Here is a 72,089-nt window from a genome sequence, read left to right on the forward strand (position 1 = left end):
AATAAAGGATTTGAACGTCTGATTAAAACTTGCAACTGTTTTATATGAAGATACATAACATCCATTGCAATCTGACTGAAGTCAAGTCAAGTTTATTTATATAGTCCAATTTCACCAGCATGTCTCAAAGGACTTTACAGAGAATGTGTCTAGCTAGATCTAACTACCGTAAACACAATCAATAAACAAAATTTAACATACTTATATGATCATAAAAAAAGACACAATATAATATATAAAAACACGTGGTAATATCTTATAATAAGAACGCAAAGGCAGAAGTGTCTGTGTGTGAGTGAGCAAATTGTGTTCGGCCACAGCTATGCCATTTTATGTGAGATAGCGCAAACAATTGTTTAGGGCAGCTATTCCCAACCTGTGGCCCTGTGGGCTGCGAAGGTATTGCAAGTGGGACACCAAATCATTTGCGAAACATTCCGATCTTTGTGGGGGGGTGATTATTATTATTATGTATGAGAATGCATTTCTCCATTGTTGAATGATATCGTTATTTATTTTGTAATCAATTATTTGTTAATTAGCCTTTTGCAGACAGCCCCTCACTTTTTTATACTTTCTTTACTCATTTTTCGATAAACATAGCTATACAAATATACAAACATAGGCCTACATAAAGCAGACAAAAGGCATAACCCCCCCCCCCCCCCCCCCCCAACATAAAAAATACAAAAGAAAGGAAAGAAAGGAAAAGAAAAGAAAAAAGTTTCTCTTGCAGCTAATAATCCCAGTGTCCAACTTCATCCCACCATACGGTCAATATACAGCAAGGCAGGCTAGACTGGATTTTCATCTGTATCTAATAAAGTAGCAAATCAGTCATCTCCATGATCACTCCGACCCAATACAGCCCCTCACTTTTAGCTTGTGATTTCTGTGTGGTGCTGATGGACAGCTCCTTTTATCGTTAAAACAAAAAGTGCTGTGAGAAGTGAGAATGCATTACCGGTCGGATGTGGGCCGCGGACATTTTTGAGATGTTCAAGAGGGCCATCAGTCAGAAAAGGTTGGGAACCGCTGGTTTAGGGATATCACTTGCCTCTGCCCCGCCCCTCCTCGCATCCCTGTCATCTATCATGCCCCATTTCTTTCTGTGAAAACTCATTTGCATCACAGTTTGCTTATCAGAATACCCGTTCTCACTGGAGAGATGAGACTCGTTCTTGTACAAATGGACTTGAAAACGACGATTAGGCTCAGCAGGAATGCCTCTTTAATCAAACACCAATCAAGGGTGAATCACAGAATAATAGGGCGTGTGATGCTTTTCTACTCGGGGCCAATCCCTTCAGCAGCCATTTCTCTCAGCTCAGAACTTGGAGCCAGTTAACACAGTCAATGGCTGGCTTCATTAGCCACGGTCCAGTGAGGCATCTGTGCAGAGAATGAAACAAACAGAAGATGTCCACCAGCTATGGGTGTGCCAGGACCCGTTATCCAAAAGCCTTTCTAAAAATAACTTGGCTCATTCAAAACAAGTTTGTGTTATGGTTTCTAAATTCATTGAAGCACTGCGAGTATATCCGAAGCACTCAAAATGTGTTCAAATATGATCTTAAGCCCGGTCAACTGGGAGTTTCCTTATCTTTTAACTGAGAATCTACCCTCCTCAAGTATTTTAAGGTTATTTCTTAATGTTAACATACAGTGACGAGATACGTTATACTTTGTTATATCCTACTCGTACCAAATTTATCTCCTATATCAGTGGAAAATGTTTTATTTACATTTTTTAAGAGATGTACCTCATTTTAATTCATTTCAGACAGATCTTGGCTCCTCTAAATCAGGCACACCTATATCCCTGTTACTAGTGAGGGGCTTTGTTTGGAAGAGCTCTGGTGAGCAGGGAGAGGCCAAGGGAGTGAGCAGCATGGTGGGTGACCCCGACGCGGCCCCAGGGCCTCTGCTCGCTCTCACTTGAGGAGAAGAACAGCTGCCTCGGCTCATGTCTGACAACAAGGCATGAAGCGCAGGGTAAACCCACCCAACTTCATTGCCCACCTTTTTAGCTGCAGAATAGACTTTTCCCTCCTTTTTACCCGACATAAATCTGGGTGAAGGCTGCAATATACTTCTGCACCAGCCTCAACTTGGAGCCTTGCCGGCAGCAGCGAGTCCTGTATACTTGAACATCAGCTTGAGAGGGGTCGCAGGGGAGTCCCCAGCAAAATGAGTAAACTTGTGTGCTTTCACTAGGATTTCAATGACTAGAAGTTAGTCAAAGGAGAGAGTGCATATACAGTACTTGGCATTAGTAATAGCTTTCACTCTCTCCTGTTATCTCCCCATCTACATTATATTATACTTGCGCTGTTGCGTCGAGTCACATGTCCGAGGAGCTGCACGCAGGCTGGGCCGGCAGGCGCACCGGCCAAGGCGCACCCCTCGGTGCATTCGTCGAGGGGTTTGACCTTTATTTAGCTCAGTGGGTTTGACGCGGAAGTATATTTAGGCCTTCAGTGAGCACATTGTGTTCGGCCACAGCTATGCCATTTTACGTGCGATCGCGATGAATCCTTCAGGAAGTGTAAAGAGCACCCCTGCAGGTGATCTAATGGAGCCAGATTTGTTTAATTAGGTAATTGGGGATAGTGCAGCACCAAACATAGGTTACATGCTCATTTAGTACAACACGTAGAAGCCATCTTGAAAAAGGGCTGCCATCTTGGATTTTTGAGTGGTCAGCACCCTTTTTCAAAAGAGTGCACCTTGAAGAGTATCTGTGCCAAATTTCATGCTTGCATAACAAAGTGAACGATCCTTCTGAAATATGCAATTATCTGCTGCACTAGACAATTAATGGTTGAATTTGTGATGGCTGTGCAGATGAATGGCCGAACTTCCACCGTTCTGCATGGAGGCTACTGGACGGGTATTCCGCTCGTATAAAGAAAGGATCTTTACAGGAAAAAGCTTAAATTAGTGCTTTTCTGAAAATATAATTGATTTTCTTCATATTCGTAGTTGCCTTATGATTCAAGATTCAAGATTCAATACATTTATTGCCATGTCAACATAGTTGATAGGAATGATGAGATCAGAAGAAGGAGGTCATTGTTTATCTTGTTTGTCTTCATTTACCATGACATCACTGATGACAACAAATACTGACGGTGTATGCATGTGTGTGAGAATGTGGATCTCTACAGTCACATAATGGTGGTGTGAGCTCTGAAAAAGCCAAGTCAAAAAGCAACTTGTGTCAACGTGTGTGGCTTAGTAATGGTTTCAGTATTTGAGTGTTCATCTGGGCGTCTCCTTCTCATGCATTTCAGAATCTTCGATAAGAGCTTTGCACTTTAAACTATTGAAATCCAGACCCCTCCCACCACAGAAGAAAACTCTTCAGCGGATTGTTTTATAGGAAGGATGGAAAATGTCCTGTTTCACTGGCTATTATGTTTCCATTAGCAAGTGGAGGAAATGCATCCCCATTATTCAATTAGGCTCCCCCACTTCCGACATTACTGTGTTTCAGAGGCAGCTGACTCTTGTGGATTCAATGGGCCAAATTGTATCTATTCATTACTAGGCATCTCACGCGCTCGATTCCTAGGCTCGCCCTGCAGCTCGCATATGCTGTGCGGCCTCGCCCACAGCTCGGTTGCTGTGCGGCCTCACCTGCTCTATTGGCATGCACAGCCCAACTTTGCATCACTGATGACATCACTGATGATGTCATAGACATTGTGACATCATCAGTGATCGCACATTTGCTTGAGTGTAACCAAAAACCCCAATATCAATGTCTATGACATAATCAGTGCCAATGACATCAGTGATGTCATAAGATAAACTGCTCTTATGACATCACTATGACATCATCAGTGCCTATGACATAATCAGTGATGTCATAAGAAGATTTGCTCTAGATAGATGTGTGATGATGTTAGCCCCCATAGTAGCCTTTCATTGTAGTGAGACCATTTTTCAAAACTTGACCTCACTGTATAAAATGACCTATTGTGACCTCTAGGACAGTGGTTCCAAAACGGGGGTACCCCTAGGGGTACATGGAGGTACTACAGGGGATACTTGAGAGAAAGGGGAAATGGACAAATGTAAGAATAAATCATGGAAATAAATCAAATGTTAGAATAAATCTCCTTAGGAGGCACTAAAACTCTTTCACTCCATTTCTTATTTTGTAATGTTATATTCTTCAGAAGGTGGGTTATCATTCATTCCTTGCATCTATGCTATAGTTTTATCTTGCCGTTTTCTAAGCAAAATGCCTTGATCCACCCAATTATAGGTTATAAGGTACTTGATGCATTCTTGGTTTTCACCCTCAATATAACTACCGTAATATAGACTAGTCCAAGACGCCCACACAGCCCCACCCCCTCTTGCCAAAGGTCTTTCCAAGTTTGCTCCCCCATTAAAACATAACCAGGCGCCCATGCCATAGTGCAGAACCATTATAACCCTCAAGGGCAGGAGGGGGAATTTATGTCAATGATGTTAAACCATCACTGATGATGTCATCAGGGATGTCATACATAGGCATTGTGACATCATTGTGACATCACTGCTCATGTCATCAGTGACACACACACACACACACACACACGAGAGACTGAGGGAGAGGGAGAGAGAGAGGGGGAGAGATACTGAGGGAGAGAGACAGAGAGGAGAGGGGAGGGAGAGAGACAGCCTGAGGGAGAGAGAGAGAGGGAGACATTACGCGCACAGCAATAGGGCAGGCGAGGCCACGCAGCAGCCGAGCTGTGGGAAAGGCCACGCAACGGCTGAGCTGCGTATGCGAGCTGCAGGGCCAGCTCGGTGAGCTGCAGTGAGCCCGGCGAGCCCGAGCAGCGGGCAAGCCTAGGAATCGGGCACGCGCAGCGCACGAGATGCCTAGTGTTTCAAAGGTCAATTTTGGTCAGGATGTGCATGTGTACCTTTATTCAAATGATTCCATCAATTTCACAGTTCAAAAACATTAAATATAAATGAGCAATTAAGTATGCATTACACTTCTCTCTAATCTCATTGTTTCAATCTACAGTGTAAATAATGCCTTGGTGGGAAAACACCGGGGAAATAAACAGGGACAAAAAGCTAATTGGAGTCCTCTGCTTCCTGTCCTGCAGGTCACATGTTCCCAGCCACATGGCTCCTGGGAAGTTTCTCAAGATGCTTTGCATTGAGAACTCAGGAGGAAGCTCTGCTAGTGTGTTTATACTTAAGGTGTGTTTATAATTAAGGTATTAGATAATGGGAGCTAGTTGACATGCCAATTTAAGAACAACAGCGTATTCACTTTTCCCCCTTCATTGTCTATGGAGCAAAAAAAAAGTTGTGATTTGGGAGGCGGCCAAAGTATTGTGGGAAAAAGAGGTGTAAGCTGAGCTCAGTGACCTACTGGTTCCCAGCCTTCTCTTTGGCTTTCTCACTTTCTCTCTGCTTGCAGACAAAAGCATTATTATTGCTCTTGGATTCTTCATTGGTGAATTCGTGGTATTGAAACTGCTAGAAATGAGATGGTTTATGGCCTGTGAAGTGTGATCGAGAGCTGAATGGAGATTCAGATTCACTTAACTGGAAGCATTTCACCACAATATTTCCAAACGCTCTTCTGCTGGCTATTTTGTCTCTCTCAGACATAATGAGTCTGTGGCTGCATGTCTTGGAAGCCTGCGAGCTAAAGACTTTTATTTTGAAAAGGCGTTAGGCCTTATTCTGGGTGATTTACTGGAACCTAGGTGAAAGGTCAAGGCCACAAGTGTAAAACATGTACCAAGGCTCGTCAGTGTGCTCATCTGTCTGTTGGCTGGAGTCCCAGGCAGAGAGAAGAGCAAGACCCACTAACAGTATAGTGTTACATAAAACAGGTTCATCTCACACCGTCAAGCACGTGCTTGTGACTTAGTTGTATGGAAACCGAGCGTAACCTAGACGTTGGCTCGGCTCTCTGCTATCCCCAGGATGTAGGAAAATAAACCACAAGGTACAGAATGCTGTTCGCAGGACACAAGTTGTCATCCAACTAAGCCCATCTTTCCATCTGTCCTCAAAGTTACTCGTGCTGGCAGCATTTTCACTCAACAATTTATGATACTTTAGATATGACAAGATACAATAACATTTCTAACCCAGATCAAAAAGGGATAATCCACATTTTTTTTTAAAGTCAAATGCAAGGTCAATGGGGTCACGCTCCTGTATACAAGCTGACTGAGGCTAACTAAAATGTCATCCACAGTGCACATTCTGCACAAAGTACATTTCAGTCAGCTTCAGTCAGCTTGTACATACAGGAGCGTGACCCCACTGACCTCGCATTCGTTTTTGCCCAACTTTCCAGAGCTATCATGAGGAACAGCATGGATTGTGCTGAGAAAGAACTCTGCCAATCAACATCATCCTTGGTAAGTAGCAAATAGGGCTCGACTTTAAAAAATGTGAACTATCCCTTTAACAATATAGCTTTCGCATGACGGGCACAAACAGAACTTGGGGGACAACAATGACCATATAAGGCATGTCCCCCATGCGAGTCTATGACGAGAATCTCATTTCCAATCGCCATCATTGAAGGTCGTGATCACTCTTTATGTATTCTAAACATGGACTTTCATAACATACTTTACGGTCATATTCGTGAGACAAGTGCGTAGTCTTTCAAGGACACCGCATTTTTATAGCCCCCCACCCACCCACACACACACCACCAATGCCAAGTGATCGCATTAAGTATGTTAGCCCTTTCTGGTAGGAAAGGTATTCTCAATATACACTGGTAAAATAAAAGCAAAAGACACCATAGGCTTCCTCCTGTTAAGATATTACTCCTTTGTTTCCCCCCCGGTGGCCAAGACATCAGCTTAGTGCGTTGAAGTTATCTATGGTCTAAGTTAACAATCAAGGCTGTTGAAAAATGTAGTATTAAGACCCTGATGCTACAGTCACTGCATGTCTGAATTAACCGGTGATAAATTCATTATTTCACTCTTTTTAATATTGTGAGCTGGATGCATGCTAATCACACACCTTCCATGTGGCACGTCTGGTGGCACAGGCAGCTCTTTCTCTCTGTTCTTCCTCTCTATTCTAGGCCACAAGTGGAAATCCACCGACAAAGTTGAGCAACGGAACAGGCTGACTGGTGATCCTACTGCCATTTCTGTAACCCAGCAACTACGAGTCAATATCCTAACTGGTGAATGACGATTGGGTCTGTTATCCCCGGCAGCCAAGGACACAGGACATTTTATAAGAGGCCTAGAGAGCAGCACGCCCAACGCTTCTCTTATAGCCAATTCTCTGATAATAGCCGTACAATTTAAATCACTCTCAGCCAGCCAGACAACAAAGCACTGAAGGATAAGCAAAAGTGGTGACATAAGCGAGGCTGTGATTGTAAGCTCTTACATCATCATCCTCCATTCTGGCCTCTCTGCTGCAAAGTCCGGTTTCCTTGACAAACGGCGCTGATTGACATTGTCCTTTACGTTGAACTGCTTTCCCCCTCCGTGTTCAGCAGCACACTGCGTCAATCAGGGCCCACTTGAAAAAGAGATGGAAATCTCAATGTGATTACCCTGGTTAAATAAAGGACCAATAAAAATAATCACTCCACTGGAATAGGATATGAGAAAGGATTGTTACCGTCTGATTTACCATGCAGCTCCATTCAACCTTATTAGGTTATGGGCAACATTGTGGGGCCAAATGCTATTTTCATCCACAGGTGAGCCCACAGCTTTCCCATATCTCTCCGGCATGTGTACCGGAGGCAGGGAGCTTCTCCTCAGGCAGTGTGTAATGGAAAACTACTCCACCACCACCACAGCCGTGGTGAGCTTCATATCAATGTGTCTGGCCCTGGGCGAGCAACAGCAGGACAATGGACGATAAGACAGTCTCCTCTCGTTCAGCTCCCCCAGCTGTGTTTGTCCTTAGAGACAAACAGACCTTTATCTACCGAGGAGTCTGGGTCAGACAGAGGAGCCTTACTGCCTTTCAGCCTGATCTCAGACCCATTAGTGTGTAATAGAACTGGAAGGAGATTACAAATCGAAACATCAACACAAAATATAATTGAGTGTTTTCTCTAGATTGAAGCTCAGGCACATTAACTATGACCTGCACATTGAAGGTGTCAAGGTCTGTTAGCACTGAGCTCATCCTGAAACGGCACTTCTCCTCAAGTCTAATCAATTAGTGATGATTATTGTATTGACACATTCTGAAACGATATTACAGAGGCAAAGGAATCATGGTAACATGTAAATGTATTTACTAAAACAAGTCAAGTATAAGAATCCTGTTTTTGTTCTAGAAGGGCTGCCGCTGTAAGTAAAGATTTGCAATATTATGGAGACTATATGTTAGGCTACAGGTAAACGAACAAAATAAAGACACTGTTTTTTTGGTGTGTTTTTTGGCCGGTGTCACCATGCTAAGTTTATTTCAAGGTCAAACTCATCTCTGATTTACGATGAATGGCGGAGTATTAATCTCTTGGAAATGTATTGTGTACAGTCAATACAGAGAGTGGAAACAGATTCAACAGCAAATATACAACTCAACACCAAAGGGCCAAACCATAGGGGCCAAACCTGATAGGGGCACTGATCGGTATGATTCTCCTGCTCTACAACGCCAGCAGCCATGTTTTCGCTCACACTTCAAGGTTAGCGGCGTATGAAGACAACGTTATCGCTAACCATTTTGGCTTGTGTGCGTCTGTGTGTCGTGTGAGGTGCTCATGAGAGATAAAAGAATAGCGTAAATCTACAATATAGCCGGGCACATGGACTAGACCGCGGTTTGAACAAATCGTGAGGCAAGCGAAAGTAATCATTTATTCCAGTTGCCCTGAAGCCATTTTCAGAGCAGGCTTTTTCATTGTATAGTGATAGACAGCATGCAGATTGTTACTATGTCAGCATGCACAATTTGCCCTCTAGCATTCACTATGGTGATGAATCATTAGGGCATCAAAGTGAGTTATGGGGAGGAGAGGCGGCAGGGAGGGATTCACCTCCCGTACATCAGGACTTACAGTATATGGGGGGGAAATACAGCAGCTACAACTACAAGAACACCCTGTATAAAAACACCAACCTCGCCAAATTGAATGATAATGTAGAGTGGGCTGGGATGGAAAGAATACAGTATGCAAATAAGAGACACATCTATACTAACTAAGAGAAACAGTCAGATGAAAACAGTCTGCCCTGACAAAGAGACAAAGACCAGCCAGCGGTCTTGGAAGATGGTATTAGACAAACCGTCCAGACAAAAGAGTAGATTCAGAGATAACAGAACGATGTGAGAAGAGGCTTAGATATGTGGAGTGCAGAGAGATGACTGTTACCTAAAGCAGTGGTGTTTAAGTTCAGGCTGACATCTCATGCGGCTGTTGACAGAGTAAGAGATACCCAGAACCAAAACAGAAACGTTAGAGAGAAGAATGATCTCATTATGTTAGGTAGTGCGTGGGCCCCCCTTGATATAGTAGAAGAGTAGATTGTAAGTGCAGTGTGGGAATGGGCGTCCTTAATTGACCTCTATCTAGTTTAACAGCAGAATTCAAATGTGCAAAGGCGGTGGAGTGGACACACACACACACACACACACACACACACACACACACACACAGCACCTGGACAGATATGGACCTCTAAAGAAGCAGTTCAGCAAAGCACATCCAGCACTGATGGCTAATGTGGGGCAAGTGCAACAGCCTGGTGGAGGCCTTGGCCTTGGCACAAGCAAACCTGCATGGAACAAAACAATCCCTTTAGAAAACAGGAACTTAGAGCAAATACCTTGCCCGGAGGAAATGACAAGGTGTGCAAGCAGTTTATCAGGCTACGCAGGGACAATGGATGAACAGAGAAACTATAAAGGAAGACAAGGCTTAGTTGGAAAGAATGTGTGAGACTGAAGGTATCTTGGATTTGATTCATCTGAGGGAATATGCTGAATGAAGCAAACAAATGGCTGGTTGACGGCGTGCAGTGCATTGCTGTGTCAGACAAATCCAATCTTTCCCAAGGTTCGTACAAGTGGAGGCACAGCCACATGTTGAAGTGCCTGGCAACAGCAGCAACTGAGACTAAACAAACAGATATAAAATATCTGGCAGTTAGCAGTTAGAGAACCAAATGTATCAAATCAGTTTATGTGAAGGTGAACAAATCAGCAAAGAAAAAGTATTGAATAGGGACAAGGGCAGAGGATGGGGCTAGGGAGTGGGAGATCCAAGCAGACATAAAACAGCAACTTAACACTCGTGCCAGAAGTAGCTAGCAGCAGCGTAAGAAAGACCTGGTAGCAGTTCACAGGGAGTTAGCAGCAGCGTAAGACCTGGTAGCAGTTCACTCAGGGAGTCAGGGATTCATGGTCAGGGTTTACGCCACAAGGGTTGCTCCTGAAGCAGCTACCATCTCCGGCTGAAAAGAGAAGACAGCAGCAGAAACCATCCCTTAAGTTAAGTTAGTTAAGTTAAGTTATCCTTTATTTATCCCCATGGGGAAATTCATCCTCTGCATTTGACCCATCCTGTACTAGGAACCTTCCTAGAACTAGGAGCGGTGGGCAGCCACAGTGCAGCACCCGGGGACCAACTCCAGTTCTTTTGCCATTGCCGTGGTCAGAGGCACTGACAGGAGTCTTAACCCTAACATACATGTCTTTAGGTGGTGGGAGGAAACCGGAGTGCCCGGAGAAAACCCACACGAACACGGGGAGAACATGCAAACTCCACACAGAAAGGACCGGGATGGACCGGGGTTCGAACCCGGGACCTTCTTGCTGTGAGGCAACAGTGCTAACCACTGAGCCACCGTGCCGTCATGAGGGCGAGGTTGGAAGTTTATTAAGTGCAATGTCACACTAGCGCCTCCTCTGGTCAGTCGGGGCGCCTGGCCGGGGCGGAAGGGAACTGGTGGGAATAGCATGATCCTCCCACGTGCTAGGTCCTGCCGGTGAGGCTCCCCGCTGTCATGTGAAAAGAAGCGGCTGGCAACCGTGCCTGTGTTGGAGGAAGCATGGTGCTAGTCTACGACTCTCCCAAGACTGGCAGAGGGGGTGGAGCAGCAACCGGGGCAGCGGGGGGAAATTGGCCAAGTACAATTGGGGAGAAAATGGGGGGGAAATCAGAAAAAAAAAGTATAGGTGCAATATCAAAGTAGTGTAGGCGAGTAAAGGTCTGAAGTTATGGGAGGAGGGGGGTTGGCGGGAATGGTAAATGGTCTGCATTTATATAGCGCTTTTATCCAAAGCGCTTTACAATCAGTAGATAGTCTACATTCACCCATTCATACACCAATGGTGGCAAGCTACCACGCAGGGTGCCTACACACCATCAGGAGCAAGGAGGGTTAAGTGTCTTGCCCAAGGATACAACGACAGCAGCTGGGAGGGAGCGGGGATCGAACCGCCAACCCTTGCGTCATTGGCCGACCCGCTCTACCTCCTGAGCTAAAGCCGCCCCGGGAAGATTACAGACAGTCTAATTTCTTGTTTGAACCTTCTGGAGAAGAAAACATTTGGGATGGGAGCCAACTGCAATGATAACAAATTCCCTTCAAGGTCCAAGACAGGTTTCTACATAGTGTAGGTGCTCACCCTGCATGTCCTACTGTATATGGGTTAGAAAGACCATCATGGGCCATATCTTACAAGGGCAAGGGCAAGCGTTATCTTTGCTACTTAAGTTTCTAACACTCAAAATCTTTTTTTCTTCTTCTTTTAAATACCACTGGGTCAGTACATGAAAGGATATGTTTCAGCGACCCAGTGGTAATTAAAAGAAAAAAGTTAGATTTTGATATTAGAAGAAGAAGAAGAAGAACTGGATGGACAAACCCGTCTTTATTTGTCACACGAACACACCCAACACACGCATGTGGCCAGCCGGTGGTCGTTGAAACACAGTCTCTGCATTTATCCCATCCAGGCTTGTCCTTCCTCTGGGGGTCAGGCCAGGAGCAGTGGGCAGCTTTCTTGTGCACAGCGGCCGGGGACCAACTTCAAATGTTGTCGTCACTGGTCAGATGACGATCTTCTGCATGTTTTTAGGGATGGGGGGTCCATATCGATGTTGGAGGAACCCCAGGGGAGCACGAGCAGAACATGCAAACTCCACACAGAAAGTATCATATCATATCATATCATATCTCTGTCACAACTGACTGGAAATCTGACTTTGAATGTGTCATGTAGTTATAGGTAGAAACTATACACTCTATACACTCGGCCAGTTTACCGATCTACATTCCCGTTAAGCTGATTAAGTAAAATGAGGCCTACCGTATTGCTGCCTGCCAGACATCCATGCTGAAAAGCTGATTTTCAGTCTGCACTGGGTTGAAAATGGACCAAAAGGGGCCAAGGGCACATTTTCACCTTCCACAACATCAGGTTTGTCCCTTCAAAGGACTTCAGAGAGTGATAAGATATTGTATTTGTTATATTTTGATTCAATTTTAGGAGTGGTTCTCAAGTGACCTGCTCCCAAGAGTCAGACTGACAAATTGACAGGCCTGACTGTGTGTTCACACAGGAAGAGAGGTGAAATTCTGCACACTGACTTTATTCACAGGTTCAATCACATGATTTGCAAGAAAAAAGCATGTGAAATTGGTGTGAAGATGCAGCACGAATTGATGGCACCACCTGACACAACAGAAACCAGCATTATCATCACAGCCAAGGTTTAGTGGTTTTGGTTGACAACTTTCTTGAATTCTTTCTCAAACCGTGAGGAATGAGACAATATAGATGACTGCATCAGGTTTATGTTTCTCTATTCTTCATCATGCTTGCATTGTATTTGTCTGTTACCAGGTTTTGCAGCCAGCATGACCAATTTATCTTCTCTTTGGGAATCCAGTTTTTTTAAACCTTTTGTGTGGATGTCGTCAGTCAGATTTACTGCTCAAAAATAACCCATATCATATGTCTCCTCCACCGTCACCACCATGTCACACACAAAGAGTATCGAAAGCAAGAGGCGACATCCAATGCTTTTTTGACAAACAGCGCTGCCACCATTTTAGCCTGGGAAAAAAAGCCTCCTTGCGCCAATGGGACAACAGCAAAGCATTCATCAGAACCATGGCAGCCAATGAGAGGTAGCCTAGTCTCTCCAAAATGGCGCATTTGCTGTGCGCTGATATTGCAATGGAACAACCTATTGGCTGTCAGTTCTTAGCAATGAAAGTTATTTTCTGTCTTCTAGCATGCACATTAGTAGGCTACCTTGCATCAAAATACTCATCTGAATAGTATCGCAGTAGTATGAATAGCAGTATAGTTTAACAACATTACTGCTCTTCAATGTGCCATCAGGTGTGTGTGTGTGTGTGTGTGTGTGTGTGTGTGTGTGTGTGTGTGTGTGTGTGTGTGTGTGTGTGTGTGCGTGCGTGCAGGCATCATTCCACTGAAACAGTACAGTGGATGATTTCAGGGATTAGCAGACCTTCAGCCACAGAGGGGGACCTAGTAGTGAAAGTAGCATGGTTGAAACAAAGGTTTTGTCCTAGACTAGAGTCCCATGGCTCTGATATTGCACATGGCTGCTGATCTAGATCAGTGATGAACCATTTTCACCCCTTAGAAGCACTACATTTATCAAAGCTTTCATGTTTAAACGGTATATCTATGGCAGTGGTTCTCAAAGTGTTGTCCGGGGACACCCAGGCGTCCTTGGGGGAGGTTCCAGAGGGTCCCCAGCAAAAAGCATTATTTTTACTAGAAGTAACACAATGAGAGAATGTATGCCTATTTTGGCCATGGGTTTCATACACTATCTAAAAGTATGATGACCCTCCCACTCTTCTGGCCCTGTCTTGCAGGGGCGCCTGCAATTGTAATTTCCCTCCAAAAACGATAATTTTGACCCTCAGGTACGATAATTCAACATTTCCCACCTGGCAACACTGTACCCCAGCGTCTATGACGAGACACAGACTGTCTCTATAAGTAGCGAGAAGAGGACAAATGGGGGTCCGTGTCTATGTGTCCAGGTCCTTGATGTGAAATGTTTGAGAAACACGGATCTATGGTGATTACAGCAGTCATATCTGGGGGTCAGACACCCACCTCTTCTGTCGGCTTGCTTGAAGTTTGGTCATGACGCCCCCTTGTGGAGGACGGTGTTCAAGACGTGGACCGGCGCGAGCTTCCGCCATCGCTGACGCAGCATCCGGTTGTGCAGCAGCCATTTTGTCTGTTCGGGCAAGTCTACCCCTGACGGTCACAAACTGCAGTTCCACCCTAGGAAACAATTTGAAATGTCGTTATTATATTTCTTATTTCGTGTTCTGGACTAACTGGGGACCGACGATAATTTATACTTCAATTTTAGAAGTTCGAGGAGGGCTCCTCCTTCGAAATAAATCCACGATTTAGCTTAGAAATCGCTCGACTGAGGCATGTCGTGCGAAGAAAGCTACTTGGCCATCATACGCTATCTGACTGACGAGCGGGAGCCGTATGCGCCAGGGACTCATGGCAATACCAAGAGAAAAATCCGCAAAGCGGCGGCATGCTACGTGGTCAGAAACGGGACGTTGTTTTACCAGAGGCGGCTGAAGGGCCTGGATGACTTCACAGAGCTGGAGGTGGTGCTGCAGGATGCACGGAGGAAGGAACTTATGAGCCAGGCACACATCACTGAAGGCGAACATCTCAACCAACAACTCACCTGGGAATCCATTTCTCACAAGTACTGGTGGAGAGGTACGTTACATAGCAAGATACGTTAGCTTATCATGCTAAACTGGCTAGGGATTAACGTTGCATCTGCTGAGGAACCCGTGTAAACAGTACACACGCAAGCCTGTCAAATATTGATGTAACGTTAGCTAAATACAAAGCTGCTCTCTGGCGCCACCTACTGATAGATGATGAAATACTTTAATCACTTTTTGGCACAACACCTGGTCCCTACTATAGACCCTTTTCACGGGGGCCATTTTGTGTCGAAATCGCAGGGTAAACACAGGTGCAGGCAAAACACTAATGAGGGTTTCCAACTTCCCATCATGGAAATTGGAAACCCTCATTAGTGTGTTGCTTGCACCTGTGTTTACCCTGCCATTACGACACAAAATGGCCCCCGTGAGAAGGGTCTATTGGGGATATTCCTACGCAGGTCTGGAAAAGAATTAAAGATGAATTTGATAATTGCCAGAACTTGAATAGTTTGGGAATTTGAGGGGGGCAAAAGCATATAACATGTGCTTCACGTCCGATACACACATAATTAAGTTACAGAGTTTATAGCTTTTGTGTTGTTGTAGTCTACAACTTGTAGACCCGCTTTGAGTCCACAGTTTCTGATCATTTTCAGATAGCCGCTGTCATCATGAATTATATCAAATACTGACCAAAATCAAATCGTGATATGACCTAGTTCTATCTGCGTAAATCATATTGAACACCAGACAAAATCCTCAAAAAATCAAAAAATAAATAAATATTGAAAATGTGTAGGAAGTAGGAACCCTGTAGTCCAGCCTTGATTGAGACTGTGGTTATTATGCTGGTTGGTGGTGCGTGATATCAGACTGAATTGTCAACTCATTACACTGTTTAAGAAGCAGCCAAAACTCAACTTGGTGGAGTGGGTGGATTTGAAGGTCTGGAACCAGGGAAGCTGCATGGAGGAGTTTGTAATGTTGAACTAGCTGAAAATGTATCGTGTTTTTTGACACTGTAGGTATCCTGAAGCATGTGAAGGACCACATCAGAGAGTGTACTCAGTGTACTCAGAGCAGGCAGAGGACAGCAGATGATGGGTCTGGAACTCGCCCTGTGGGTCGGCCAGGAAGACGCAGGGTGGTGGTCCAGACAAATGACGAGCAGGAGCAAGAGGAGGATGAAGAAGGCGATGAATTATACTTCACCGATGCATCTGGTCAGCCTCAAGCCAAGGTGTCCAAGACAGTGGGCAAGCACGAAGTGGTCTTTGTAAGTACCGGGAAGTTGTGAAATCTCAAAATGTTGTTCCACTATGCTGCTATCAGTATATTGGTGTGATCAAAATGTTTGCCATACAGTTTCCAGTTGGGCGTCTATTCTGAATGTGGGCTTTTTGTCGGTTGGTCTTATGTGCTGACATGCAGGTGGATAGCAAGGGTGAGGTGAACCAGTTCCTGCCCAGACACAGCCAGACGATGTTGGAAAAACTCAACCAGCAGCGCCTCGGCAATCAGTTCTGTGACATCACCCTGCTGATCGAGGGAGAGGAGCACCGCGCACACAAAGCTGTGCTGGCAGCCTGCAGCGAATACTTCAATGAGCTCTTTGTTGAGAAGGGGGCTGTGTCCACACATGAGGCTGTGGTAGATCTCTCTGGTGAGTCTTTCATCTGTTTGCTATATACAGAATATTTTAATTGCATTGCTTAAACCCTAACCCTCATTCCTCTCTCTCTTCAGGTTTCACCAAAGCCAGCTTCCTACCGCTGCTGGATTTTGCTTATACCTCCTCCCTTACTTTCAATTTCTGTGTAATGGCAGAGATTGCCACACTTGCACGACATTTGCTGATGGCGGAGGTGCTGCAGATCTGCGAGTCTGTACATAAGCAGGTGGAGGAACAGCAGCTTACCGTCTATCAAAGGGGAGACATCCACACTGTGGTGTCAAGTCAACCGGCGGGCCCTGAGGCCTTCAAAGACGAAGCTGGTGCGTACATGGTGACCATACAGAGTGATGGCCAGGCGGTGGTCACCCACACTGCTGTTGCTGTAACAGACAAGTCCTTGGCTGTTGTTGCAAAACCTACTGAGGCCTACATACAGCTGCCCATGACAGTTGTCTCCCAAGATGTGGAGGGAGAAGGCGGGCAAGCCCACAGTGGTGAAGCTGGGCAAGATGAAACGGTGACTGTGGTCACTCACAGTGGACAGGCTGGGCCAGGAGAGACGGTGACGGTCATTTCGCACAGTGGGGACGGAATAGAGGGGGAGACCATGACTGTGGTCACCCACAGTGGTCAGGCTGGAGCCAGTGAGTCCCTGGCTGTGGTGTCAGCCTGCCTAGCAATGGAGCAGCCGCAGGATGCTGAAGGCCCTCTGGAAGCAGGGACCTTCATCATAACTGTGGACCCAGACAAAGTGAGTCCTTCAGAGATCGTTAAATTAGCAGCCGCCATGGCCCCTGTCCCACAGGCTGAAGCAGTCCCAATGCCTCAGCAGGAGACTGCGGAGCCACAGATGGTAGAATCGGCACCCCAGAAACGCAAACGAGGGCGCCCAGCTAAGGTGAAGAAGGACATTGTGGTAGAGTACTATACGATCCCAGTGGAGGACGACGACGAGCCGGAGTCTGTTAGCTGTGAGGAACACGGGGACACGCAGGAGAGCACGGCAGAGGACCCCAACAAGAGACACCTCCGGCAGCGCTCTATCGGTGAGGGGGGTTACGCACGTCTACATATGGGGCTTGAGGAAGAAGAGGACAAGAAAGGACAAACCCCACAGCATCCCGGTCCCTCCACCACCCCTAAGGTACATAAACACATTCAAATCAAGCATTGCATGTCAGTGAATGTGCATGTTGTTGCTCATGAAAATGTTAAGTGTGAAGGGTTTTACAATCCGTAGATAGACTGAACACGACTGTGTGTTTGCAGGTGGGCCCGAAGCCCGGGAAGAGGGGACGGCCACCAAAGAGACCACGGGAGAATCCAGAGGAAGGAGCGGCCTGCTCTGGAGCAGACCCAGAGGCCAAGGCTGCAGCAGAGAGCCTAACAGAGGGAGAGATGAACACCGAAGAGGCTGGGATGAAGGAACCAGCGGCAGAGCCAGAGACCGGCTCCATGCAGGAAGCCATTTCATCGAAAACTGAAAGCGCTGTTGATGGAGAGTACACATGCTCCGAATGTGGCATGTGCTTCCAGAGACGCTACGCTCTCATCATGCACACGTTAAAACACGAGAAAGTTGGATACAAGTGCAGTGTAAGTATTAGTGCTGAAACCATCAGTCGATTGACAAAAAAACGATTTGAATTTTGATAATCGATTAATCGTTTTATTTTTGCTGGTTACAGCTTCATAAATACAAAAAATGTATGCCTTTTTTCTGTTTCATATTATATAACTAAATACTTTGGCTATTGTTGGCTGCTGGTCAGACATTTTAAGAATCACTTTGGGCTGTGGGAACTTGTGATGGGCATTTGTCATTATTTTTTTTTATTTGACAGGCTAAATGATTCAATGAAAAGATTATTGATAGATAAATCGATAATTAAAATATTAGTTGCAGCCGTAGCAGGTATTAGTTTGGCTAACTTGTGTCATATAAAATCGGTAATATTGTCAGTACAGTACCCACATTGTTTGCAAGACTTTTTAACAGTTAAAGTGTTATTATTATTATTATTATTATTATATTTTATTTACAGCTATACACAAATGAATCACAAGTAACCATCAATTAACATTTGACAGTTTACTCACACAAACACACTTACAATTTAAAGTGTTTTTACACTTTCATGTTGTTTTTGCACTGTTTCAGCTGTGTAGCAAGGAATTCCAGTATGCGGCCTCACTGCGGGCACACCTGGCTAGACACAAACAGTTACAGCAGAGCAGCCAGCGGGTGGCTGCCAAGCCGGTTGCCAAGCCAGTTGCCAAGCCGGTTGTCAAGCCGGTTGTCAAGCCGGTGATGGAGCAGAGCTCAGAGGGCAGTCTGGATGAGAAGAATGTCACGGCCACCAAAAAGATAGAATTTGTGTGCGACATCTGTGGGAAGACCATGCCCAAACTCTACTCGCTGCGTATCCACATGCTCAGTCACACGGGCGTGCGGCCTCACTCCTGCAAGGTCTGCGGCAAGACCTTCATCCACAAGCACAGCCTGAAGATGCACAGAGCACTCCACGACGTCTCCAAGCAGTTTGCCTGTGACTATTGTCAGAAAACCTTTGTCACCAAGAGGAGCATGGAGGAACACACCAGCCTTCATACAGGTCTGCATACACTGTGCACAAAGTTACTAATTTCTTCCTTTCCTCTCCTCACCACTACTCTGGTGTCCAAATGACCCAGACTGAACTGTAAATGCAACCAATGATATTTGCCTCTTTTCAGTGTTTACAATTTAAAATAATATATTTCAGGTGAATCAAAGTACCAATGCAACACATGTGGAAACACCTTCCACCGAGCCTCTGCTCTGAGCAAACACATGAAGAAGCACCAACCCAAACCTGATGTCCGTCCATTCGCTTGTGATCAGTGAGTAGCTGTTCTGTTCTGTTCTCTTCCTTTCATGAGGCCTCAGTCAAGGTCACGGTGGCTCAGTGGTTAGCACTGTCACCTCACAGCAAGAAGGTTGTGGGTTCAAATCTCCACCCCGGTCATTTCTGTGTGGAGTTTGCATGTTCTCCCCGTGTTTGCGTGGATTTCCTCCTAGTCTAAAAGACATGCTGTGTTTGTAATCACAATATAATCTAGTAAAATGTGTAGATACATGATACTGCTATGATGCTGAAGCCCTTTGAGACATGTGTGTGATAAGGGGCTATAAACATAACATAACTGAACTAATGACATTTGAATGTGCCACTCATACTCATGACTTCTCTGCTCCAGCTGTGATAAGAGGTTCTATGAAGCCAAAGATCTCCAACAGCACATGAACAAGCACATGGGCCTGAAGCCCTTCCAGTGCCAGGTGTGTGGCAAATGCTACAGTTGGAAGAAGGACTGGTACTCGCATGTCAAGTCCCACAGCGTGGCTGAGCCTTATAAGTAAGTATGTTGGGTCTGTATTAGACCAGTCTGAAAAGATTGTGTTTTATTGCCTAGATATTGTGTGCCCTGGTTCTCATTGCAAGCTGCATGTGGCTGCTGGGCCCTGTATTAACTAACCTGACTCTGCAATACCGCCCCCATCTGGGAGAGTCAGGTTATGTATTAACAGCTTTCTAAAATAATTCACATACGCTAGTCAATAAGAGACGGCGTATCTAAGCCAGTAGTCAAAGCTATGGAAATTTAGTCTAGTATGGCACAGAATTAATTTACATGGTCTCTAATATCTTATTTATCCTACTACTTTTTTGCTTTGATGTTTGTCTCAGAATCAGAATTATTTTATTCGGCCATAGTATGTTTGCACATACACAGAAATGGTCTTGGTGTTGTAGGTGCACTAGTCTGAAACTCATACGAGCAGACGAGACAGTGTGACCCAACTATAATGCCAAAATAGGGCAAAAAGTAGCCTAAGGCGTCACCATATTGGGCTACTTTGCTGTATACTGGCAGTTTATTTTTTCACAGTAAATACATATAAGCAACATAATATAAAACAGGCACATTAATAACCACTGCCATGAAGCTGAGCAGTTTGACACAGCCTTAACACATACAGTACATGTATACAAGTGCTTCTATTTAGCATACTAGTTCTAAAGCTAAGCTGTTTCAACTGTATACAAGTTACAGCAGGTGCAGAGGCAAAATGTGTTCGACTACAATCACATTTTAATACTACTTTTTTGTTTTTTTGTTTTTATTGCCACTGCCATAAAAGCTGCAATCAGTTGTTAAATTATTTTTGGCTAACGCTGGCACCAGCATGATGCACACCCACTGTTCGACTTGAAAAACTATATTTCCTTTATATCGGAGCCATGCATCATTAACTGATGTCCAATGACTGTTTAAAGACATCTTTAGAAGCACGTCCATCAGCCTTGACAAATTCTGGTCATGGTGCTTTCATACGGGCCAAAGACGATGGGATTCAAGCAAGACGGTCTAACTTCAACTCACTTCCTGTCTTTTTGTCACGTGGGTTTTGCCCATGGTTTTTCACGGACACGCCCACTTAGGAGACTTTCGGCAGGTCTGAGTCAATGGGTGACCACGCCCATTTAGGGGACTGGCTGCTACCATTTGTTAGAATTGGCGGAGCCTGCGGTGACCCATCTATAGTAATATAATATCTATGTGCGGGCTCTCCTCAGGTGTAACGTGTGTGGCAAAGAGTTCTTTGAGAAGGCCCTGTTCAGGAGGCACGTGAAGAAAGCCACCCATGGGAAGAAGGGCCGAGTGAAGCAGAACCTGGAGAGGGAGTGTGAGCACTGTGGAAGGAAGTTCACTCAGCTCCGAGAATTCAGACGCCACATCAACAACCACCAGGGTGAGTGACAGGAAGAATAGGACTGAGCTCCCACGGGTCTTTGAAATCCTTGAAAGTTTGTGATTTTGAGAAAAAAGAATCAAGGTTTTGAAAATGGACATAGGCATGGGTCATTGAAAGTGCTTTGAATGTATATATTTTGTGCAAGAATAGAAATGGAAGTTGTTTTGATATAGCACAAGCACAGCTGAGAAGTGTTCCCACATTCAAGCCTCTTTTTAATTGTCTGTGAGCTTCTGTAAAGCCTGCTAGCCTACTAGTTCTCATTATACAAATTCTCAGTGCTGTAACTTGTAACAGTATACCTTGATTCATGTCTCAAACTATGCTGTGCTGGGTCCTTGAATTTGAGGGAATTGGCCCTGGAAACTCCTTGAAGGTGTGGGAACCCTGATAGGAAAATGTATTCCAGTATTTGTCTAAGCTCATTTCTATGATTGTTTTAGACGGGTTGCGTTTTTGTCAGTGTTGCATGTTTTAGTTGTTTGTGCCCTCTGTTCCTAGGAGTGAAGCCATTTGAATGTCTGACTTGTGGCGTGGCCTGGGCCGACGCCCGCTCTCTCAAGCGACACGTCCGCACGCACACGGGAGAGCGGCCCTACGTGTGCCCCATGTGCCAAGAGCCCCACATAGATGCGCGCACTCTTCGCAAGCACATGGCCAAGTACCACGAAGACAACCTGCCGGGGAAGATCATGCTGGAGAAGGACACGCTGCAGTTCCACAACCAGGGCACCCAGGTGGAGCACGCCGTCAGCATCCTGGCGTCAGACCTGCCCCCCGAGCTGCGCGCCGCCCAGCAGGTGTCCTCGGAGGAGATCGAGACGGTGCTGATCACAGAGGAGACAGTGGAGGCTGTGGAGGCGGTGCAGGCGGTCCAGGCGATGACGGACGGCTCGGTCAGCACGCTGTCGGATCAGAGCATCATGCAGGTGGTGAACTATGTGCTGGCCCATCACCACACGACGGACGCTAAGCTCGTCGACACGTCCGAGGAGATTCAGACCATGGAAGTGGAGGTGGCTCATGTGGCCGAGGTCGAGTGACTTTCTGCTAGGCACCAGGATTCCCACACAGACTGATGACATTGTTACCTACTGTCTGTCTGTATAAAGCGGAACAGAATGTAAAAAGATGGCTATTTTTCTGAAAATGTACATGCTGTAAGTGAACCGTTATGAAGCGTTCTACTCAGCCCAGCACCATGCGTGCTTGTTTGTGTGTTTGCGACGTCTTTGTGTGTGTATGCACAGTTGCACACACACACACACACAAATTTGTACATTCTGTGTAAATAGCGAGATATAACAATATTGATTCCTGAATTTGCGAATCTACCACAGTTGAAGCTCAGGAGAATTAAAGGTAAAAGTAATAATTAAGACACAACCTTTACTTTGGCTGTATCATGTATCTTTTCCCCAGTGTAGGAAATTTAAAGAATATTTTGGGGGCAACTTTTGCCCCCACTGTCTAAAAGATAGGGGCATTGACAAACTTGTGGGCACTTTAAAAAAAAGTAATTAGTGCATAAACATAAAGTTGCTAAAGTGTGAACAGTGCTGTTTGAGTTTGTTCTTCATCATCTTCTGGTAACCAGCTTGCAGGTTCAGAGTTATGTTACAGATGGAAATGTAAATTAATTGAATCAAAATAAAATTATGCAAATTTGGGCATTTTTGCCCTTGCCCCAGGCTAATTTCCTACACTGGTTTTCCCTCCTTGTGATCTGTCCCTGCCTCAGTTCTGAGTGACCGCGCAAAGCTGTGAGGCTTCACTGTAGCAGACATTTCATCCTCTGGCTATGGGTCCCCCCCTCTTGTGTAAGCTTGAAGGATAACCAAATAAAAAAAGTTGCTTATATTTTTGTTATGTCATCGTATGATCTGTTATAAGCAAATGGATATCTTGCTCACCATTACAGCTGTTCTGGAAGTTGCCATTTAAAATGTTACTTTACATCAGCAGGCAGTCCTACATGTGTTCCTCACTTCCCCTAACAGGATTTGTAGTAGTGATATTTTAGCAGTGTGGTTCCTGCTCTTATCAGCTCTCTAGCTTTATTGGCTACAAAGGCAGAACTGGGGTAACACTTTACAATAATGTACACAAATAATGTAGTAGTTACTAGTAAACTCATTAACTAATCAGAATCAGAAAGACTTTAATGATCCTCGGGGGGGAAATTGGGACAGGTTACAGTAGCTCCCTCACAGAACACAACATAGCATAAAGAAAACTAGTAAAATGCGATACTAAGCCAAAATAAGTAGAATACGTCTAAAGTAAGCAAAATAAGTAGAGTAAGTATACATTACGGGACAATTACCGTTATTGCACACTGGACTTATATTAAGTCGGCTTGCCCTTTACGTTACACGTGGCTCAGCCAGGCACAGTTAACCTATCGGCTGGCTCAGTCTCAGGGAGACTGAGCGTCTCCGAGGTGCTCTTTTAAGAGGCATTAAATAGACCGATGGCCACAGGCAGGAATGATTTCCTGTGCCTCTCCGTATTGCATCTAGGTGGAATCAGTCTCTCACTAGTTCATATTGCAGCCATTTCTGGTGATTAATTGCTCAAATTGTCCAACAACAGAGGAGAAACACATTGGCAGTGTCTTGGTGGCACACTGTGTATGGCAGTTGCCTACTGAGGTAAGGTTTGTGAGGTCAAGTCCAGGATGTCCACATACTGTATCTTTGGGTAGCAAAAAGATTTTTATTTAAATAAAAGTGGCAATAGGCATACAGTAACAACCCATTTTTTGTTTACACTTCTAATTGAAGATATTAACGTTTTAAAATAAATGTTCTTCAATAAACTATACTGCAAAGGAGGGTTCCGACTGTACTGACCATACAGACAAACCCACAGACCTGCCTGTTGTTGGAGGATGTTTTTGGTCCCACATTGTGAGATTTGTGATGATTCTGGTCAGTAATGATGTCATAAGGTCCATGTCATCATCAGTGATGTCACTCGAGCAATTGTGATGTCATCAGTGATGGGAAGTTGCGCAATTGTGTGCTGCGCATGCCAATAGAGCAGGCGAGCTGTGGGTGAGGCTGCGCTCAGGGCTGGAACCCTAGTCTAAAACAATCTCAATAAGACTGCATGATTCTCAGTTTCTAAATTCAAAGCTACTGCAATCATTTGGACCTTGATTTATCTTACATTGTTTCATGTAGGCTAATGGTAATAGTATCCATGGGCATTTTTCCCATGTGTTTGCATACCATCAAGGTCCAATTTGTAAGATTCTTCCACAATAATAACAACACAAACCCACAAACCTTTGGTACAACTGTTGCTCAAAGATTGTTTAAATAATCTAACTGCATCCATCTTTAAGTCAGCGGGCCAGACTTTATAGAATAACACTGTGTTTATCTCTATGGGATTTAGATTGCATAGAGATAAGCACTGTGCCTATCTCTATGGGATTTAGATTGCATAGAGATGAACAGATGGTTATGATATAACCCAGGTTTCCTGAGGGGAGATTTCTCTCCCTCATCAATCCCATTACCTAATCCAGCGCATCTGTTGTGGATTACCACTTTAAGACACTTAATTAGCACCACCTGGGTGTGATTGTCCAGGTTTGGCTGGTTGAACTTTTCACAGTGCACTATGAAAGGTTCGACCTGTCTGGTTGAACTTTTTACAGTGGGCTATTCAGCAAAACCTCTCTCTCTCTTTATCACTCTCTATGTCTCTCACCCAATTTCAGCTCTTTTACCCAATTTCAGTTGTAAAGCAACATACATCTGTCAAAAAAGTATACAATGGCTGAAAATTTATTTTATAAATTATGGATGGAAGACAAAAAAGCACAAGTTAAAGGAAAATAACAAAGAATGTGATGAAAGCACCTGACTTTAGTGTAAATATAATTTAACTTAATTTATTATTTAGTGTTATTTAAAAAAAACTATGATTATCTGCACTGTCAAAAATATTATTATTATTACACGAATTAGAAGTGCAATAAAAGCTAAAAGAAGATTGTTACGCCTATTTCCACTTTTATTCAAATACAAATAACTTTGGTGCCTCAAAAAGGACAGATGAAAGTTCAGTCTGTGCACATCCCAGGTTAGAACTCACAACCTCTCTCTGAAGGCAGCTGACATACACAGTGAACCACAAAGGCACTGCTGCTGATGAGGTATTTCTCTCTGTATGACATTTGAAGTGGCTGGCTATAGGTCAAAAGGATATATTTTAGCTTTTAGTCAATTTAGAAATAGTTAAGTAGCTAATCTAACCCTCTACAGTACTCATAAACTACTGAGTATGATGCACCACTTTACAATAGGGTACACAAAAAGAGTAACTAATGGACAGGTAATAATTAAGTAATAATGAGTAACTAACAATTAACTACTATACTCACTGACTGACCATTGACTAACCATTAACTAATGAGTAATTACTCTACTAACGAACTAAGAACTAATCATGAACTAATGATTAACTACTATACTCACAATGTGACCTTAACTAATGATTAACTAACATATTCACGAACTGACATTAATCATTAACGAACGATTAACTACTCTACTCATGGAACTGACCGACTAATCAGTAACTAATGATTAACTACTATATTCAGAGCTGACATTTAGTAATCATTAAGTACTCTACTCAGGAACTTATATACTAATCATTAACTAATGACTACCTACTCATTAACTATGATTAATTAGTGATTGACTAATGACAAATTATTCATTAACTACTCATTAACTATTAGTTAATGATTATTTACTAGTAACTACTACATTATTTGTGTATGTTATTGTAAAGCGTTACTCAGAACGGTAGTGACACCTTTGATAATGCTTTCTCCACACTAGAAATAACTTGAAACAAAAGAGTATTAACATGCAATACAGCAAGTATGGATATTTATTTTGATTTATATCAAAATAGCCTAGGTACATTGCAACATATTTACAACTCATTGTACAAAAATATGGAACTGCAGATCTCTGCTTTTTAACAATGTACTACTTGGCAATGTGCTACTTTGAACAAAAACCTAACATTGACCATAGGCTAGTGAAGGGTACATATTTACTCCTTTCAATGAAAACAAACATTGTTCTTGCCGATATAGCTACCAGGCAATATTCACATCAATATGTTTTTGTTCATGATGAAAATCAAGTATTTTTCTTTAGGGAAACTTTCAGAAAATAACTATACAAATGTATATACATTTATATTGTAAGTTTTGGCCAGCTATAAAATGAAACAAACCTTTACCAAAACGTGGTTCATGAATAAAAAATAAAAGAAAGAAAAATACTTGTGCTAGGCATCCACTGCAACAGTAAAGGATGGCCCTTAAAATGCAATCAGGACATTGCACAGTGGTAAAACAAGCAAGCAATAAGAAGAGAACCGAAAAGACAAAAGGACATCAGTCATGGTATCAATACCACTACAAAACACTGGGTCAAGAGCATTATATGTGGCTAAATCAAATGTGTCACTTGAACCTAAATACTTCAGAATCTGATACAAAAGAACGGTGATGCATTGGTCTCACAACAGAGAACAGTTAAGCTACAGCAGGAAAAAAAAATCACCCATCAATTGACATAACACTTCTGACAGGGAATTTTTTGAAATGTTTACAATCAACGCTGGCTTCTGCCAGATATCAAAAACAGTGTACGTGGCTAAAGTGTACAACCCTAACTGTGGGTCACAAAGTCTATTAGAAACTAAAATACACCTTTGCTATGGCCCATAGCAGCCCTAATAAGCCCTTTAACACAAGTTTCATTTCCAGTTATGCTGTAACATTGGAATGAATCATGAACACTTAAAAAACTCAAAGCAAACTCAAGTGCTCTCAAGAAATTTTAACATAGTAAATGCACAATTTCTTTCTCCTCGACCACCACGAGAAACAGAACACTAATGAAAATAAGTGCATTTCTATGATGTATTTTGCTCTCAACAATATTTGCGCTAAATACCAGGTTTTTCAAAGGAAACGTTCCAACAGTTGCTGTGAAATAGTGGGATCGGGACACGGGAACACGTAGAAGAAGAGGCAGACTGCGCCACTGGCTTACTCCCCCTCCTCCTTGATGCGCTGCTGTTTGTTGCGGCGAGAGTCGAGGTCGAAGGAGAAGTCGGACCACTCGTCGCGCGGTGGGAAGGAGATGGTCTGACGCAGGGTGAAGCGGACCGCGTCGATGACGCGCTCGCCCCGAGCCTCACTGACAGTGGAGGACCCGCCGGTGGTACGCAGTATGTGGGGAGGTGGGGAGAAATCCATGGTCTGTCGGTGCTCCATGATACCCTTCCAGATGAGGTGCTGGTAGTCCACAGGGATCTTCAGCCTGGATAGATCCTAATAGTCATCACACAGGGGTAGCGTTAGTTTTCGCAGGGGGGGCACTCTTCTCTCACACCCCACAAATGACTGCTGTTGGATTGGCAATGTCTCACCTCCATGTTATAGTTCTCAATCTGGTAGATGTTGGTTAGGCCTTGTGCTGTGAAGTAGTCCAAGCAGCCTGCGCAGCCCAGCCGTAGAAGAAAGCTGCGAGAGGGAAGAGGGGAAATCAGTTTAAACGTTTAAGTCCCAATCTGTTCATCGTTTAAAAGTCCACAAAACGTACTTCTTTTGAGGAGAGCTTCAATCTAAACGCATGATTATTGACTTTCACAGTGAACCGTGAAAATAAATTAAAGTATCCCATGGTGGTTTTGTCAGGTACCTGGAGATGCTGCTGTCCATGGGGTATGGAGGAGGGGGGGTGCAATGGGAGGGTACCATGGGTAGCTGGGACTGCAGTGCGTGTGTGGGGCTCAGTGAACTCATGTCGGCATTCATGGGGATGTGTGTGCCCATCATGGGAGTCACTAGAGAAACACAAGCAGCTACTGTGAGCATTCTGTACTTCTCTGAGGTGAAGAGATGACGCAATATCAACAGCAACATGGTATGGGTGGGAGTGGGGGGGGGGCATGCGGAGGTTACTCTCAGCATGACAGATAATGCATCATAACAGGTCCTGCAGGCCCACGGAGGAGGAAAGTCTCACAGGGATCACATGATTATTTTCTGAGGAAGAAGCTTCCTGTCAGGGGGCTGAGAGGTGCACACAGGCGCCCTCCTGCCTGCCCAGACACGCTGTCCTGATACATATACAATAAGCCCAGAGGGGATGGCTACATGGCTACATGGCCCGAGATAGACAGGAGGAGATACAAAGGGCCACACTTACTGTCAGTCAGGCCTCCAGACATGCTGGACGGGGTGAGGGTGTTCCTCTGCTGGGGGTTGATGAGCTGGCTGACCGAGGGCAGCTTGTTGACTTTCCCGTGGATTGGCGAGCTGGAGTCGTAGGAGGGCTGAGACTGCATGGAAGTCCTGCGGCGGGACAGAGGAGGTGACAGGCCGTTACAATCAGCCTTCCTCACGTCATCCTTCATGGCAAAGGCCTGGGTCCGGTTGCACAAAACACCTTGAGTTAAGATTTTCCTTAGGGTCCGAATTAAGGTGTCCATCAAATAAAATCGGTTGGACAAAAGCCCCTTAAGTTTTCTCCTTAAGGTTAAGCATTTTAAGGAAAACTTAAGGACAAGCTTTAAGGGTGTTTTGTGCAGCCGATTTTATTTTATGGACACCTTAACTCGGACCCTAAGGAACATTTTAACTCAAGGTGTTTTGTGCAACCGGCCCCCGGTTTTTAGTCACAGTACACCTCGATATTAGCTTTTAATGAACATCTTCAAGCAATGAACTGTAAACAAAGATTTTAAAAAATTGCTTCATTTTTCATGATAAAGGCAGTTGTAATGACTACACTGACAATAGCATAGTAGCTTCCTGTTGCATGAATAGTCACTGAGTAGAATAAGCAAAAATAAAATCTTGTTATCTATGAATAGTTGATTGCTATTCAGACCCATAAGAAATGTTTGAGTGTCCTTGTAAATGTTGAACATATACACCCCCCACCCACCCCCCTGCCAAAGTGGTAATAAAACAGAAAAAGGAAAAGGAGAGAGTTCAAGCAGAAAGAAACATTTATTCGGTTCTGACAGACAAAAGTGCAGCAGCCACAAAAATAACAAAATAATCTGTTTCAAACAGAATGGTCAGAGGCAAGTGTTAATATAATCTGCTCTGTTCACAGCAGTGCCCATTTGCTAATTTCCTCCGTTAAAAGATATTTTATTGAGAAACATTTAAAATACATCAGAAACAAACACACAAACTGTCCTGCAGTGACTTTATAAAACATGACCAGCATTAGCAAAGTTATTTCCATAATAAAGTCTCTTCCCTCCCCAAAACCCACAAAATAAGCGAACGTTTTGTAACGAGTCCAGCTCTAATGATGAAGCAAAGGCAAAACACTTTCACTTGAATTCAGCTCAGTAAGTCAAGTAACGGAGAAAAACAAACAACGAAAGCTTGGTTCCTGTTCCGACTTCAGCCATAGTTAAAGGTGAAGAGGCCGATTGGGATGAAGTTACGTTACACAAAGCGCTATGCAACACAAATGATGCCGGCATACAAATAAACAGGGCTGACCTGAACAAAGTTGTACACTTTGCCATGGTGACTAAGAATGTCATCGCAATAGGCAACCCTACAAAATATCCTTTCTTTCCTTTTTTATCGACACAAATTATGCATGCAAAAACATCATAGTCTAAATTATAACCTCTGAACTTAAAAGGACTATTTTACTAGACCCAGCGGTCAAGACTGGATAAGCTTATCATATGCAAGGGAGAGCTTTGTCCAGCATGTAAGGTTATAGTCTATAAATCAGACTGCAATTGTCTATAGTTTGCACCATGGTGAGTGAAATGTAGAAGTTCTATTCCATGATCTTGTAGCAGCAACATACTGTATCTTTGTTCATGTAACTCTACTTGAGAAATGGAGAGTTTCAGTAAAGGCACATCCTCAGTGCAGGATCCCAGTGACACGGGGAAGGCAGAAAGGGAGGACCAGAAGGGAACAAAGATGAGGAAAGGAGACCAGGAGGAGGTCCAGGTAACTGGGAGAGGAGGAGAGGAATGTGGGGCAGAGATTCAGGAGGAGCTGCAGCGTCGCCTCTGCTCTCCTGCAGGCTCCAGGAGCTGGCTACCAAGACGGGCTTTTATCAGACTGCAGGGAGGAACGAGAAAGAAGAGAGAGCAGAAATAAGGGCTCACTGAGGGAGAAGGACAGAGTAGTGACCACAGAGAGTCCCAGATGTTCATAAAAGTAGCATAACACATGCTAATGTTGGGGGGGGGGGGCAGTGATGGAAGGAAAGATGAAAAACTTTTTTTTTTTTTTTTTTGCATGTTTGTACATTCTTACTAATTTCAGTGTCAGTATTACGTATCACATAAATTGTTGTATACATGTCAATGGAGCAGTGTCTCGTGTCCATGAGCTGCACTAATGTCAGTGTCCAGAAGATGGCACTATGTAACAACAGATAACCATTTCATCACATCATTGGAATGTGCAGAGTGGTATCGTCAAGGAAAGAAATGGCCTGACACACTTGCTTGAAGTTCACAGAGGCCTTTATTTAAAAAGGCTGTGAGGGAAACAGTGTAGGGGTTAAGAATACAGATGGGAGGTCATGAAGTTGGACAGAGAAGAGAGTGGAACAAAGCAGCATGCACATTTATAGATGAGGATCTCCTTGAGAATACACAAAGACATGAGAGAAGTCTGTATGTTAATGTACCAAATCAGAGAAAGAAATTGAATTCTGACTATAATAAGTTAAGTTATCCTTTATTTATCCCCTTGGGGAAATTCTTCCTGATATTCTGAATTGAAAGATATTCTATGATTCAACTAATGTCAAATTAATCTTGATTTAGTTCACCATAATGTCAATGTATACTCCCTAGTCCCTAGCATTATTTTCACCACAAATATTTGAGGCCCGATGGCAAGTCAACAGGTAGCCAGCAACAAATCCAAATAATAAAGTTCAAAACCGCAAATGCAAGCATTATCTCACTATGAGGCTGTCTGCCAGTCTCTTAATGGGAAACTATAACATAAGCAATAATTATCATAACAGGGCTGTCAAGCTATCATTTACACCCATCTACCCTTTTCCATAGCTTATAGTGAATGGGCGTGGACAAGGCAAAGTGTGTGTGCGTCTGAGACAGTTTTAATTATGCTCAAGCGAATAGATGAGACTAAGGCAGGGACTTTGTGACTGGTGCTGTTGTGCAAACCTGGCAAAGCACCCAAAGGCGTTACCATCAGATCAATCTTTGGAAGCTTCTCCTAAACAAAGCATAGCCAGGTACATTTGTCACGATTCATCAGGCTTGGCTCATATCCCATGAGAGAGAAGGAAAAAAACAGATCTCCATGATGCAAGGTTCAGCCTCTAGGGCACAAGCATGGAGCAAATTCTACATTCATGGAAACATGGAAGGACTTTATTTATTTATTTATTTATCAAGTTTGCTCCACCCCCTCTGCCGATCTGGGGAGAGCCGTAGACTAGCACAAGCTTCCTCCGATACATGTGCATTGTGATAGCGAGGAGTTTCGCAAGACGTAGCGCGTGGGAGGGTCACGCTATAGAGCTCAACAGTCACGTGACATTTTTCACCCCAGAAGTGAGTTCCCCATTCATCTTCTCCATAGACATTTCGAAAAATCCTTATATGATGAGTTTTACGGCTGGAACCAAGCCAACCCGTGACCTACTGAATCGTGAGTGACCATAACACATTCAGAATGTTCTATGGTCACTCGTGATTCAGTAGGTCACGGTTTGGCTTGGTTCCAGCCTTAAATGAACGGGGAAGCGACTTCTGGGGCAGGAAACGTCACGAAAAGTCACGTGACTGTTCAGCTCTATTCCTCCCAGTCGCCCCGCCCCCCCCCCAAAACAGGCACCCCAACCAACCTGGAGGAAAGGCACTAGTGCAGCGACCAGGACAGAATCTGGCTTCCCACCTGCAGACATGGCCAACTGTGCCTGTAGGGATGCCCGACCAAGCAGGGGGTTTGGAACCTGCGACCCTCTCGTTGGTAGGCAGGGAATCTACTGCTGCACTACCCAGACGCTCCACAGGATAACTTTATTTGATGTCTTGTCTTAGCCTTCAACAGCCTTTACTTGATAGTTACTGTACAAGAGTGCTACAGTGTCAACACAATGTGCCTGTCCAACAAGTTAATCATGTTAAGTCACTCCACTTTATTAAAAAACCACAACAACAAGCACATCTAAAATAGACTGGTTAAGGGAGATAAGAAGTCACAAGAAAACCGTTCCATTCAAATACTGAGGTTTGACCTTGCTAGTAATGTAGACCCGTCTTTCATATTGTGGCTGACAACAAAGGAGCGCTACGGTGTCAGAAATCTAAAGCCGTACTCACTGTTTCTGAAGGAGGTTCTGCTGCTGCTGTCTGTATGACTCAATAGTGTGCTGGGGCAGAAACTGCATGAGTTCCAGAGACTCTTTGATTTTTACCAAGATCTCATATATTTCACGGCCTTTGATCTACAAGGGATAGAGAGAGGCGGAGGTCAGAGGTCAGTTAGCAGTAGAGACGCAGTCAATGGAAAATGCACTGAAGCAATACCCTCGAGGAACTCCCCAAGAAACGGAGAGGGGAAACTTACAGGCAAACAAAAAACCTCCTCATCTGTGGATCTTCTCTTCTTGATGGAGGACATCTGTATGCCGTGGGAAACCTGGCGGAAGGCTAGAGAGAGGATGGGGAAAGCGTTCAGTACCTCTGGCTAACGTGCTAAAGAGTTAGCCTAAGCAGAAGCAGGATGGAAAAGAAGCATGAAGAAGAGTGTAGCAAGTGGTTTGGCAGCATGCAGTGTTCCAGTGTCTGTGTTAGTGAGGCAGCAAGTCAGATAAGCAGAGATGGGAAGTAACAAATTCAGTACAAATACTGCCTGCAAGGCAGAGTTCAGAGCCCAGAGCAGTTGATCTGTAGATCTGCTGCTCTGAGCTCTGAACTCTGCCATGCAAGGTAGAGTTCAGAGCTCAGAGCAGTCGATCTGTAGCATGCTAAACACCGCTGGCTGATAATATCTGATCTCGAGATTATGGACGATGAATTCAGAGTGTATTTATTTGAGCCGGTCTGGAATAACGTATGGATTACAAGGAGTGGGACTGGAGGGTGAGGAGCTGCTATCAATGTGACGACAGACAGCAGAGCCAGGGGTGAACCAAGGTAAATAATGCTAGATCGTTCATTTTATGTCATTGCATCTATGGTATAATAACGATATGTGCCGCTTCGTATCAGAAGATATTTACAAGATGTAAATGGAAGCATTTCAGATGCCCCATTTTCGCCCGTTACAGGACTCTACTCAGGGCTCAATATCTTCCCGGACGATCCGAATGAAACCAAAGTTATCTGCGTGAGTTTAACATATTTAAAGCTGGAAATAAGGTCCGGGTGTGTAAAAAAACAGAATTCTCCTTTAAGTAGGATTTTCAGGTATCTGCACTTTACCATGTATTAATTTTTTTGACTACTTTTTTACTTTTGCTCGCTACATTTTAACACAAATATCTGTACTTTCTACTCCTTACATTTTAAAAACAGTCTTGTTACTTTAGTTTTAATGCACGACAGACAAAAACAATGAAACGTCTGTCTCTCGTCTCATGCTCTCCCAGCTTTCACACATTATGTGCACCTTTTATTAATATATTAATCAAAATATAGTCTTTATACATATTAAAACATGTTTGGAGGGGATCTTCTGCATTTAATAGTCTTCGAATTATATTAATGACGTGAGTTTCAGTTAGCTTTGCACAGAAACACCCGGTAGAAATACTTATTACATTTCAGAGCCTGGACTTTTTTTTTTTTTTTACTTTTACTTGAGTAAACAAGTAGAATCTGTACTTCTACATTTACCAGAGTCTTGTTTTGACACAAGTAACTGTAGTTCTACTGAAGTAAAGAATGTGTGTACTTTTCCCATCTCTGCAGATAAGGCCGAAGCCCGTCAGAACCTCCACCAGCCCCAGCACTACTTACGGCGCTTCGTACCGTCACTGCTCTTTGAGCCGTCTGTTACGTGCTGTTTGCGGATGCTGTCCTCATCTGCCTTCCGGTCTCGGCCTGGACAGGCGCAGATCCTAGCCTCGAAGCAGCGACGGCCTAATACCTGACCACTGGAGGGAGAGAGAGACACGGGCAGAGCTGTGGTCACAAACAAGTCACCGCGTCGGGCGATCGATGAGAGGCTACCACTGATGATGGTGGGGTGTTGTCTTACTCTCTGGTTTCCAGCGTGACGATGATGAGGATGGGGCGTCTGTTCATTCCGCCCACGCAGCTCGAGTTGCACATGAAGTTGTACAAGATTGTGGTAAATTCTGTGCCCACCTGAGAGAGGAGCAGGACAGCAACATTTAGTGATAACACCAGGTGGATAGCAAAGTAAATTGATAGCGTAAGCTACACTTTCAAGAAACATGGGTGTGTTTTTTCTCTTTTTGGGTCCAGGCTATTTTCAGACTGTATAGCTTTGCGTTTATGATTTTAGCCAAGGTCTATTCAATAAAAAAAAGCAATTCAATTCACTTATTTTGAACAGACTGATGTTGCTGATATAGCAACATAGCGTATTGTACTCCCTTAAAATAGGATAGATCTATTTCCAGACGATTTGAATAGTATTGCCATTTCACTGGATGGTGTACAGTGGAGAGTGACAGGACACATTGGAGGAAGCAGCTATGCTCTGTATTGTCTGCACATTGATTCAGATGTGAGTAACTCAAAGAGGAATCTTCAGATTGTATAGAGCAGTGGTTCTCAAATGGGGGTCCGCGGACCCCCAGGGGTCCGTGGCACTTTGCCAGGGGGTCCGCGAAAAGTTTTCAGGTAAAAAATATATATATATATATATATATATATATATATATATATATATATATATATAAAAAAAAAATGCTACATGTTACTTATTCCTTCTCAAACTACTTCCTACATGGTGCTAGACTATCAAAATATCTTGGCTGTCATTGATTGTGTCGCATAGTGGTTTTCTGTACTGTTGACAAATTGTGATATTGTAAGTCGCTTTGGACAAAACAAAAGCGTCTGCTAAATGACGTAAATGTAACGTAATATTATTATTATTATTATTTTTTGTGCAAAATCTTCATACAGTAGTTCAACGAAAATAGTTTATGCTTTAAATCTAAAATGGTTAATGGATTACATTCTAATAACAAACCTATCAAATTAAAAGTCAAGCACGTTACCGTGGAAACAATTAAGCTTAGCCCAAAATCACAAATCAGAATGAGGGGGTCCCCGGTATATTTTCTATCTTGTAAGGGGTCCTTGGCTGAAAAACATTTGAGAACCTCTGGTATAGAGTACATGAACGAGGATTAAGTCGAATGAGATGCTATGATCAGATTTTGAATTATACATCTCATAACGTCCTGTTTCTGTATGACTTATAAAACTGTCTAGGTGGGAAATAGTAGTAAACAGTAACCATGTCCTTCTAAGGCCGAACAGAAAAGCAGTCAGAATGTCATGGTGTGATCGTATTGAGGTGCTTTTAGGGACACTAGTTGCTGGGTGTCAGGATTGAGTTAAGGGGGGGGGGGGGGGGTGGATATGATAGGGAAGGGAGGACAGGCAGGCTCTGGGTGTGTTAGGATCCTGTCACCACTGTATCTGTCAGAGTCAGGGGGAGGAGCCTGTCACCGCTGTATCTGTCAGAGTCAGGGGGAGGAGCCTGTCACCACTGTATCTGTCAGAGTCAAGGGGAGGAGCCTTTCACCGCTGTATCTGTCAGAGTCAGGGGGGGGAGCCTGTCACCTTTGTATCTGTCAGAGTCAGGGTGAGGTGGTGTTGATGGGGCAGGGAGCAGGGAGGAGGACCTTCTCCGGCCTGAGGGTCAGCTCACCTGCGGGGGCTCATAGGGGACGAAGACGCTCTGACGGCCCGTGATGGAGTCTTCCAAATACTGGGCGTGGCTGTTGCCCTCCACCCGGATCAGATGGCTTGGAGGAGCTATCTGACCTGGAAGCAAGATGACATCATGTCATTAAAGGAGTAGATAACAAACAATGATGACAGAGGTGAAGCAGGAGTGATCCGTTTTTTTTTCTTAAATGTAATAAACTACTGACCGTCGTTGAACTCACGGCTCAGCTCATGGTTTGGGCAGCGTTTGACCACCTCTGTGACGTGTTCAGCTTTCTTGTAGACAGGCATGGCCCTGATGACAGCGCCCTGCGGCGGGTTGGTCAGCACTTTAATCTGAATGGGACAGGTCTTGGCTATCTGACAGTACAGCTTCTTCAGTTCTGTTGAGTACTGGAGAGGAGGACAAGAACAGGGGGGGAACCAAAAAGATTACACAGTGCATTTTATGAATCAACCTTTTCTACTCAGACAAATCGATACACGCCAATACCAATACTTAATAGAAACGGCAAAGCGTTGTGAGGCTTCAAAACAATGTTAGCCTAAGCTTTTAAAAGGTGAAGATCCCTACAACACCTGTTACCTGGACTGTGCACTTCTGGTTTCCCCTGAAGCCGAAAGGGCAAGACTGTGATTACGACCTACCTAAATAATCGCACACACACACACACACACACCCACACACACACACACACACACACACACACACACACACAGCGTTGCTGCTAAGGGTGTGTATTGGGCAACCTCAGTGCTGTCTCATGGAGAGCCTCTGGGACTTCCGAGGAGAGCCATAAAATGGACCCCTCCAGCTGCAATTAAACAGGGCCTGGCTTTCATCTCGACGGGAGGAGCACTCTGTTGAAGCATCTGATGGCTATACTGTCATACAGAGCAGAAGCCTCTGGAGGCGCTGGCGAGCTCATGTCTTTCCTTTCATACGAGCCATGGAACGTTGAGTGGCATTTTTGTTGTGGGACTGGATGACAATGACTGACTCAAGTTTGATCCCTGACCACAAGAACGAAGCAGCGATCACAGGAGTCGCTGACCATCCAGCTACAGTGTAATGTACTGTAATGTACTGTAATGTAATGTAATGTAATGGCTGCTCACACAGTCTGGCTCGCATTCAAGTCTCTGAGTCAGGAGTAATTCAATAATGGATGGATCTGGCTCCGTTGGCACTGTTAGCATGGATAGCCAGAAAGCCATCAAAAAAGAGTGAATGGTTTCTAATGGGCATAAGCCAACTGTGTAAACAAACCATTCAAATCAATACTGTGTAACCAGAGGATTAGATCCTCTCTGTGCAGAAGACGTGGGGAGAGGGTGGGGGCAGGCGGGGGGAGGGTGGGGGCAGGCGGGGAGGGGAGGGAACCTGTCAGCTTCATTTCTGAGGGAAGAAAAGTGAACATTGTGCAAACGGCTCGGGGCTGTGTTCTAGAACAATGCCACATCAAATTCCATCTCTATGAAGTTTTGTTCCAGAGAAAGGAGCACATCCCAGTACCTGTCCTGTGTTGACTTTTAATATTACACAAGCTTGGCACGGACATCTCCACTCCACTCCCCAGGCACAACCTCTCCTTTCATCAGGACAAGCTCCAAACGCTGCCTTCTCCTTCTCTGCCTTTCCCAGATCCTCTCCCTCTCTCCCACTCCACTCCCCAGGTCTTTCCCAGATCCTCCCTCTGCGTTCGCTCCAGTGCATCTCCCTGGGAGTTGTGATCCACTAATAAAAGATGGTTAATAATAACCCACATTCTCAGCTATCCTCCTTTCCTCAAGTGACCTCATTAGAAACTGTGCGTGCACAGGATGAACTGATATCAGTATACTGGGGGGACACAACACTGTGCGTGCACAGGATGAACTGATATCAGTATACTGGGGACACAACACTGTGCTGATATCATTATACTGGGGACACAACACTGTGTGTGCACAGGATGAACTGATATCATTATACTGGGGACACAACACTGTGCGTGCACAGGATGAACTGATATCATTATACTGGGGACACAACACTGTGTGTGCACAGGATGAACTGATATCAGTATACTGGGGACACAACACTGCGTGCACAGGATGAACTGATATCAGTAGACTGGGAACACAACACTGCATGGATACCACTAATATGCACACTAAGGTAATGAAAATAAAGTAATAAAATCTGAGCACTGTTATGCACCAAGGGTTCTGATTCGCTGTTTGTGCTTAACACATGAATGGCAGTTATATTGATATACGGATGAGGACAGGTCCAGCTCTGGGATATGCATGTCAACACGGTCAACACCATGAGGACAGGTCCAGCTCTGGGACATGTATGTCAACACAATGAGGACAGGTCCAGCTCTGGGACATGTATGTCAACACGATGAGGACAGGTCCAGCTCTGGGACATGTATGTCAACACAATGAGGACAGGTCCAGCTCTGGGACATGTATGTCAACACGATGATGGAACTGCTCCTTGCGTAAAATCAAAGCAGTTTTCCAAAAGGTCTTCTTAAAAAAAAGCCTAAGATGAATGGTAGTTGTCCTCTTGCTCCTCACCTGATACTCCCCGTACGCCTCTGTCACTCAGCTAAATGAGGTGAAGAAGCGAAGCAGCGAGAGCGCAGAGAGGAGCGAAAGAGAAAGAGATTATAGGGAGAGAGAAGGGTCACTATGTAATGTTTGGAATAATTACAGGCTGCTGGTTTTGTTTAGCCGGCTGTGAAAACAGCACAACAGAGTATTGAAATAAGAAATAAGATCGAGATTGATAGATGTTTAGATTATATCCTACTATCTTCAACTTCCATTGAATGCACCCACCCACACACACACACACACACACACACACACACACACACACACCAGGGTACTATCCCAGCCCTCAAGCTACAGATTTTGAGCAGACAAATATGTGCTGCTGGTGCAGTGTTTGCTCAGCAGTGAGAGCGGCAACCGCTGCTGATTGCTGGAAGCGGCGCGCGGCTAAAGCTAACAGTGTTCAGGCAGGGTGGAGGGCAGCGAGTTGACTGATGGGATTCAGTGGCTCACACAGGGCGCGGTGCTCAGGTGTTAACATGTAATTATGAGCCTTTCATTGGTCACACAGTGAATTACACAGCCGGGGAAACACACTGCACACAATGCAGGGCCGCTCCATCACAAGCATGTGAAAGAACACTTTCAGGCTGTTTGCAAGAAGCAGGGAGGCGTGACCCACTGTTCAGCTGGATAGGGGAAATAAATGTATGTTCTGTAAAGGCCATGAAGACCCATAAGCCACTCCGGCTGTTGCTCTGCAACACAAACAAAAGAAAAGAAAGAAAAAAAGAAAAGAAAAATGCGGTTTGGAAGCTGCTGGTATAATAACGAGAATATATGTTCATATAATAATATGATTACATGCAACATAGAATTTATGTTTTTTATGCTTGTACAGTGCTGCATGTGTGCAATTACTTTCTAACACACTTCCAACACGCAAATACACACTTCCCGTGCGACGCAGGTTGAGACAAGTCCACAGCTGTAGCGTTCTTCTCTCCCTGACAGGCGCTGCGGGCGCATGCAGGAGTCAAGTCCTGACAAACACCGGGCCTTAAACAAGCACTGTTTGGCGCCTCTGGTCTTGTCTTCTTCATACCTGACATGTCACATCATGCCTAGAGCTTCTCCCAAACCTGTTTAATTCAACAATCATGCAAAGCAGTTTTTTTCCCCTCTCTGCTTTTTCTCTGCAAGAGGTCAAACACCTGCTTCTTAAGGAGAAACTAACAGGGGACAATAGAGGCTCAAATGGACTATCAACATATTGATTAAGTATGAGGGACGGAATGAAGGAATGTTGTGCCGCAGTCGTCGGCCCCAGTCCAGGTGATGACACATGTCCTAGTGTTGTCCCAGTCTAGGTGATGACACATGTCCTAGTGTTGTCCCAGTCTAGGTGATGATACCTGTCCTAGTGTTGTCCCAGTCTAGGTGATGATACCTGTCCTAGTGTTGTCCCAGTCCAGGTGATGATACCTGTCCTAGTGTTGTCCCAGTCCAGGTGATGATACCTGTCCTAGTGTTGTCCCAGTCTAGGTGATGATACCTGTCCTAGTGTTGTCCCAGTCTAGGTGATGATACCTGTCCTAGTGTTGTCCCAGTCCAGGTGATGATACCTGTCCTAGTGTTGTCCCAGTCCAGGTGATGACACCTGTCCTAGTGTTGTCCCAGTCTAGGTGATGATACCTGTCCTAGTGTTGTCCCAGTCTAGGTGATGATACCTGTCCTAGTGTTGTCCCAGTCCAGGTGATGATACATGTCCTAGTGTTGTCCCAGTCCAGGTGATGACACCTGTCCTAGTGTTGTCCCAGTCTAGGTGATGATACCTGTCCTAGTGTTGTCCCAGTCTAGGTGATGATACCTGTCCTAGTGTTGTCCCAGTCCAGGTGATGACACCTGTCCTAGTGTTGTCCCAGTCCAGGTGATGACACCTGTCCTAGTGTTGTCCCAGTCTAGGTGATGATACCTGTCTTAGTGTTGTCCCAGTCCAGGTGATGACACCTGTCTTAGTGTTGTCCCAGTCCAGGTGATGATACCTGTCCTAGTGTTGTCCCAGTCCAGGTGATGACACCTGTCCTAGTGTTGTCCCAGTCCAGGTGATGATACCTCTCTTAGTGTTGTCCCAGTCCAGGTGATGATACCTGTCCTAGTGTTGTCCCAGTCCAGGTGATGACACCTGTCCTAGTGTTGTCCCAGTCCAGGTGATGATACCTGTCCTAGTGTTGTCCCAGTCCAGGTGATGATACCTGTCCTAGTGTTGTCCCAGTCCAGGTGATGATACCTGTCCTAGTGTTGTCCCAGTCCAGGTGATGACACCTGTCCTAGTGTTGTCCCAGTCCAGGTGATGATACCTGTCCTAGTGTTGTCCCAGTCCAGGTGATGATACCTGTCCTAGTGTTGTCCCAGTCCAGGTGATGATACCTGTCCTAGTGTTGTCCCAGTCCAGGTGATGATACCTGTCCTAGTGTTGTCCCAGTCCAGGTGATGACACCTGTCCTAAGGCACATTTCAATTCACAAGTGGCATCATCATGTTTATGTAGCTCGTACTGAAAGAGCAAGAAATGCGTCTGTCACCTCTGGGATTAGCCAACCACACACATGTCTTCACCAGGTCTTCACCAGGGGTTTAAATCACTACAACTACAACTGAGTTTATTGCAATAGAAAATGAAAGCCAGCATTAATTTTACTGTACTCCCCAAATCAAGTATAGCTTTTAATTTTCTTGAACAGATGGCAAAATACGTCCATTTTTGAGGAAAAGTAAATGAATAATTAACATATTATTGTCTGATTCTGGTTGAGTCTGCATGCCCATGATGAGAAAGAGGTCAGGCTTTATGTAATTTACGCTGGTTTTTTCCAAATCTCTGTTCAAATGCCAAATACTGTAAGTTATGTTATTACACTTGCTTTTCCTATCACTCATACATTTATTTCCCACAGCTGTGTTTGTTCTACCCATCACTCAACTAAAAGGAGAATTAAAACAACAAACATGTTGGTATTATTTAATAGTTCTTCTCACCACAGACGTTTTTATGTGTGTGATGAGAGCTCCCACAATTTTCTGGGATTTGGTAAGAGTTGATCCAAGAAATGCCGATTGTCTCATGGTGACAGACTAATTTCTGTTGTATTTATACAACTACTGTGTTTTCCTGCTTGCTGTCTATCACACTGTAGGAAGCTGTAACACTGTTATGTTATGAGGAAGAAGGAAGAAGCTCATAATGAAAACGGTCAGAGAATGAGCTTCTCCAGACTGATTGAGAAATCATGCTCATATCATAAAAATCTTTTCAGCTCTGCCTTAAAAAAAAAAAAAAAACTCCCCTCTAGTTTTTTCCTCATCTGTATGCCTGAGAGCTTGTGTGTCTGCGATGGGCGAGTCACGACAAGCTTCTTGACACAAACAAGTCTCAGCCCCATCTCGTGAGGCGTGGGACGGGCCCGCAGATGTTCCAGGGGCAAGCTGCGTCTTGCTGCCTTTCGCTGGAACACTCTTCTCTTTGAGCATTCAAGGGCTCTCCTCCTCCTCCTCCTCCTCCGGCGCAATGTGAGATGCAGCCATCGAGCTTAACTCTCTCAAAAAGACAGAGCCCACTCCAAGAGCACAGGGTTCAGGCAAGAGGCACATAGTATTTACACAAGTATTATCTACAGGCCCTCAATCCATTACTGTAATCCCACCTAGCTCTACAGAGTCCCAGTGATAGCCCCAACCATGACATTCCTTCTCCTTTGAGCGCTACGTGGTGGCGGCTAATACACAAGGCAAACACAACCACTCTTTAGCCTCACAATAGTAGCATCAGTAGCCAACAATAGCTGCCGCATTTGCGACACTCCATCAATTTGGTAAAGCAAAGAAGAAAGAACACCTCTAACCCCACGGAGGCATTATTCATTTGACCTAGCCCTAGCGTGTTTTCCTCTCACTAAACGACAAAAGGGTGGGGACGCTGCGGCCGACTGCAAAGAGCAGCAGACAGGAGAGACGGTGTGGGAGCGATTCGGGGAAATGTTGACGTGTTGCACCTCTGTGTGTGTCACAGTCATCCTAGACAGGAAGAGGTTACGCTGTGGGTTAGGGATTAGGTGTGTCTCCAGAAGAACAGTCATCAAGAAGCACAGTACACAGTCCACTAAGTCCCACGAAAGATCCCACAGGCCTTCAAAAGGGGGCATTAGCAGATCTTTGCATGGAGTAAAGCTGTGGTGGTGACATCTTCGGTGGCTCTTTGCCATCAGGCCATCAGTCCAGCGGTGGAGCTATTCGGCGGAGATTATGGCAGCTTTGCAAAAGATCTCCTGAGATCAGATGGAGGAGCCTCCGTCAGATGGAAGCCAACGCTATAATCACAGTTCTCTCGGAGGCCAAAGCGAAAGGAACTGTCTCTACGAGCCATGATGGAAAATCATCAGAGTAACAACAACAAAACGATTGATGCAAAATTATGAAAATTCTCTTTGGTAGAAATAAGTGACTGCATCTTGCAGTTATGCAACTGTGGTTCATGCACTGACATTTAGCATGGGCATTAAATAAGAAAATTAATAAATGATCTCAATGTTCTTAGATCAATTTATTTATCCATTTGTTTATTATCAATTCGTGAATATTAGCAACTGCAAACTAAAACTAGAAACCAGGCTCTAAACCATGTGTCAGCAGCAACAGACAGTTTCAGGGTCAACTTTCACAATGGGATAAACTGTATTTCATAGGAGTGCTATCTCCTCTGAATCAGTACACCCATATTCCAAGAAAATGTCTTTAGATAAGTAATAGTGTCCATAAGGTCTGGAGCAGTTCCATACATTGTTTTGATGTATCAGTTAACGGATATAGTTTCGCTCTTAAATAAAACTGTTTTCTTTTTCATGTTCAAAAATCTATACTTGGTTGTCCAAGGCCATTGGAACGATATACAGTATGTGTATTCCTTTTGATCACATTGACTTGGCAAAAACACACAATTTATTTACAATTTCTTCCACTTTGATGGATTTGCTTTCAGCTGTAGAATTCAACTTTGAAAAATATGAAGCAATATTTACTTTGGGCTTTATGGGAAGATATTTGTTTTAGTCAGTACAGCAATAATAAGGAAATAGAGATCCATTACTTTTGCGCAAAAAGTCAGACCAATCTAACCAGTCTTCTTGCATCATGTGTTTTGACTATCTGTTACATGTCTGTTACAATCTAACCAGTGTTGCATCATGTGTTATTATGACTGTCTGTTACATGTCTGTTACACTGCATGTGTCTGTGCTGGGCTGTGTCCTGAACCAGAGAGCAGCTCAGGCTGTGGGGTGTGGCCTCGCACAACACACACTCTTACCTGCACACAGTTGCACATGAGACAGACTTTTGTTTTTTGCAGTGTGAAAATGAGAGGGGTGAGCGAGGCGGTGTGGGAATTGGGTAAATGTCACAATCCCACACTCGGCGTGGCCAAGGAGCGAGGCGAGATCGCCCAATACTCGCCGAGTTCAGCCTGTTGACTCAGAGGCACACTGCATTAACACTGAACTTTATGCAGTAAGCTCACAGGTTTTTCAACAACGCCTCCTGCCAAATCTGAGATTGATGACATTGACTTATGTGGACTGTGATAGTCAAATATCAACCAGAAAACCTCTGATATCATAAATGTCAGACAGGTCTAACCAGATAATTTTTTAATGAATTAATTGATTCCATTAATGATATTTAGAGATAATTTGGAGCTGGTGATTTATTGCAGTGCATGTCCCACGACAAGTCCATCTGGAGGTGACACCTATGCCACCAATTAGCGTTGGTGTCCGCTAGGGTGCGCTAAGCTAGCTTTGATTGGTCGTTAAGACAGTGAAGCGCGGTCGGTTCTGCGGGTCTGTAGCACAGCGTCTGCCCAGAGTGCTGCAGCGGAGACACATAAACAAAGCAAGCAGGTGGGGCTCTGATGCAACAGCTGTCCTTTAGCCCTGTCATCCATAATGACAGAGCAAGAGGAGCTGGTTGTGTAGGTTTACTGAGCCATCACATGGTGACATCTAGCTGCACGGAGAATCACCACAGCTGGCCCAACTGCTGAGCCTGTTTACCTCCGTCTGATATCAACAAACTCATCCTAAACTCCGCCCCCAACGTCCAAGCGACCTGCGCATGGTCATTTACAGCTAGGTGTAGGTGTATTTGATTGAGCAAGATATAGAGTATTCACAAGTAGATGCTTTTGATTTGTAACCTTTTGTTCAGAGGAGATATGACATCCATGATTCATATACTACATCTAAGACTTATAAGACTTTGGCTCAGTGTGAAGGCAAAGAATGTCTCATGATCTTAGCTTATGTAGATCATGCTCTAGAAGTTCTTTCTTCGTTCAGCAAGTGAAGTGTAATGAAGTGTCTTGAAGAGAAACGCCTGGGGTTTTGTCATGATTTGAAGCTTCCCATCTCAAGTGACATTCTTCTTTGCCAGATGTGGTTGTGCAACTGAGGACTTTCATATAGTGTGCGCCTAAATGTGCCTGGAGCACAGATTGTGAAGATAAAGATTTCATGGTTATCAGACATATCTCTCTCACCTTTACTCTGGCAAATTATTGCCATGACCTGTTATGACATCTGGCATATAAATGTGTCTCTGTGGGACAGTATTTATTACATGAACCAGGGTTTTCCCTGGCTTTTTGGATGGCTTAGGTGCCATGTTGCTGGGCTGGGGGGTAGAAAGTTTTACGTTTTTCAATCTAGACAAAATGCAATTTCACATAATTAATTATTATTACATATACAAACATTTGTAAAAGCTAGAGCAGATAAATAAACAACAGCCAAAAAGCTTAAAGACAAAATTGCTAAAGTAGTCCACTGGGGACCAACATTGATTTTACATTTATTTGGTTTAGGTGGTGCCCAAAATGTCTTGGGTGCTGAGCCTAAGCCTTATAATGCAGGGAAACCCTGCATGAACCATATGAGATACATGCACAGGCACATAGACTTGCTCAGAAAACCTATATGAAATGTGTCTAGCCAATTCTCATGAAAAGCCAGCGTTGTGTCAAATAGTAATTGCACATCATTTTAATGCCAGATGTTTGGGGTTCAGAGCACAGGACAGGACAAAAGCATAAGTGGCCCATTTGAAAGTCTATTTATTAAACTTTTATGTGATTGAATTGTCCTAATGCATTCTTAATTGTTAGCCTGACATCTCCAAACCAATTCGCAAAAATTTGAATGAGTCTTGAAACTTCAAACTTCAATTTTGATTTCCAACGGGCGCTATCAACGGACGCAGACCTAAATGCCTCTGGACGCAATTGGATAGACCTACAACCAATCACAGCAACAAACTGCCATCTTGGTAGTTTACGAAAATGCCTCAAAGGCGCTGCTCTGTCAGTCATCGTATCAAACACACCGCTATTAGTTAACGGTTGTGATTGGCCAGACCATTTACAGGTCGGGTGGAAATCTTGCAGATTCGTCAGGTTCCCAGGCTACCTGATTGTGCTGAAGTAGTCAACATTACCCATCTGATACTGCAACCAAATGTTAAGAATCTATCTATAAATTTGCCAATGTGGACTCTGTCTGTCTGTCTGTCTGTCGGTTTGTTTCAAGAATTATGGCCAGTCACCTATGCCGTTTTACGTGCGATCGGACTGAAACTTTCAGGAAATGTAAAGAGCCCCCGAGCGGGTGAGCAGGATTTTTTAATTAGGGCAGATTAATTGCCCTTGCCCTAAGGCTGAGGCTATAGTTCAGTGAAGATGTCATCAGTGATGATGTCATCAGTGATGTCATCAGTCTGAGGCTATATAAGTGATGGGAGTATAAGTAGGTAAAATTGGGGAGGAACCAGACAGAGAAGATGGCTTCCGCCCCTGGGCTGTGCGGGTGACCTGACGGAGCCATATTTTTTAATTAGGTGATTGCCCTAATTGTCATCAGTGATGTCATTCATGATGATGTCATCAGTGATGTCATAGAGCAGGCGAGGCCGAGCTGCAGGGTGGGTGAGGCCGCGCAGCGGCCGAGCTGCGTATGCAAGCTGCAGGGCCAGGTCGGCGAGCTGCAGGGCAACGGGCGAGCCTAGGAATCGAGCACGCGTAGCACAAATGCTATTTTACCCAGAGCTGGAATCAATACAAATACTTCAAAGTATTTTGCATAGACGAAGTAAAAGTGAAAGCACGACTGAATTGATGTGTCTTACCGTCCAGGTGGCTGACTTTGCTGTGCTGGACTGCTGGAAGGACACGTCGAAGGTGTGTGGCCCGGCGTAGTCTGTGTTGGATGGGATGGCCGGTGAGGGAGAGAGGGCATCAAAGGTGGAGCTGGGCTGGGCGTAGGGTGACGGGGCGGTCACGTTGTTCTGTGCATGGTCGTTGTTGTAGGGACTGGTAGAGGTGGAACTTCCATTTTGGATGCTCTGGTCCATGCTGTTCAGGAGCCCCAGGTTTGTATACTGTGACTGCAGACAAAATGGAGGGGTTGGGGGGCGAGGGGAGCAACAAAGGAATGTCTTGACTCATTACAAGGGAATGTCACGGTGCTGCAATCTGACAGCAGAGACAATTTCAAATGAAAAGAGTTGATGCGTTTGACATAGAACATTAGCCGGTCAGCCATTAGGTTGGTAAAAGCATATATCATAAATCTGACAAAGAAGCTGCTCAACATTTGCATCAGTACTTTGGCTAGACCTTTTAAAGCTGACCAGGTTTTCATGTGTGGACATTTTTAGAAGATGAAAATGAGTCTGAGTAAATAAACACTTTTGCTGATTCAACAATAAATAAATAAATAAATAAATAAATAAATAAATAAATAAATAAATAAATAAATAAATAAATAAATAAATAAATGCTGTGTTTATACTTGTCGCTAGATAGATTTATCTTATCAGCAGAAGGTGCTGCAGACTTCAATTATACCTTGATAGTGCCTCAAATATTTAATGTACTAAATAGAATAAAGAATAACTATAGCTTCATGCACCTTTTAGTTGAATGATCTATCAGGCAGTGTCTTGTTAAGTTTAAGGAAATAATATTTTAAGTAAAAATGTTCAAGTTTCAAGTTAATAGTTACTGCCATGATCAATTGTGCGTGCTTTGCAAAGACATATGTATGTTAATTGTAGTGTGGTTTCAAGTTCTGTTAACTAATCATACATGTAGCTAAATACACACTGACTGTATATCAAATGTAGATGAAAGGAAGTTTAGGCCAACATCACTTGAAGAAAACATGCTAGAGGAAGTGGAGATGTTAAAAAAAGAGAAAGTGTTAAAAAGAAAGAATGATCCACAGTTAAGCAGAATAGCAACGCATGTGTTTACTGGTGGTGTGTTTATGGTCGAGCTCCTTCCTGAACGTCAACCTGCTGAGATCAGGTCACGGACTCACTCAGCTGAATTTCACTGCATTTGGAAAGCAAGTTTTCCAGCAGGTAGAAATTAAAATATAAAATTAATTCACCGCAGTTACCAGCCTAGCCCTGTTTTGTTTCTGGATCAAAATCAAACTCCCCCCTCACCCAAAAAAAATGCATTACCTTAGACTACCGCTTCCCCTTTTCCACAACCAAAAGTATTCAGACAGGAGGAATGGAATTAAAATGTCTGCCTTTAAAGAGGATGGAGAATACGCCTGGGCCGCAGCCAGCCCTTCCTGCTTGCCATTCACTCCATTCCATTCCATTTATAAATGGCACATTCCTGGACGAGGTGCCATGGCTCTCGCTCTTCAGGCGGCCATTAATCTCTCCAGGGCCTCTTGTTTATTTCAGGCACGGCTGACCACAGCTGTCTGCCTTACACCCACTGCCCCGCCAGGTGTTACTGTGTGCCAGGTGACCAGTACACACACACTGCCCCGCCAGGTGTTACTGTGTGCCAGGTGACCAGTACACACACACACTGCCCCACCAGGTGTTACTGTGTGCCAAGTGACCAGTACACACACACACTGCCCCACCAGGTGTTACTGTGTGCCAGGTGACCAGTCCACACACACACTGCCCCACCAGGTGTTACTGTGTGCCAAGTGACCAGTACACACACACTGCCCCACCAGGTGTTACTGTGTGCCAGGTGACCAGCAAACACACACACTGCCCCGCCAGGTGTTACTGTGAGCCAGGTGACCAGCAAACACACACACTGCCCCACCAGGTGTTACTGTGTGCCAGGTGACCAGTACACACACACACTGCCCCACCAGGTGTTACTGTGTGCCAGGTGACCAGTAAACACACACACTGCCCCACCAGGTGTTACTGTGTGCCAGGTGACCAGTACACACACACACTGCCCCACCAGGTGTTACTGTGTGCCAGGTGACCAGTACACACACACACTGCCCCACCAGGTGTTACTGTGAGCCAGGTGACCAGTAAACACACACCCACTGCCCCACCAGGTGTTACTGTGAGCCAGGTGACCAGCAAACACACACACTGCCCCGCCAGGTGTTACTGTGAGCCAGGTGACCAGCAAACACACACACTGCCCCACCAGGTGTTACTGTGAGCCAGGTGACCAGTAAACACACACACTGCCCCACCAGGTGTTACTGTGAGCCAGGTGACCAGTAAACACACACACTGCCCCACCAGGTGTTACTGTGAGCCAGGTGACCAGTAAACACACACACTGCCCTGCCAGGTGTTACTGTGAGCCAGGTGACCAGTAAACACACACACTGCCCTGCCAGGTGTTACTGTGTGCCAGTCAGGTGACCAGTAAACACACACACTGCCCCGCCAGGTGTTACTGTGAGCCAGGTGACCAGCAAACGCACACAGGAGCAGCCAGCTTCTCTCCTGATTACTCCAGTTAGTCAAATGTGAAACACTACTGCTGCTTCATAATGTAGAAACCCACATAGACACACACAGTCACACACACCACAAACACACACACACACGAGCACCTGAGAGAGGTCATTCAAGTCAACCTCAGCATACTTGTGCTGTGCAGCAGTGCCACAGGCTAGCCAGCAGTTGGAGGTGGTGTGTGCGGCACAAGTCTGCTTAACCCCCCGGAAACAATGACACCAGAGCTTATAGGAGCTTGTGTGGAGAACAATATGCTGGGCATGCAGGTGTCGGGAGACAAGTGTTTTTGTGAATGGGGGCGCGCGCGTGTGTGTGTGTGCACACACACACACACACACACAGAGACCCTCTAGCCTTTAGCAGGGAGAAGCTTTCCTAAACACACGCTCCCTCACAATGGGGTAATTGCATACAAGAATAATAAAGGTTTAAACTGAATGGGCTGTAGAGTTGCCCTGCATCTGATCTCAGAGCAGAGAGAATGGTTATTGTCCTAAATGCTCAGACTGAAATCACAGAAACTCATCAGTCACTCAAGGATTTTTTTTTTAACGAGGCCAACAAATATGATCAGAGACTTTGTTTTCCAGTAATTCTACAAGAAGGAAATGGAGAAAAATCCTCACTGTTCTAAGAAAAACAAGTATGTGACACAATCTCCTGTTTGGAGAATATTTCCCGTATGTGGTGAGTCAGAACCAGGCAGTGATATCAGAGTCTGATTTTCTTGGATTGTGGCGCAAGATACTCGCTCCTCCTGCCTTCCGCTGCAGTTGCACCCATGCCTCTAAGCCAATCACAGATGACACAGCCTGCACCCATGCCTCTCAGCCAATCACAGATGACACAGCCTCTCCCACTATCTGATGTTGGCAGCTGCGAAGGTGGACGTGACAGGCAATAATTATCAATGTCAAATTATTATTCTAATGAAAAGGCCGATGCTGGCCAGGGACACAAATCATAGATAAAAGCATGGAGGGGGAAAAAAGAAAGCGCAGAATGCCTGACATAAAATACGGCTCATTAATGCGAGGACTAAGATGATGCTTTTCAAGGTCCAACTGAATACAGAGATCAAAGATGAGGCGTGAGGAGATAAAGAGGTAATAAGCAGATACTGCAGTGAAATCACACCTAAAACTCAACACGTTTGAATGTTTAATTGACTGGAAGCTGGCTGTCCGCTTTTAAAAAGGAGATTCAGGCTTTCTCCCAGCTTCCTCTCATCAGATCTTATTCCACTATAATATAGCAGCCATTTAATAAGCACTTTAGCTGCTCTTAAAAATTCCTTCTCTGTGCTTGGGGCCTTTGGGGACGTGGAGTCGCTATGCAGAACCACAGTAAATCAACAGCCTCCACGTCCTCCACAGGACGTGGAGGACGTGAAAAACCTTTAATAAGGTTTTTCCAACGGTGGTGCCGTCTGTTCGAGGCCTTCGAGCATTTCTTTGTCCCAGACATTTGCTGGGCTAAGCAGTTCAGGCCAATGGGAAAAGGAGACTGTTGACCTTCAGAGTGATAGCCTGTTGATTCCAATGTAGGAATCTGAATTATGCTGAGCGCATATCACAGATATTTCAAATACAACCAGCGGCCCTAATTTCAAAGTTATTATTAATGGCACCATCGGGGCATTTGGTAAGGCCTATGATGACACATTTAAAATTCTTTCTGGGCTGTCTTGCATTTATTGCCAGGCCAGTGACCAAATAAATGCATCTGAATGTCTCACTCTGGTTATAAAATGTATAGGTTCCACAAATATTATTAATCTATAGCGGACTAAATGTTAAATTGGAAGACTACTAATGAAGCTCCAAAATCTCAAACCAGCTGAAAATAAATCTATCTAAACACATTCCTGTTGCCTGGTTGGTCACCAAAGTGTGAGCATTGATCAAGCCAGAACTTTGAACTGCCAATAGATGGCAGGATCCAGAGCAGACCTGGCCTGAGGGGCGAATATCTGCCATTCCAGGCTCTCTGGTGGGTGACCTGCTCCATGTACCTTGGGCCAGCAGAGCGTCTAGGTGACTGTGATGAGTGACCACAGGGGAGGGGGGGCCATTAAAAGCTCTACTGGGGTGGGGGTTGAGGTGGGGCTGGGCGGGGGTCTATCTACACCTCATCCCTGCTGGGGTGGGCAGAGCAGGTGATTGTATCTGCATCAACACACCATTAAAGCAATTACGATCCCGGACTCAACAGCAGCGCCTGGCCGGCCACATTCTAATGGCTGCGGCGGCTCCCAGGAGGCTGGGGGGAGGGGGAACCTGATACCTCAGACACTGGAGGGACGGAGGTGGACACCACTTAAAGACCCCCGCCCACCCCCCCCCTGCTCAACAACTTAAAAGACAGTGACCTGACACACCTGTTATCTGCAACCTGCAATCTGACTATCTGACGCAGTTCTTTTGGTCCGCATTATGTTTGGACGCCAGATTTGGTTGGTAAAAACATCACAAGGAGACTATAGTTTTCCCATGCAAGCAGATGCAAAGCATAACTGGGACCTAAAATGTAATTTTATATATGTATGTGTGTGTGTGTGTGTGTGTGTGTGTGTGTGTGTGTGTGTGTGTGTGTGTGTGTGTAGGTGTGTAGGTGTGTGTGTGTGTGTGTGTGTGTGTGTGTGTGTGTGTGTGTGTGTGTGTGTGTGCGTGCATTATATATATATATATATATATATATATATATATATATATATATATATATATATATATATAATCTGAAAGTAGACAGCCGACTTTCAGTGACCAACCAACAATTGTTCTTGTCAAATAAGCCTGACTGTTTTGGCTAACATTAAGGTGGTTTGATGGATTGCATCGATGCAGAACAAGCAGAGGGGGGGAAAGCTGGCAATTGGTGACCTTTTGTCTTTTATTAACAGAAAATAATGCTGCCATTTTAGAAACATTTCTGGAGGGAAAATAACTGCAGTAAAAACGCTTTTTCCGTCTTTAATTTGATTTAAAAAGTCGTCCCTAATGTGTTCACCATCCAGCTCTGAAACGCTCCAAACACAGATCCATCAATCACCACGTTTGTACTTTCAATGTGGAAATGTTTGTTTTTCCAAACTAAGAAACACACATTTCAGTGGCATATTCAGGCCTAAAACACTTTGCACGGCTGTATATAGAACCTTTTTAATTTTTGTATTCCACCACACACCAGTCCCACCTCTATTTTTTGGAGGTGTTATTTTATGTTTTCGTATATATGGCTCTGGATTTTAATCCAATCCAACCCAGTCTAATGATGCCTGCTATATATATATATATATATATATATATATATATATATATATATATATATATATATATATGAATAACTTATCAAACAATGTCTTTTCCTATTTCGCTTTCGAGATTACGAGCCACAAGATGAGAGATTTAATTATGCTCTATAAACACCTCATATTTTCTCTGACTGAAACATTCAGACAAAAAAATATCAAAATATGCTGTTTACCTCCCCCCTCCATCCTCTATACCTCTCTTCCTACAGTAAGAGGCTTCCTGACAGAGAGCCATAATAGGCCCTTTGGAACTGTTGTTCTCTAATGTGTCGGCCCTACTGTATGCAACATCCATGCCAAGACAGCGGCCATTTCACAAAACAGAACTATTCAAGAGGTACTCCAGCTGTTTACATTCCCCTGCTCTCTGGACGGACACACACACACACACACACACACACACACACACACACACACACACACACACACACACACACACACACACACAAAATGCAAACAGAGGAACTCTTTGCAAAGCTTACGTGCGTCAAGTCTTTTTCTACGTCAAAACGTTACTACAAAAACCTAGCTATTCTTAATTTCTCATCAACATGTAAAGAAATGTCTGGGACACACAAGAAATAACAAAAAGTACAAAGAATTTGATCAAAGACTTTTAAGAATTTAAGTGTCCAAAAATTCTATTAATCTTGTTCAAGGCCTGTCAGTTGTGCCATTCTATACGTTGTACTTCCTTTGTCCCAGGGAGCAGTAGGGAACCAGCCGATGGAATGGGCGCGATGCTTGATGCCCCACGGAGAGTGTCTCCACTGGCCTTACCTCATTGTAAGACGTGGCTGTCCCGGTCTCCAGGTACAACATGTTGGCGCTGAGGTTGAGCAGGGCTGCTGCCGTTTGCTCCACTGGCTCCAGGATTCCACCACACTTTTTCCCTGACTCTAAAGAGTGATGTGGACTACAGATGCAAAGTGGACAAGCAGAAGCTTCTATAGGATTGTATGGGAATGTCCTATATACCAGGGAAGAGAGGGGAGGGGTCTGAGGAGCTACCTGTCCAATACCTGAGTCCACACCCATCTGCCGAAGAAGCACCCTCTCCTTAGTCCTTAGCCTATCCTTTGAAGCTCTGCAGGCTCCTCAGAGTGGCTGGATACAACTAGAGCAGCGACTTAGCTAGTGTCGCTTAATACAGACTTAAACTAAAATCATAAATGGTATTCATCATGTGCTTGCATTTTACTTTTTTGCATTTCATCGGTATTCTTCCCCAACAACGCAAAATATGATAAATCGGGCCTAACAGGAAAATGCATTAGAAACATAATCTTGCACCCATGAGCATTTTAATCTTAATGACATTGCTATCTTATTTCATTTCCACCCTTAAGATGCAACTTAATTTAAGCGACTTTAAAATACATGGAATGCATCCCTTTTTTATCAATGGGAATTACAGTAAAATGGCTAAAGTAAGGATAATAAATTAATGCAGGGTCAAATCCAGAGAAAAGCCAATGGGCCAGCAAGCCCCAAAGTGAGAACTATGGCATCATCATAATGACAGCATACTGTAGTTCTCACTCTACCCAGACTATCAACTCTATCAAGCTCGTTTGCATAAGAATCGCCCTCCCCTGCATCCCTAAACATTCCCACTGCAGAGCCCCCAAGAAACACAATGTGATCCCTGTAGATTGCTTGTATCTATCAGAGATGACTGGTGTCGATCTGTTGTGGAAACAATGCACTCTCTCAGATACTGCAGTGTGACTGTCTGGTTCTCGAGTAATATTACAGTTAGTTACAATAAATCCATATCTGAGCTGGGAAACCGTATTGGCTACATTTAGACCCAGTGGATTTGATGTTGAAAAGCATTAATTTACAACTATTGAGACCTAGTGGATGTTGATTTGTTATACACTGCCGTGACAATTTATTCACCTAATCCTCATAAACTGATCCACTATACAAGCAATACCATCTAGGTAGGTTTGTTCTTTTATCTTAGTGAAAGCAGAACACAGAGATCAGAATTGTTAGTGATCCAAGTGGAGAAACGGCACAGTGGAGCATTGCTGCAGATGTAAACGTGAGTGGGTAGTGTTATTGGAGCAGTGCTGCAGATGTAAACGTGAGTGGGTAGTGTTATTGGAGCAGTGCTGCAGATGTAAACGTGAGTGGGTAGTGTTATTGGAGCAGTGCTGCAGATGTAAACGTGAGTGGGTAGTGTTATTGGAGCAGTGCTGCAGATGTAAACGTGAGTGGGTAGTGTTATTGGAGCAGTGCTGCAGATGTAAACATGAGTGAGTAGTGTTATTGGAGCAGTGCTGCAGATGTAAACGTGAGTGGGTAGTGTTATTGGAGCAGTGCTGCAGATGTAAACGTGAGTGGGTAGTGTTATTGGAGCAGTGCTGCAGATGTAAACATGAGTGGGTAGTGTTATTGGAGCAGTGCTGCAGATGTAAACGTGAGTGGGTAGTGTTATTGGAGCATTGCTGCAGATGTAAACATGAGTGGGTAGTGTTATTGGAGCATTGCTGCAGATGTAAACGTTGAGTGGGTAGTGTTATTGGAGCAGTGCTGCAGATGTAAAGGTGAGTGGGTAGTGTTATTGGAGCATTGCTGCAGATGTAAACGTGAGTGGGTAGTGTTATTGGAGCAGTGCTGCAGATGTAAACGTGAGTGGGTAGTGTTATTGGAGCAGTGCTGCAGATGTAAACATGAGTGAGTAGTGTTATTGCAGCAGTGCTGCAGATGTAAACATGAGTGAGTAGTGTTATTGGAGCAGTGCTGCAGATGTAAACGTGAGTGGGTAGTGTTATTGGAGCAGTGCTGCAGATGTAAACGTGAGTGGGTAGTGTTATTAGGAGTGACAGACGACAAGGGAGGAGATTGGTCAATAGGGTAGGAGTAAATTCTATTCCTAGAGAGCCAGGGGCTAAAACTCTTGCCCTATGGTCCCAATGATTTGAAAGCTGTTACTAAACTAAGCACATCTATGACCTATGTCAATGTCCCCAATCAGCGGCCACACCCCGGCCCGCTCAGGCCCCGGGGCTACGGGCCCACAGGTCACCCTGGCCACAAAAGCAAAGCTACACTTTAAAAGAGGCCACTCTAACGGCCTCCCAGGGCGCCAGGCCTCCACCAAGACCTAGCCTAACCTTTTGAAGGTGATAATTAGTTTAGCTAAACAAACTTCTAATTATGTTAAAACAACATTGTCAGCTGTGTTGAAAAGATGTTAGGGCACTCATTGTTATGGTGGAGCCCTGCAGTATTAAAGTATATAGCAGCAGTATTCAAACAAGGATCCCCAAGAACAGGACAGGCTATATTTTGGACATACTAGTATGTACCCTTCCTACGTGTGTTGAATTAGCAACTGTACCTCATAACTACTGACTTGGATCCAACATATTGAGGAAACAAACTACTGTAAGGCTCAGTGTGTTTACTGTGCAGTGTGTATCTGTCCTGGCAGACAGATTGGCTTTATGATTGCCTTCTGCCTCACAAAATAATCAGATCTTGCTGTGATATACTGCAAATTAAAAATGAAAATGAAAGGGAATAGGATAAACACAGCAAGCAGGTCTAGCTGCCACAAACTGTAAGCCTGTAAATCAACAGCAGTCCTCCTAACCTGACACTTGTTTGTAGCATAACGTCACTGGCCACAGTTATCTTAAGACTCTGGATTATGATTAAGACCCTCAAAACCAGTCCAGTGAAGATATTGCCAAACAATTATAAGCTATATACTCAAGAGAGCATGGTCACATGATCACAGTTTCCATTAATTACACCATTAACTCAAAAGCTGGAGCTGTGTGGTCCTCAGCAGAGAGCCGGCCAGGCAGCAGATCTGGAGCTGTGTGGTCCTCAGCAGAGAGCTGGCCAGGCAGCAGCTAAAGATCTGGAGCAGTGTGGTCCTCAGCAGAGAGCCGGCCAGGCAGCAGCTAAAGATCTGGAGCTGTGTGGTCCTCAGCAGAGAGCCTGCCAGGCAGCAGCTAAAGATCTGGAGCTGTGTGGTCCTCAGCAGAGAGCCTGCCAGGCAGCAGCTAAAGATCTGGAGCTGTGTGGTCCTCAGCAGAGAGCCGGCCAGGCAGCAGCTAAAGATCTGGAGCTGTGTGGTCCTCAGCAGAAAGCCTGCCAGGCAGCAGCTAAAGATCTGGAGCTGTGTGGTCCTCAGCAGAGAGCCGGCCAGGCAGCAGCTAAAGATCTGGAGCTGTGTGGTCCTCAGCAGAGAGCCTGCCAGGCAGCAGCTAAAGATCTGGAGCTGTGTGGTCCTCAGCAGAGAGCCGGCCAGGCAGCAGCTAAAGATCTGGAGCTGTGTGGTCCTCAGCAGAGAGCCGGCCAGGCAGCAGCTAAAGATCTGGAGATCTCAGGGATCAGACAAAAGAGGCTTTGCTCAGTTTTTCCCTGTTCCCTAAGTCAGCTAGATTAGTTTAGTATCAGGTGTCAGGCTGCAATGGCCACAGACACCTGCAAGCTCCCATCCACACTAACACATGCAGTCACTGGAGAGAGAGGAAGAGAGCATGGCTTTACTTCCTAACATCTCTGCAAATCAATTGCCAGTATACTGACTGACACAATGTTGTTAAATAGGAGCGAACTAGGTACACTATAGGGCTAGGCCAATGCAATAAACAACATTGTTTTGATCACCATTTGATTTCATAGCTGCCAGGGTCATTTGCAGCATAGGGGAACAAATCAGTTTGTTGATCAACACAGAATTGCTCTTTTTAATCTAGAACTCATAAGCCATTTTAAGATACATTGCCTCAGGTGAAGGGATACAATGCATCTTAATATATCAAATCTGTTCCACTATATTATATTAAATGTTCCTGCCAACTACATCCTCACACAATATATACTGTGGTATGATCAAGTCAAAGCACCGATGAGCTGGAACATCAGCCACAATGAGATATTGGATTGGACAATTCCAATTTGGCAAAAACATTCATGAATCAATATTCAATTTCCTTAACTGTCCTCTTCATACATTTAATTCCCCCCTGAGGAGGAATAAACAAATATTCCAGCCTAAATGTGTGAGAATGTTCGATCACAAGCCCAATTCATGATGAATCATATGGTTTATATGTTCTGGACAACCTCTCTCACTTCAGAACAAAAGACGAAAAATTCCTGAACACCTGCATTGTGAGAGAAATGGACCATTTTACAACCCAATTGAGGCGGAGCGTTCTTTCTTCTTTTCCTTCTGTTTTTCAGTGAACCCACTACAGGCCAGTCTAACCCAAACAGCTCCAGGGGGGGCAATCACCCTATATGTCACCTGTTGAATATTTATGGGATAACATCAGTTATCACAGAAACAGCCTATATAGCTGACTGGTGTTTTTTTTAAACCCCCAATTAAGGGATTATTACTGGAGAATTCTTTAATGCTCTTCTCTTAGAAAGGGTGTGTCCTGCAAGATTTCCAGTTGGCATGGTATAACACTCTGGTATCAACGTAGGGCTAAGCTGTGTTAAGAAGAGCCAAGTACAAATATGAAAGATAAGGGCAATACGGGCTGTTGCTCGAGCATCCACACATGCATGGTACCGGGTCTCTTACTTGGCCCCACTGATTCAACCGTTATTCAAGTGGACCATGGCAAGCGCTTGTTCCATGGTACTACTGCACTTTCAAAACACTTAATCTGCTGGAGGCAAACGGGTGGGGTTGGCATCAAAAGAGGAGCTCATTATGGTTGTGTATTCAATGGACATGTTAACTAATATGGCACAAGTGCCTGAGGGATCATACAAATTTACTTAAAGTCAAGCTTTAGGTTAGGTTACCACTGAAATCTAAAAATAGTATTGCACTGAAAAGACTGCATAGAGAAAATGTTAGCTAAAATGCCTGCATGTGTATTGAGATCAGCCAGACTCAGTTAACATGACCCTTTTCAGATCATTGTGACAGTCTGGTGAAAAGGCCAACAAGTAGCAACCATGAAATCATACAAATCAAGATAAAAGGTTGTTGTTGTTGTTGTGTTGTGTGTTTTTTATTATATTATTATTTATTTATATATATTTTTCACTTTTTCCATATTACACAACACGCAAGTTTAGATGTTGAAGAATGCACTCAATATAACAAAGAGCAGTTTTAGGATCATTGAATACTTTTTTGTTAGCAAACCAAGCTTGTTCACCAACTTTCAGGACAATTTTCTCTGAACCCGTCCAGTGTAGCTCCGATGCTTATATCTGTTGGAGCACACAATCACTGGCTATTGAGTCAGGCCTTGTTCGGTTGGCATAGATAGAGCCTCTCCTCGCAGAGGGTTTTCATCGTCCACTTCCCTGGCTGATTCCAACTCCGCTCAGGTGTGCTGCTCCACTCAGGTGTGTTCCATCAGTAGCTAACGAATGGAGCTCTCCATGGTGCGGAACCTGTGTTAACTAATTTTGGCCCCTAATTAGCCATTTTTGGCCATTTAGTCGCCCCTAATTACCCAATTCAAAAATCCAGCTCCATTACGTCACTTGCAGGGGTGCTCTTTTACACTTCTTGAAACATTCAGCACAATCGCACGTAAAATAGGATGTTGCTTTTAATATGAACATTCAAATAAACATATCTTCTTCAACTATTTTCAGATTTCAATGTATGGTACATCACTTGAAAGCTTACAATCTGCACTTTCATAATATGTATTTAAAAAAAAAAAAAAAAAAAAAAAAAATACCTTGGCCTACTTGTTATATATAATGACTTGCTACTGTATATAATGCTTTGAAAATCATGAGCGGAAATTATTGCAACACACCTGACAGCTCATTTTGAGATGACAGCCTTCAGCAGAGTTTGACTTCCAATGGAATTCTATTAGTAAATGGAAGAAAAGGACAGCTTAGCTGCTCAGGCACTGAACCAGGCAGCCGCAACACACACACACACACACACACACACACACACACACACACACACACACACACACACACACACACACACACACACACACACACACACACACACACACACACACACACACACACACACACACACACACACACACGAGAGGTGTGGTGGAAAGAAAAAAGTAAGAAGCCAAACACAAACATGCAATTAGATGTCAGAGAAGCACTGTGTCGACTGAGCTACTCTGTGTCGACTGAGCTACTCTGTGTCGACTGAGCTATTCTGCTGGGAAGTTGTTGAACTCTGAAAAGGCCCTCTGTCTCTCTAACTCAACACGGTGTCTTCCACGCACAGCTGATCACAGCTTTATCTGGGTGTCAAATCAGCTGTTTGGGGTAGGATATAGCGTTTCTCCTGCCACTGTTTCTGCCACATTCCTTCATGTTATTCTACCCTGCGCTTGCTCCTCTCCCCCCCCCCCCCCACACCTTTAGCGTAGAGAAGACGCGTACTGATAGATGAGAGCTGGGACCTCTGCTAGAGAGGCAGGTGCTGTGTTAAATTGTTGCCCTGCAGCTAGAGAGGGAAAAAAAATCAGAAGAAAAAGGAATTTCAGATTAAACATAAACCCTACACAATACAAATAAGTCCCCCAGGGCACTAAACAGTGAGTTGCATTCTAATGAGTCATGAAAGAGGCACACCTCAGCAGCGGTGGAGGGGGCGGGGTGGGGGAGGGTGGTTTTGCCCACCATAGCCTTTCATCCAAACAGACGCTTGACTGGCTAATAATGTCAGGGGCTTGGTGATTGGCTAGCTGCCACGGCAGCAGCGAGCTCTTAGCCCCACACGGATGCTGCCGGAGTTGCTGGCGTGCCAATCAGCGATCAGCGCACCACGCCCCCCCCCCTGCTGGAGACTGGAGAGGAAAGTGGGTGGTGGGGGTGGGGACATTAATCACCAGTTCAAGAGAGCACAGGCCCCCTGGGGGGATGTGCAGGGTAGCATTACTCAGCTACAAAAATTTTATTTGCTTTTTTTCCCCACTCTCTGGCTGGACAACGGCATTCCTACACTGGGAGGGGAACATCCACATCATCTTTCAGTAGAACTGACACTCCGCCACTACATCCCAAACACACATGCTACATTGAGAATTAAACACACGTAATGCCAAAAGGCTTTTCACTGTGCTGTACTTGACTATAATACCTTTTTTTTTTACATCAAAAGTCCCACTAGTAGTACACGTGTTTTTGTTACCCAGGAAAGCAGCAGGGGGTAGCAGCAGCAGCATCGCTTTTTAAACTTTTAGATCGCACTCTCAACCTGCGTTTCTCCACCGCTGCCGGCTGTCTCTTCCCCCTCCCTTTTCCCTTCTTCTCTCACGGCTGAGCAAAAACAAAATGGAAACTTCCGGGTAAAAATGTCAAACTAATGTAATTTAAACAAGTAAATAGCCTCAGTGATGCACGTTGGAGGAGAAAAAGGTGTTTCAACAAACGAAGCAGCAAACATTGTATCAAAATACTCGTTTTGATGTTAGATTACATAATAGTGAAACTATGGCTTTAAAGCATTACTCAAAATGTGAACGTTACAATGAGGGCTTTATTTTGAAAGAGCTAAAGCGGACTTACATTCTGGCTGATTTGACGCAGTCTATGCGCCTGGGGCTGGCTGGGCTGTGTGGGATACACCGCACTTGTGCATGACGAGAGACACTTTTTCTCTCTCGCCATATTCCGTCAATGTAAAGTACTTAAGTGTTAAGAAAGTCAAATTTCAGCCTGTGGGAATCACTGAATCTCTAGTGACTCACGCTGGAAAAGGGAGGACGAGAAGCAAGGTCAGAAAATCACGCATTGGACCACCGCCAAGATTTATATCTCCGTGGCGTGCAGAGCCGTCGCATAAAAACCCACCTAACTTGCAGGGTTGCTCTATCGCCTAATTCCTCATTGCGCGGCTCGCGAGACGCTGGTGGCTCTCGAAGCTTTAGTTGGCAGCTCTAAGAAATTGCAAAAAAATAAAAAAATAAAAAAGTAAAGATTTTTCCCCCCTGCTCGCCCCAAAATTTCAATAAACCTTTATGGCATATTATTACAATACAACAATACTGGTGTTGACAGTAATAGAAGGTGCCAAATCAAAAAACAATAAGCATTTTGCTTTTAGGAGTATTGTGCCAGCGTGCAGCGCTGTTCCAAAACGTGTCAACGTGTGTCGTTGCTTGGGAAACGCACATCCCATAATACAACTGTTCGCATCGCATCCCATAATAGTATGATGATGCCATTGTGAACATAGATGTGAACAGGTTAGCTAAAACGTCAGCGTCGCCAGCGACGGCCCCCACCGTTGCGGTCGAGGTACGTTTCGAAATCCCTCCAGGCGTGTGTGTTTGTGTGTGTGTGTGTCCACTGTGTGGAAAACAATAAAATCACAATAGGATCACTGTTCTATCGGCTAAACGGCTCGGCTTGGAAACTTTTAGACTGAAGAAAATGCCACTAGTTTGTGGATATTAGTGGGATTTTTGGCCAGTCTAAAAAGGGGCTTTAGTGTGAGTTAATGTCTTCCTTTGGCTGCCACTTGTGGCCTAAGAAGACCTGGCTTCAACTCATTTTGTTCAAAAATCATAGTAAACTCCTATTACACTCTTAAGCCCATCAGCAGGCATGTGACTGCCTAAATACAGAGTCTACCATCTAGACTCTGAGATCTGCCTGTCTCACAGGGGCCACCCAGGTCAAGCACAGCTAAGGCTCAATGAGATAATATCATCATCTTACAGCCACATCTCAGACAACAACAGATAAACTAGCACATCTGCTTACAGCACAGCTTCAGAAGTTTGCACGGGAAATTCCATTGCTGATACGAAAACGGCCAGCTGTATGTGCAATGTGTATTGTACAACTTATGGGTTTTACCACCAGAAGTCCCAACATGCAGGCAAGAGTGAAATTAATCTGTGTTCATAAATGTATTCATTAAGACAGGCTAACTAAGTAAACTAGATAATATGAATAAACTGTAAAATCCTGTAAAACTTTTTTTTTTTAATATTCCATGTTCAACAGAGACCATGTTGAAATCTACACATATTTTGGTCACCTTTGAAAAATGTTCATATGATGCTCGGTCAGATGTGCCATAGGGAGAGTATTGGCTAACTGACAGGTAATATTGGTCAAATAAATTTTTTAACTTATCAAGTGAGTCTAACACTCAGTTAGTATTGTTCGTACTGAGCGACCTGACTTGGCACTAATTAACCAGGAATTTGAAAGAAAGGTACTGCCTGAAATTAAGGAACCTATTGCTTTAAACAAAATGGACACTGTTCAGTTATGGTTTTAGATTAATCATAAAGATAGCTGTTGGGATTCTGAACTGAAGGGTTTCCTATGAGGGTGAGTGAGTCATACTTGCAGTTCCCCCAACAGTACATGTGTAGTGTGTATGTGGTCTAGACGGGTCTGAAGCAGCAGAGAATTCCCAGTGATGAACAAAGATGAGAAAATAAGAACATCAACTGGTGTTTTGCTTGAACAGCAGAGCTACTTACGTCTTCTGACCCATGCATGGTGATGCAGTCCATACTGATCTGAATGGTGTTCCCTGCCGGCCCGTCTTTTGGACTGTCTGAGAAGTTGAGCTCAATGGGCTGGACTGTATGAATGGCAGATCTGAAACCCAGGGCAACACTATGAATATACAGAATATACCGTAATCATTTTTAGACTTGCCAAAAAGCTGTTTACAAGCAAAAAACAAACTGTTTTAAAGTTTTAATATTTTTTCAGATGAGAACGTAACATTCCAAATATGTGACCAGTTTATCAGAATAACGCCTATTTGGAAATATTTAACGAGCAGCGAGGACTGAGAGCACTGGCTGTGTGTGACCAGTCGGACTAGCTAGTATCTGTCAACCCAGCTACTACTGGCAGTGAGAAAACACTGTCTACGTGCTTTTGTAACTAACGTTAAAAGCCGACCGGGTACAGCCATCGGCTCCTCGCAGCAGTAACGCTATGAACATGTAACTGAAGTTGGCTGCAGTGTAGCTTCTGAATGTTGCCAAACTTCATTCATAGTGACGTTTGGTTTTGAAATTGGCCGCCAACTAGCGCTGAACGGGAAGAACAAATACAATTGTGTCTAACACGGAAGAGAGAAAAAGTGGGCGTGGTGAATAAGGTGAATATATATATATATATATATATGACATACATATATATTCATATACATATATAGATATCTCTCTCGCTTCTTCTTTTTTCTCCCATTTTGTCTGCCGATCTGGGGATACATGTGCAGTCTACAGGCCGCTTCTTTTCACCTGACAGTGAAGAGTTTCACTGGCAGGATGTATAGCATGGGAGAATCACGCTATTCCCCCCAGTTCTCCTCTCCTCGAACAGGCGCCCCAACCGACCAGAGGAGGCACTAGTGCAACAATCAGGAAACATACTCTTAATTATTAATTATTATACTCTTCCCATCCACAGACACGGCCAATTGTGCCTGTAAAAACGCTGGACCAATGCGGAGGTAACATGGGCTCAAACCTGCAACCCTCGTGTTGGTAGGCAGAAAATCTACTGCTCCAGTGGAGCAGTAGATGCTCCACTATGCCCACTATGAAAATAGCTGATTTGCTGACGTAGTGTGAAAGTCCACATTATTTCTTCATTTACAGCAGAAGGCGTGGTGATGTTGCGTTCACTTACTGGTGGTCCAGCATCTCAAGCAGTTGGTTGAATACATCTTGGCTGAGGAAGTCTGTTGTTTGTGCCGCCTGATTCTGGGACATGGTGGTGAGGAATGAGCTCTCTGTCCAGGACAAACGGGATGAAGGGTCCCTGAGTCTGCAGGGTGACACAATCAACCAAGGTCTATATTATTATAAATTATCTATTATATTTTACTGTTTATTATCTATGTTTTATAGAGGTATTTATGAGGGTCACAGAAGCTGAGATGTCAGTAAACATTCCAAATAAATATTGATCTGCCGGGCTGCTGAAATGACCATTTGGCCACCCAGCCGGTGCAGGACAAGCAGAGGAGGAGTCCTGCTGGCAGCCATTCACAGAGACACTTCCATTGTGCAGAAGTCAAGCAGCATAATGCTGAATATTTGTACTACACATAATGGTGATTATGCACCATTCAGACAGAGGCACTTTGACCTGCTCCCCTGAAACTTTACACCTGCTTAGAGCTCAGCCTGCCATTGTTCCTGCTGAAGTGGCGCACGCTGCTGTCTGCGACAGGGCGGAATTCCCCCCGCAGTCTATATGATAGCACTGCTGCAACTTCTGGTATGTGTACAGCTGGACGGGCTGGCGATGGGGGGAGGAGGGGGCATAATCTGAAGCTGGCACTATTTAAGGCTTTGGAATTCCCCGACACTGTGTGGGTGAATGATATTAATACCCAACTTACAAACACAGGCATTTCTAATGAGGCAAATCATTTAGACAGGAGCTTTAAAAGAGCGACTGCAAGTGTTGGGGTGAAAAGAAGACAAAAGAAAACATGAATGGAGGTGTAGGGCTGATAATTAGTGGTAGGCTGATTTAGTCATTAATGAAGTCATTATGAAGGCTGCGCGCGTGGAGTTTTTCTAACGGGGTTTAGAAGCTGCAGGTTCAGCTCAATGTGTTTTGACTGGGAGAAGTCCTGACCATTGATGTAGAACAAACTTGTAAAAACACTGGTGAATATATTTGTGATTAGCCTACACGGTAGAGGAATAATAACAATTTACAAGTAGGCCTAACGTTACAGATTTTAATATTACATAAACACGTAGCTGTTAGGCCTAGCGTTACTCAAATTTCATCTAGCTAGCCTTCTCATTTTACGAGAATCAGGTGTAACGTTAGGCTAGCTAACTAACGTTATTAATATGCGATGCTTGTTAGGCTAAACGAATTAGCGTTAGCTAGGCAAAGAGTGTAGTTAATATTTTCACAAATCAGACGATTTGACATATTTTAGATGTGTTTGAAGAGGGGGGACATATCAATTCGAATATTAGCTAAGCTAACTTTACTGTTTTAGGCCTTGTTTTTGGAGGCAACCTGCATACACCATGGATGGGTAACACGGGCTGCCTGGATCATTGATGCAGAGCACTTGATGCTCGTTAGGCTACATTTATTGCTGTGTTCTAAATCCACGTCTCGAGATTATGAAATATTTTCGTCTACAGTTATTCTAAGATAAATACCTACGGTATGTAAAACCCGCGTACCTTTTGTGTAGAGCAGAGCAAGTGGTCCTCGATCTAAATAGCATTAATTGACTGCTTCAGTCTGGTTGCGTCTGACTGACGTCGGTCGCCCAGACCTATGGCCCAGACCCCCACCTGCTGACTTTGGTTGCTATGGCAATTAATTAATGAGGTTCGGGTTCTTCTTCTTCTTCTTCTTCTTTTGTGTTTAATGGCAGTTGGCATCCAAACAAGTGTTGCATTACTACATTGCATCAACTACTGGATTCAAATAGAATTGGATTGAACTCTACTTCACTAAAACAAAAATGATATATGCTATATCACGATATCCCACCCATTTCCAATTCTGCTACAACTCTCTACTTTTCGTTTGAGAGAGCTTAAAAGCTTCTCTCAACATATCCTGCACCCCTTTTCCAGAAACCCCCTTCCACTCCAACAGTACAATTAATTGCCATAGCCAAAAAAGCCAAAAACTTCACATGATCTTTACAAAAACAAAATTCATCCCTCTTCCTAACTGACTTGTCCACATTAGTTTCTCATCTCACGTCCTCACATTGAGATCTCTTCTAATTCATTAGAGCTCACCCTGATTACCTCTACCTCCTTTACTCTCTTTGGACATCTATCCTCCCATGCTGCATGACTACCTTTACAAAGAAGACACTGGCTCTTTCTCACATTCTCCCTCACATTCATTTTCCCCACATTTACCACACTCACTTCTACACACATACATGGGTTCAGACCTGCAAAATGTTGTTTTGTTTTTCTTCTCAAATGTATGTATAATCAAAATATTCTATCATTATTCATCAAATTAATTAATTAATACAATGATGTGAGCCCTGCGCCTTTTTTTCCTCCACATCTTTAGAAGACAAACAATGGTCTTGATTTTTGTACATAAGTGACATAGGCCTAATGCAAAATTATTCAGTATCATAATATACTGAACAACAAAATATAAACTCAACACTTTTGCTTTTTCCTCTCGTTTTTCACAGGTTGACTTTTTCTATGCACTCAAAAGGCTTTATTTCCCTCAAATTTTGTGCAGTTTTGTCTTGAGGAAAAAATGACATTTATTGGGCACTGAACTCTGGATCTCACATGAGGATCTCACAGGCTTTTTTGCATGCTTTTTTTGAAGACCAGTCATGCACATTAAAGTGGCTTTTTATTGTGACCAGCCTTAATCTTATTACTCAGCATTGATATGCCACACTACCTGTCAGGTGGATGGATTATCTTGGCAAAGGAGAAGTGCTCACTAACATGGATTTAAACACATTTGTGAACCAAATTTTGACAGAATCAAGCATTTTGTGTGTATAGAAAAAATATTACCCACACAAATGGGAGCAACAACAAAAGTGTTGCATTTATATTTTTATCCAGTAAAATTGTTAGAGACAACCTTGCCTCAGACTATTACAGCACCTTGTCTAATGAATAAAATGTATCCTACCAAAATGCCATGCTACACAACTTTGCAATGATTATGTAGGCTGTATTATGTATATTCCCATACTTGTTAGAGATTATATTTCAATCTTATTCAAGCCCTTCCAATCTTATTATCCCATTGGAATTAATGTTGGAGGATGCAGGAATTCCTGTCTAACTAATGCAACTAACCGCACCTCACTCGGATTTGTCTGTCTGTCTGTCTGTCTGTCTGTCTGTCTGTCTGTCTCTCTCTCTCTCTCTCTCTCTCTCTCTCTCTCTCTCTCTCTCTCTCTCTCTCTCTCTCTCTCTCTCTCTCTCTCTCTCTCTCTCTCTCTCTCTCTCTCTCACACACACACACCATGTCACTGAAGTCCAAATAACTGCTGGTTGTTGACATATATTGTTAATCCTTTGCTGATTTTGATTTTCAGTTTTAAAGGAGTCAGTCAGGAAAATGCTAAGTAATATTTCTGAATGATACTTGAAGTGTTTAGGACAAAGTAAGACCATTTTCTACCATTTTACCCTGCATGTACATTTTCATGGGCTTTATAATATTTGACTTTGTCAAACTTGAAAAGATGCTAAAGGGTTCAGGCCTAAATTTGCAATAGCACGTATGTTGACTCTGTAACAGCCTCAAATTTCACAGGTCTTGAGTTTTGGCTGCACCGGGTTTTTCCCTTGATTCCCTGGGGTGCTAGAGTCATTATAGTGTAATAAACTAGATAGATGCTCAAACATTGAGGTGATCTGTATTACATTATGTTTGTAGGAGTTTAGATTACAAATATTAATTATATATAATTACAGTATAAAAAATATATATATATGAATTCATTATTTCACACTACCCATACCCATCAGTGTAGTGTAAATACAGAGGTGGCTAAACTATCCAAGGTGAGTATATAGTTTGCCCACCTTGTTTCCCCTCGTTGATTGATACAGTTGATCTGAAAATAGATGAGTAAAAGCTCTGCCTGATTTCAAAGAGGTGGGTAAACTGCGTCACTTGTGTTTACTCTCCGCTACACCCCTACTCATACCCTTTACTGTAGATTTATTTAATTTAAAATTTTAATTTCAATGCTCTACCTGTTATTTAAACTCTCTTTGAACATTTTGAGCTCTACATCACCCTAACTAATTGCATTTGACTAAAACACCAGTCAGATGAGTTTATCCCGGTTCTGACTGCTGTTTGGTGCTTTTGGGTGTCTGGTTACTCAGAGAGTTTTTCAGTGAGCCTGAGGCGAAGGCTGTTCAGCATCCACTTAAAGACAGAGCAGGCCCCTCCAGACGAGACTAGGTCAAAGGTCACTGCTAAACAGGGACGGCCATTGTCTCTTGGCAGGTTGGGCACACCGACCGATGAAAATGCAATCAAAACAAACAGCCCAGCCGATCGGGGACCTTCTCCAGTGTCTTTATTAATCACCTGTTCAAAGACCTAAGCCCCGCTCCCTCTCATCTGTCAGCCCCGGCTGGAAGAGGGACATGACTGCTACACAATAGAAAGCCCCAAAGTTTCTCCTCCTCTCATCCCCATACTTTTATACAAGTGAAACAGTCTGAAGTCAGTTCCTCGGGGCCGAAAGGGCAGAAAAAAACTCCTTTAGGGTTTGGAATGAAAAGAAAACAAGATAGGAATGAAAACAAGATAGGAAGACAAGAAGGTTAGGCTATAATCATACACGTTTTTCAGATGTATGCAGCATTTACAACAGCTTTTATGTGAAAAACCTACCCATATAATATGTATTTAGCATGTTTGTGTTATCTGAAAAACCTACCCATATAATATGTATTCAGCATGTTTGTGTGAAGGGAACATACACATAGCCTGGTTAAAACCATCCGGATCTGTGAACTCACATTCTGTTTGTACGAAACACAGATGTGAGTTCACGTGACTGGATGGTTTATCAGGCTAACATACACAGTCCTTACTGAAAAAGCAGTAGCAAATTATCTCTCTTAAAAATACATTGAAATCGACAGCAGTAGTTGCAGGTGTTATTGCATGCCATCACACTTTTGTAGCTCAGCTCTGGTGCTGTTAGCGCTGTAGTTATTGATTACTCGCGAATTATTTCTAATACATTAATCAATCATTGTAGGCCTAATCAAGCCAGACTCATGGGCAAATGCTCACAGCAGAAGTTAAAGCTCACAACGTAATGCAAGCCAACCGCATACTGCATACTGTCATACTGTCATACTGCATACTGTCATCAAACATAACTACAAGGACATGGTGACATTATGGTAAGGAGCTGTGAAACACTTCTCAGACATTGAACAGGATAACACTAGTCTTGACAGTGCAGACACTGCAGAACTGCACACTTGGGGTTTGCACACAAATGAGAAATAGCACAAATGTGCAAGAAACGGCACACAACACACTGTGTACATACACACATGCACACGCCTGCACGCGCGCACACACACACACACACACACACACACACACACACACACACACATGCACAGCAGGAAGACAGATATCCATGTCAACCTGGCAAACATGAAAATGTGAATCATAGCCAGGACACTCCAATTAAACTGAGGCAGCGCTACACAAACAATAATACAGGAATGTAAATCACAAAGCCAGTACAATACTGACACAAACTCTCCAGGGCTTCTACTGTGTCCCAAGAAATAATCATATTATTATTATCATTATTATTATTATGATGATGATTATTATTATTATTTAGAATAATGGTAATGATGTATTGTCATTCGAGGGGGGGGGGTCAAGATTACATAAATGTTAGCAGCATGTGTCATCACCTGCAAACTCAATAACTAGACTAATAACTAGAGTTTTGTTTCAAAATGAGGTACTGTATCCAAAAAAGGGAACAAAACAGTGAAACACATTATGGGTTAGTATTGAAATTAGGATGCATCATAAGACATTTGTTTCTGAAATAGCATTGTTTTTCAAATACTGCCTGATGAATTTCTGGTAGCAAAATGTATGTAGCATTTAGGAATGAACCCTTCTTATACTGTAGGCCTATGAACACTATGAACTGCTTTGCTTTGCAGTATTTAATGGGCCACATATTATGGTGTTTGGTGAAATTATGTTCTTTGCAATTGTTTGTTTTTGTATTGTGTGAGTGGGTTTATGTGCTTGCCTTGTATGGTATGTGTGCTGGCTAAGTCAAATCCCAATCAACTCTGTCGACATGGCCAATAAATATTGAATCTTGAGATATATAGAGGCTGCCCCCGGAGCAGCTTTTAATTTGTTTAACGGTTTTAGCTGTAGGGCTGCTTAGTGCTTAGTGTCCTAGTTTTTATTTTTCTTCGTTTTTTATTGCTTTTTTATTTATTTTATGCATTTTCATAGCTATACGGCTGCTTAGTTCGTTCAGTTTTTACCTGTCTTATCTATTTTATATTCTACAGCGGATATCACGGTGTTGTGCAATTTGGGTAAATGTGCAATTCTGTTTTGATCTGTTTTTTTACAAGCTGTTTGTACATCTGGGCAATGTGCAATTCTGTTCTGTGATGTGTGTATGTACAGTATGTGGTGTGGATTGTATGTATGTACTGGTTATTTGTATTTTAACAGCAGCCACTGTATGTGTCCAAGACAAATTTCCTTCGGGACAATAAAAGTATATCCTATCCTATCCTATCCTATCCTATACTATGCTATCCTATCCTATCCTATGTATTTATGTATGGGTGTATGTAGATATTAAACTTCAAGGCCTTTCCCAATGCCTACAGCAGGCCTAGCATGTAACATTCACTTTACTGTACTATTTAGTAGAGAAGAGCAGATCCATGTTCTACGCGTAAGAGTGGGTAAAAGTATGATTTCTAAGATATTAATGAAAGCCTGTTTTAGGTCAAGGAAAACATTCCGATTGTTTTATCAGTAACAGTGCTGATTAATTGTCTTTCGGTGTCAAATATGCACTGATAGTTTTTGTTTCTTTTAAACAGACAAATGTGTAGTAGATGTTTTTATTTATTTATTACCTTGACAGTTTCGACTGACATCTGCAGTCTCCCTCAGAAGCGTCAACTGACAGCTTCTGAGGAAGACTTCTGAGGAAGACAGTTTCGACTGACAGATGTCAGTCGAAACTGTCAAGGTAAAAAAACAACCATCTACTACACATTTGTCTGTTTAAAAGAAACAAAAACTATCGTTTGAACTAAGAAGACATAACGAACCTGATTGAGCTATCACGTTCAAATATGCACTATTTGACATCATGTAATCAAGTGTTTGGACAGAAAGTATGATTTTGAACAGCTCGATTAGTCGCACATCTGTCCGTTCTGCTGACATTAACAGTCTACTACAGTTCTTACATAGTTCATTCATATGGCATTCACAGTTCAATATATATAGATATTCTGCTTAGACTGAATGAATTACATCAGATCAAATGATATGCAACAGTATGTTAAGGGCAAGTGTGCCCCTCTACTAGCAGGTGCTATAGGCACCAGGTGAAAAGATTGCAGTAGCCACTGCAATCTTTTCTGCTAGTATGCGTTTCCCCCCTGAAATGGCCAAATGAACTCTCCAGTAAGGAGCAGGCCCGGCGAGGCGAGCGGGGTGTCATGTATCTGTCTGCCACTCCAGCCCTGATGGCCCTCTACGCAAGCATTGTTGCCATAA

The 72,089-nt window shown here is 43.8% G+C and overlaps 2 protein-coding genes across 7 annotated transcripts; one reads left to right on the plus strand and one right to left on the minus strand.

Moving 5' to 3' along the window:
• The first annotated feature begins 14,237 nt into the window (after window positions 1-14,237).
• Window positions 14,238-22,970, plus strand: zbtb11 (zinc finger and BTB domain containing 11). Its single transcript, XM_083647889.1, has 10 exons — window positions 14,238-14,724; window positions 15,707-15,957; window positions 16,113-16,344; window positions 16,428-17,500; window positions 17,626-17,952; window positions 18,518-18,971; window positions 19,122-19,239; window positions 19,597-19,755; window positions 20,979-21,154; window positions 21,659-22,970. The coding sequence occupies exons 1-10, from the start codon at window positions 14,418-14,420 to the stop codon at window positions 22,198-22,200; spliced, it is 3,639 nt and encodes a 1,212-aa protein (XP_083504015.1). The 5' UTR covers window positions 14,238-14,417; the 3' UTR covers window positions 22,201-22,970.
• Window positions 22,971-26,045: 3,075 nt separating this feature from the next.
• Window positions 26,046-53,768, minus strand: tp63 (tumor protein p63). Of its 6 annotated transcripts, none has more exons than XM_083647902.1 (12): window positions 53,625-53,768; window positions 46,904-47,161; window positions 36,328-36,514; window positions 36,102-36,217; window positions 34,449-34,558; window positions 34,220-34,344; window positions 32,814-32,896; window positions 32,567-32,691; window positions 28,417-28,562; window positions 27,907-28,051; window positions 27,635-27,728; window positions 26,046-27,536 (listed from the first exon to the last, which is right to left on the minus strand). In XM_083647902.1, the coding sequence occupies exons 1-12, from the start codon at window positions 53,664-53,666 to the stop codon at window positions 27,252-27,254; spliced, it is 1,716 nt and encodes a 571-aa protein (XP_083504028.1). In that variant the 5' UTR covers window positions 53,667-53,768; the 3' UTR covers window positions 26,046-27,251. The 6 variants fall into 6 exon arrangements, with proteins under 6 accessions (XP_083504028.1, XP_083504027.1, XP_083504026.1 ...); XM_083647901.1 differs by having other exon boundaries at window positions 34,208-34,344; XM_083647900.1 differs by having other exon boundaries at window positions 46,904-47,212.
• Window positions 53,769-72,089: the final 18,321 nt, after the last annotated feature.

Source organism: Poromitra crassiceps (assembly GCF_964638095.1).
Source record: "Poromitra crassiceps genome assembly, chromosome: 12".
In the NCBI taxonomy this organism is placed as follows: Eukaryota; Metazoa; Chordata; class Actinopteri; order Beryciformes; family Melamphaidae; genus Poromitra; species Poromitra crassiceps.

Bases quoted from the DNA above. Each gene is read 5' to 3' on its own strand.
- zbtb11 (XM_083647889.1), top strand. From the start codon at position 14,418: ATGTCGTGCGAAGAAAGCTACTTGGCCATCATACGCTATCTGACTGAC. The intron at 14,725-15,706 runs GTACGTTACATA...TTGACACTGTAG, and splicing joins TCACAAGTACTGGTGGAGAG to GTATCCTGAAGCATGTGAAG. The intron at 17,953-18,517 runs GTAAGTATTAGT...GCACTGTTTCAG, and splicing joins AAGTTGGATACAAGTGCAGT to CTGTGTAGCAAGGAATTCCA.
- tp63 (XM_083647899.1), bottom strand. From the start codon at position 53,666: ATGTTGTACCTGGAGACCGGGACAGCCACGTCTTACAATGAG. The intron at 34,345-34,448 runs GTAAGACAACAC...CTCTCCCTCCAG, and splicing joins GTCACGCTGGAAACCAGAGA to TGGTCAGGTATTAGGCCGTC. The intron at 27,729-27,906 runs GTACCTGACAAA...TCCCTCTCGCAG, and splicing joins ATGGACAGCAGCATCTCCAG to CTTTCTTCTACGGCTGGGCT.